At 34.0% G+C, this 71169-nt stretch overlaps 6 protein-coding genes and 1 long non-coding RNA gene across 34 annotated transcripts; 2 read left to right on the top strand and 5 right to left on the bottom strand.

The window, feature by feature from the left end:
- Positions 1 to 10900: 10900 nt before the first annotated feature.
- LOC7478870 (agamous-like MADS-box protein AGL80) lies at positions 10901 to 11724 on the bottom strand. The gene has a single exon (XM_002318886.4). The coding sequence runs from the start codon at positions 11702 to 11704 to the stop codon at positions 10970 to 10972; it is 735 nt and encodes a 244-aa protein (XP_002318922.3). The 5' UTR covers positions 11705 to 11724; the 3' UTR covers positions 10901 to 10969.
- A 10912-nt stretch (positions 11725 to 22636) lies between these two features.
- LOC7465207 (hydrophobic protein RCI2A) lies at positions 22637 to 23722 on the bottom strand. Its single transcript, XM_006375647.3, has 3 exons — positions 23514 to 23722; positions 23282 to 23398; positions 22637 to 22954 (listed from the first exon to the last, which is right to left on the bottom strand). Exons 1-2 carry the CDS (start codon positions 23592 to 23594, stop codon positions 23315 to 23317), a joined length of 165 nt encoding a protein of 54 aa, XP_006375709.1. The 5' UTR covers positions 23595 to 23722; the 3' UTR covers positions 22637 to 22954; positions 23282 to 23314.
- A 2827-nt stretch (positions 23723 to 26549) lies between these two features.
- On the bottom strand, positions 26550 to 28433 carry LOC112323802 (uncharacterized). 2 transcript variants are annotated; one of them, XR_002977263.2, is made up of 2 exons: positions 27996 to 28433; positions 26550 to 27143 (listed from the first exon to the last, which is right to left on the bottom strand). It is a non-coding gene; the product is annotated as an uncharacterized LOC112323802 (long non-coding RNA). The 2 variants fall into 2 exon arrangements; XR_008057028.1 differs by having other exon boundaries at positions 26747 to 27455.
- An 11799-nt stretch (positions 28434 to 40232) lies between these two features.
- Positions 40233 to 46321, top strand: LOC7478869 (transcription factor PIF3). 7 transcript variants are annotated; one of them, XM_024583227.2, is made up of 9 exons: positions 40328 to 41493; positions 41616 to 42783; positions 42865 to 42987; positions 43095 to 43160; positions 43540 to 43605; positions 43700 to 44203; positions 45021 to 45150; positions 45256 to 45297; positions 45969 to 46321. In XM_024583227.2, the coding sequence occupies exons 1-8, from the start codon at positions 41399 to 41401 to the stop codon at positions 45264 to 45266; spliced, it is 2163 nt and encodes a 720-aa protein (XP_024438995.1). In that variant the 5' UTR covers positions 40328 to 41398; the 3' UTR covers positions 45267 to 45297; positions 45969 to 46321. The 7 variants fall into 7 exon arrangements, with proteins under 7 accessions (XP_024438999.1, XP_024439000.1, XP_024438997.1 ...); XM_024583229.2 differs by lacking the exon at positions 45969 to 46321 and having other exon boundaries at positions 40327 to 41493; positions 43540 to 43599; positions 45256 to 45661; XM_024583228.2 differs by lacking the exon at positions 45969 to 46321 and having other exon boundaries at positions 40342 to 41493; positions 41619 to 42783; positions 45256 to 45661.
- LOC7465204 (uncharacterized) lies at positions 46268 to 50750 on the bottom strand. 21 transcript variants are annotated; one of them, XM_052446539.1, is made up of 4 exons: positions 50448 to 50750; positions 48071 to 49366; positions 47741 to 47806; positions 46268 to 47410 (listed from the first exon to the last, which is right to left on the bottom strand). In XM_052446539.1, the coding sequence occupies exons 1-4, from the start codon at positions 50496 to 50498 to the stop codon at positions 46568 to 46570; spliced, it is 2256 nt and encodes a 751-aa protein (XP_052302499.1). In that variant the 5' UTR covers positions 50499 to 50750; the 3' UTR covers positions 46268 to 46567. The 21 variants fall into 21 exon arrangements, with proteins under 21 accessions (XP_052302499.1, XP_052302498.1, XP_052302496.1 ...); XM_052446538.1 differs by lacking the exon at positions 47741 to 47806 and adding an exon at positions 47868 to 47971 and having other exon boundaries at positions 46268 to 47465; positions 48137 to 49366; XM_052446536.1 differs by lacking the exon at positions 47741 to 47806 and adding an exon at positions 47807 to 47905 and having other exon boundaries at positions 46268 to 47476; positions 50448 to 50749.
- A 7751-nt stretch (positions 50751 to 58501) lies between these two features.
- LOC7478868 (transcription factor MYB61) lies at positions 58502 to 60877 on the top strand. The gene is made up of 3 exons (XM_002319413.4): positions 58502 to 59129; positions 59234 to 59363; positions 59476 to 60877. The coding sequence occupies exons 1-3, from the start codon at positions 58997 to 58999 to the stop codon at positions 60551 to 60553; spliced, it is 1341 nt and encodes a 446-aa protein (XP_002319449.1). The 5' UTR covers positions 58502 to 58996; the 3' UTR covers positions 60554 to 60877.
- Positions 60878 to 64153: 3276 nt separating this feature from the next.
- On the bottom strand, positions 64154 to 68288 carry LOC7478867 (pectin acetylesterase 12). The gene is made up of 12 exons (XM_002318883.4): positions 67767 to 68288; positions 66998 to 67080; positions 66366 to 66495; positions 66206 to 66279; positions 65960 to 66046; positions 65748 to 65872; positions 65576 to 65636; positions 65412 to 65465; positions 65227 to 65304; positions 64963 to 65068; positions 64719 to 64864; positions 64154 to 64504 (listed from the first exon to the last, which is right to left on the bottom strand). The coding sequence occupies exons 1-12, from the start codon at positions 67972 to 67974 to the stop codon at positions 64397 to 64399; spliced, it is 1260 nt and encodes a 419-aa protein (XP_002318919.4). The 5' UTR covers positions 67975 to 68288; the 3' UTR covers positions 64154 to 64396.
- Between the last annotated feature and the right edge of the window lie 2881 nt (positions 68289 to 71169).

Here is a 71169-nt window from a genome sequence, read left to right as displayed (position 1 = left end):
CTTTTTTGAAAAGACCTTTTGAAAATCAAGCTTTTTGATCAAAGACCCAACACGCGTTATTCGAAATATACAGTCCTTTGATTGTCATGTATTTTGTAAACAGAAATTGACCCGTTGTAAGACTAAAATGGCTTTTTCTTTTCCTTTTTTTTTCATGGTTCTTTGTGTCAGTTTTAATCTTTGATCTTGGGTATATCTTTTTTGATGGTCTATGATGAGATGACCTTCTGTAAATTTCAAGGAAAACAAAAGGCTCAAGTCAAAACTTGAGGATTCATCAGGAAAGATTGTTTTCTTTTTTTTTTAGCAACAATTTTATCAGCATATATAATAACAAGTAGCTTAATCTATGAAGCCACGACTCTTATGAAAAACTCTTCAAGTTTTGAGATCGCCATTTATCGCTTCAGCTTGCTTACTTGATTAAAAAGGGCTTTTAAAAGCACGTAATGCAGACTATGGTTCATGGCTTATGAAAGAAAGGAAATTCACAGGCTCAAAAGGTGTTCGAGTGTTTCAAAGACCTAGGATCAACATCAACTATTCATCAACTGTCTTTCTCTTGTTGTCATTGTAGAGAAAGTGACATATAACCTTGTTAATATCAAAGATCAGAATTTTCTTAACATAAGTCATAATGCAAATCCAACTTTCCTTGATGAATAACCAACCTTAATTATCTGATAACATCAGAGGCTTTATAATGGATACCAAAAGTCACGTTTATAACTTAGTCTTTTTTCTGCTATTGACTTTTGTTGTGCCTTTCCTTGATTGAAATTTATTTTGCTCTTCATAGACTTGATAGGCGTTCTCCTTCCTTTATCTTTGACTTGTCTTCAAGTGAAGGCAATTTCAACTTCTTATTCTTTCCAATCTTTTTTTTTTCTTTTTTTTTCTTTTTTTTTTTTTTTTTTGCTTTCTCATAGCCTTCCTCAAAATTTTCTTATATGCCCCCAGTCTATGTGTTTTCTTTCAACCCTCTCTCAATCATTGGACTTTTGTTCTAAGCCTTCTCCTTTATCCATTAATTATATCAATGTCTTCAAAATATCTCTCATTTGCCCCCAGTGTGGGGTGCGATCCTAGTCAGGGTTTTTATGGAAAGAATATTCTATCCAGCTCAAAATGGGACTACAAGGGATATAATCTTTAGAAAGTGAAGGGATAACAAAAATGGCCTTTTCTCATTTCAAGCAGGGTCGGTTAAAACCGATAATTTTTGACCTCATCCAGTGTAATAATTGGGACTTGTAAGAATCATGATTCACGAGTCCATAACTATCGAATCCACTACATGTCATTATGCATACTACTAAAACTTAGCTATATGATGTATGGTTCAATTTTGTGTGTGAGCTCAAAATTTGTTCGGTCACCTCTTGTTTTTTCAAGCATCGAGTCATTTCTGTAATCAAAACACTTTTAATCTTTAGGATTGATTAACCTTTCTCACATGTTGGAGTTTGATCAAAATATTTTGTCAGAATAAAATGCTAAACATCTGTTGATTTCAAAACAACAAAGAGACAAAAACAAGACATGTTTCGTTAAAGGATGAGATCTGATCCCAAAACAAAATGCAAAATTCCATAACAATATGATTGACAATTCATCGCCATTCTTGAATAAGCTTTTCTTGCAATATCTGTGTTTTGCCAAGCATTTTCGATCACATTTCATTCTAAAGATGTTCGGGGGACAATATAGCCAATGACACCCTCCTTCACAGAATCTAGTCGTCTCTTGCCCACCAACTTCCGGACTCGATTCTTGCAATTGTTCAACTGAATAGCCTGAAATCCCCCCCATGATATTCAAATCTCATGTTTGGATTATATCACCTAGGAAAATAGTGATTGCATGGGATTTGATGGAGTCGGGGCACTAAGTCTGGAATCTGGCAGATGCTGGTAAATAAACTCACATTGCAAAGGAAATGTCTATCTTTGGCAAAGACATTGGAGTAGTTGATGCTTGAGCGAGATCTGACTGGACCTCATAACTAAGGTTTCCCACCTTTAAAGTCATCTTCTGATTCATCTCTCATCATTTTTGGAATACATGGCAGAACCTTCAATCTTTCTCATCTTGATAACTTGTTCAATATTTTTGGCAATCCACCCAACTTCATGTCAATCTTTCAATGTTGTTGTTGTTGTTGTTTTTGTTGTTGTTATTGTTTTAGGATTGCTGGAAACCTCTCAATAGCTAGGTAATCCTGGCAGCGCACAAAAACAAAAAAATGTGGGGAATCACACATTGTCCAAACTAGAAGAGAACCTGATGAATTGAAAACTCTTCTATTTCCTCTTTGATTCCTCACTAACGGTGCAGCAAATAGCCCCCTGTAAAGGGAGTTCTGTTAAAGTTTCAGTCTTCTTCATGTTGTTTAGTCCAGGTTTGTCTTTTCTCCCTACTTCTGTATTTCAATGCTGACACTGGTGGGAGAAGATTATAGATGATCTGAAACTACCACATCCTTTCTTGGATTTCCCACTTGCAGATTCACAAACAGATTTCTGTCGAGAGAGCTCTGCCACGTTGAAGTTTGATGTCTGCTCATGTTTTTCAGACCGGGTCCGGCTCTTCTGCCTACTACAATGTTTTACTGGTGCCATTGGTGGGAGAAAGTTTCAATGCATATGAAACTACTACATCCTCTCTTGCATTCTCCACTGGCAGATTAAAAAACAAATCCTTACAGAGAAAGCTCTGCCACATAGAAGTTCAATGTATAATCATGGTTTTTTTTTTTTAAGACCAGCATCCTATGCCGCTGAACTGGAATTGAGCTCAAAGTGGGGGTAATTTCAAAGAAGACTAATGCACCATGCACAGAAGGCTAACAGCTATTGGTGCCATTAGAAGATGTGGAGGCGATGAACAATTAACAGTGCAACTGAATAAGAACAAGGGTTGTCCTTAGTTGATGACTGAAGGCATTGCTGCTGTAGTTCATGGCTGAAGAGGAGAGGTGCAGCTTCAATTGGACGTGGACAAGCAGTGTTCCCATAAAAGACTGTGCAGACATTCCCTTTCCATTTAATGCTTAACACTTGTTCAAACAGATCTGAGTCTAGCTACTTCACCTTTGATGCTCTCAACTTCCTTTTGACACAGTGCCTCTCTCTGACCCCTTTCTTTATTATCCATCTTTTTCCATCCAGTGTAGTAAACCTCGGATAGGGGAACCTATTTTTCATCCCGATACATGCATGATAAATGTATGAACATGCAATCTATATGATGAACTTGCCCTTCGAGGGGTGACATATGATCGTAACTCTTGCATGATGAAACAAGAATCTTGATTCTTGCCCAAACTCTACAATGAAAATTTTCTGAGTGACGGTCATTGTGTCACCCACAAGTCTTGAGTTCAAGATGCTTCAAGAAGGGTTTGCCCTGATGTAAATAAAGATAGCACATACAATCTAAGGACATGTTCTATTCATTATGTGAACATGGGTAGGTTTTCTACCTGGTCTCAAAAGGGTCTCTCGTTGTCCTAGTGATCACCCTCTTGAAGGCAATATAGGGGCCCAGTAGGCAATGAGATGACATGTGTACCAACTGTTACCAGTCTAAGCACTCAACGAAGAGTTGGGGTTTACACAAACTTAAACCTTGACTAAAAGTCGTAAGGTAAGCTACTAGTCCCCCACCTAACCTGAAGCTTGTGTGTGCTTTAAAAAATTACAATATGTGATGCATGAGACAATTCTACAAAATGCATGGATAAAACAAAAATAAAATAAGACAAAAATGCAAAAACAAAAACACATCAAATACACAAAACTTAGTCCAATAATGTCGAAAACAATACCTTACCCAGTGGAGTCGCCATTCTGTCGCACGTCAAATCCGCGCGGCATCGGCTGGCGATTTTTTTCTTTATGTTGATTGCTTTGATTGGTTCGTTGGAGTCGCCACCTAGTAATTTATTGAAGGCTACTAGGAAACCGGATGTACTGGTCTTGTCAGAGATTCGCGGGTAAGGGACTGGTTGTGGTTAGGGAAGGTATTAGCACCCCTAACGCACCCTACCTGAGGTAAGCTGCTTCGTGACTTTGACGTGTTAAAGAAGTTTTAAAATTTTTGTCTTTTCATCGGGTATTAGAAATACAACTTGCGTATAAGTTAATAATTCTTGACCGTGATCCAATCAAAATATTAGATTCTTCTTTAATCTTTGCAGTTTTATCATAAAAAAAATATACATATAAAAAATAAAACAAATACAAACACACACATTCACTTTTCCTATATTTTTTTGTTTCTTTTCTTTTCTTTTATTTTCCTTTTTTTTTACATCCACAATACAAAATACAAATTCAAAAAAAATAAACAAAAATTACGTTACAATTACAATAATATCCCCAAAACAATCTGAAATTACAGGGAAGCCCTTCTGCAGGCCGAAACAGCGCTAAGGAAGATTTAGGGTTTCCTTGTTATTTCCTTTTTTCAAATCGGCCCCCCTCCCCTTTTCAATTTTTCTCCCCCCAAAAGTTCAAAATTCCCCCTTTTTGGTGTGTGTTGAAGGCAACTATTTATAGGCAAAATGTTGTTTGGCCCTCAAAATTGGTCCCTCAACTTTTGTTTTTTGTAAAATTTTGATTTTTTTGTTTTTTCTTATATTTTTTGAAAATGAGCAATATCAACGTCGACTCAATGAGGAAAATCTCAACGTCGATTATGAGAATGTGCATGAAATAACTTTAATTTAATATATGTTTTAAATACATATTTTATTTAGTTTTCCTATATATGAATCCCATAAAAGTGTTAATGAATCCAATATGATGGGATTATTTTTTGCTCAGATTATTTAGGAATTCAATATAAGTATTTGTAAGATTGATCGATCGATCATAAGAATAAAATTTTAGATAGTTGTATGAGATAACTTTATTTTAATATATTTGTTGTACGCATGTAATTGTTTAGATTTTCTATAAATGAATCTCATAAAAGTGTTCATAAATCCAATATAATTAATGGGTTTATTTTTTGCTCATATTATTTATGAATCTCATATAAATATTTGTAAGATTGATCAATTGATCATAAGAAGAGAATTTTAGATAGTTGCATGAGAGAATTTTAATTTAATATATGTGTTGTACATATATACGCATTATGTTTAGATTTCCTAAATATAAACCTCATAAAAGTTTATATAAATATGATATAATGGGATCGTCTTTTATTCAAATTATTTATGGATCTCATATAAGTGTTTAAAAGACGGATTGATTGATCATGAGAGAAAATTCTAAATAATTATTTCAAATAACTTTGATTTAATATATTCATTGTACATATGTATTCTGTTCAAATTTTTTATATATGAATCTCATAAAAATGTTTATAAATCCGATAAAAAGATATCGTCTTTTGTTAAGATTATTTATGGATTCCATATAAATGTTTATAAGATTGAATGATCAATCATAAGAAGAAAATCTTAGATGGTTGTATGAGAAAACTTTAATTTAATATATATGTTGTATAAACATATTATGTTTAGATTTCCTATATAGAAATCTCATAATAGTGTTTATAAATCCGATATAATAGGATCTTATTTTGTTTAGATTATTTATAGATCCCATGTCAGTGTTTGTAAGATTAACTGATAGATTAAGAGAAGAAAATTTTAAACACTTATATGAGATAACTTTAATTTAATTTATTTGTTGTACATAAGTATTTTGTTCAAGTTTCCTTTATATGAATCCCATAAATATGAATCCAATAAAAGTGTTTATAAATTTGATATAATATGATTTTTTTTGTTCATATTTAATTATTTATGATTCTCATTTAAGTTTTAGTAAATTTAGTATAACGGGAGATGAACTTTTTAGAGAGTGGTTTGAAATAAAAATAAATAAAATAATAAGTATATATATTTGTTGTACATACCTTTTCTTGTTCAGATTCATCATTTATAAATTTCGCATATCTATGTTTGTAAGTCCAACTTAACGAGATAAACTTAAATGAGATTCTCACATAAGTGTTTATAAATCCCATATAATGAGATCATTTTTTGTTCATATCTCATTTCAGTTTGAGTAAGTTTAAAGCAACAGGAGATGAGTAAGTCCAACAAAATAAGATAAACTTAAATGAGATTCTCACATAAGTGTTTATAAATCCGATATAATAGGGTCATTTTTTATTCATATCTCATTTAAGTTTAAGTAAGTTTAAATTGACGGGAGATGAACTTTTTTAGAGAGTGGTTTGGGATAAAAATGAATTGTTATATTTGTTGTACATACCTTTTCTTATTCAGATTCATTTTTTATAAATTCCACATATCTATGTTTGTAAGTTCAACTTAACAAGATAAACTTAAATGAGATTCTCACATTAGTGTTTATAAATCCGATATAATGGGATCATTTTTTATTCATATCTCATTTAAGTTTAAGTAAGTTTAAATTGACGGGAGATGAACTTTTTTAGAGAGTGGTTTGGGATAAAAATGAATTGTTATATTTGTTGTACATACCTTTTCTTGTTCAGATTCATTATTTATAAATTTTAAATATCTATATTTGTAAGTCCACGTAACGAGATAAACTTAAATGATATTCTCACATAAGTGTTTATAAATATGATATAATAGGATTTTTTTTCATATCTCATTATTTATGGATGTCATTTAAGTTTGAGTAAGTTTAAAGCAACGGGAGCTAAATGTTTTTAGAGAGTGGTTTGAGATAAAAATGAATTAATATATTTGTTGTATATACTATTTCTTGTTTAGATTCATTATTTATAAATTCAACATATCTATGTTTGTAAGTCCAAAATAACGAGATAAACTTAAATGATATTCTCACATAAATATTTATAAATCTGATATAATAAGATCATTTTTTGTTCATATCTCATTTAATTTTGAGTAAGTTCAAAGCAAAGAGAGATGAACTTTTTTAGAAAGTGTTTGAGATAAAAATGAATTGATATATTTGTTGTACATAACTTTTTTTGTTCAAATTTATTATTTATAAATTCCATATATCTATATCTGTAAGTCCAACATAACGAGATAAACTTAAATGATATTCTCACATAAGTGTTTATAAATCCGATATAATGGGATCATTTTTTATTCATATCTCATTTAAGTTTGAGTAAGTTTAAAGCAACGGGAGCTAAATGCTTTTAGAGAGTGGTTTGAGATAAAAATGAATTAATATATTTAATTGTTGTATATACATTTTCTTGTTTAGATTCATTATTTATAAATCCAACATATCTATGTTTGTAAGTCCAACATAACGAGATAAATTTAAATGATATTCTCACATAAGTATTTATAAATCCGATATAATAGGATCATTTTTTGTTCATATCTCATTATTAATGGATCTCATTTAAGTTTGTGTAAATTTAAAGCAATGGGAGATGAACTTTTTTAGAAAGTTTGAGATAAAATGAATTGATATATTTGTTGTACATGTCTTTTCTTGTTCAGATTCATTATTTATAAATTCAGCATATCTATGTTTGTAAGTCCAACATAACGAGATAAACTTAAATGATATTCTCACATAAGTGTTTATAAATAAGATATAATAGGATTATTTTTTGTTCATATCTCATTTAAGTTTGAGTAAGTTTAAAGCAACGGGAGATGAACTTTTTTAGAGAGTGTTTGAGATAAAAATGAATTGATATAGTTGTTGTGCATAACTTTTTTGTTCAGATTTATTATTTATAAATTTCATATATCTATATCTGTAAGTCCAACGTAACGAGATAAACTTAAATGATATTCTCACATAAGTGTTTATAAGTCCGATATAATAGGATCATTTTTTGTTCATATCTCATTATTAATGGATATCATTTAAGTTTGTGTAAATTTAAAGCAATGGGAGATGAACTTTTTTAGAAAGTTTGAGATAAAATGAATTGATGTATTTGTTGTACATGTCTTTTCTTCTTCAGATTCATTATTTATAAATTCCACGTCCATGTTTGTAAGTTCAACATATCCATGTTTGTAAGTTCAACATAACGAGATAAACTTAAATGATATTCTAACATAAGTATTTATAAATCCGATATAATATGATTATTTTTTGTTCATGTCTCATTATTTATGAATCTCATTTAAGTTTGAGTAAGTTTAAAGCAACAAGAGATTAATTTTTTTAGAGAGTGGTTTGAGATAAAATGAATTGATATATTTGTTGTATATGCCTTTTTTTGTTCAGATTCATTATTTATAAATTTCGCATTTCTATATTTGTAAGTCCAACGTAACGAGATAAACTTAAATGATATTCTCACATAAGTGTTTATAAATCCAATATAATAGGATCATTTTTTGTTCATAACTCATTATTTACGGATCTCATTTAAGTTTAAGTAAGTTTAAAGCAACAAAGATTGACTTTTTTAGAGAATGGTTTGAGATAAAATGAATTGATATATTTGTTGTACATGCCTTATTTTGTTTAGATTCATTATTTATAAATTCCGTATATTTATGTTTGGAAGTCCAACGTAATGAGATAAACCTAAATAAGATTCTTATATAAGTGTTTATAAATATAATATAATGGGATAATTTTTTGTTCATATGGATCTCATTTAAGTTTGAGGAAGTCTAATGCAAGGGAGATAAACGGTTTTGAAGAGTAGTTTGAGATAAAAATGAATTGATATATTTGATATACATATCTTTTCTTGTTTAAATTTATTATTTAAAAATTTTGCATGTATATAAATTTGTAATTCCAATGTCACAATATCAACTTCTCTTCAGATTTTATTATTTATGATTCCATGCAAGTGTTTGTAAGTTTGATGTAAAGGGAGATGAAAGAATTTAAGACAATGGTATATGATAACTTTAAATTTATATATTTGTTGCACATAAAATTTGTTTTAAATCTTATTATTTATGAATCCCATACAAATGTCTGTAGGAATGATATTAATGGACAGTCTTTTATTTAGATTTTATATAGATCTTATGTAACGGAACTGTCTTTTGTTCAAATTTATAATTTATAGATTCCATGCAAGATTTTTAAAAAAACGTTTGATATAAAGATAGATAAGAAAAATTAGAGGGCAGTATGAGATATCTTTAAATTATTCAGATTTTATTATTTTAGAATCTCAAGTTTGATGTAAAATGATATGAAAATCTTACATAGGTGCTTGACATTTTTGGTTGTTTGGGTTGTGCATTCTGCTTCTATTTATTTGTGTTATTCTGTGTGCTTGTAATATTGAAAAAGTGTGGGTAATCTCTTGAGTTTGTGGGACAAACTAGTTGTAGGCAAAACACGAGTAAATCAGTGAGGGAAAGGCTGAATCTGATGAGACTAGACTGTCGCACAAGATCTATTTTTGGAATGAAAAATTAACCCCGTGACATTCTTGTAAGTGCGATGTAATGAGTTCGTCATTTATTTAGATTTTATTATTTATGGATTTGTATGCAAGCTTTTGTAAGCTTGATGTGAAGGAAGATAAAAATTGTAGACAATGACATGAGATATCTTAAAAGTTTTTCTAAGTTTGATGTAAGAGTTGTTACAATATTGATATGAGATAACTAATTCAAATTAATGTATTAGTTGTGTGTGTCATGTATGTATGTATGTATGTATGTATGTATGTATGTATGTATGTATGTATGTATGTATGTATATTGCTTATGTTTCTTTATTTATGAATTCTATATAATTAAGTTTCTATAAGTCTCATATAATAAAATCGTATTTTGTTCAAATTTTATTATTCATGTATCTCATTTATGTTTATGAGTTTAATGTAATTAACAAGATCATGAATATGAAGATCTTAATTAAAGATATATGTTCGGACAACACCAGAATTTTCTCTGTTGTAAAACTAATTAATTTAGTTCCTATTATTATCAATTTTCAAAATCTTATAAGAGATTTTTAAATTAATTAATCCTTAAAATTATGGCCCTCGAAGAAAGGTGTAGTTTTAGATAGAGGTATGAGAAGATTTTCCAAAATTAATATCTTCATTGTTAGACCTTAATATTTTCCAAAATTAATATCTTCATTCCAAAAAATATATAAATTAATACCTTCTAGTTTTCATGACTTTTGCATTGTATTTGTGTTCATTGCATTATATTTAGACCATATATGACTATTAATTAATTAAGTTGCCTACTCATTGATCCTTCTTCTTCCTCTCCCCCCCCCCCCCCTCTCTCTCTCTGTTTTTTTTTTTTTAATATATATATCATGATGTAACAGAGATAACAGGCAGGACAGTTTCCATAGTACTGATCCTACAGATCAGTAAAAGAGGTTCATTAATTTGGACATATACATAAATATTTTTCTTCCAAATTCCTTCTCTCAATGTTTTTCTAGTTACTGAGTTGTATAACAGTGCTGTTTGTCTATTGCCCTAGATCAATTATTTTTTTGTGTTTTCACATTAATTATATAATTAGATCCTATAAATCTGCATAATCAGTTTGGCTAAAAATAAAATAATTAGGCCTTATAAAATCCTTAGTTTATATTATATCTGGTGAGAAATCATTTGTTTCAAATGGGAAAATGCAGTGTTAAATCTTATTAAATTTGTCTGCATGTTCATACTCCCTGCTTTAATTAGAATATGTAGAGTGATAATATTGTTGTAAGAAAATGTTTTGATTTGATTATATATTCCATCATGTCAACCAATCATAATATTTGATTCAAGAATTGATAATGGATGACACGATATATAATATTTGAAATTAAATCAGAGAAAAGATAGAAACAAGCAATCGAAATACCATGAACATATTATAATTCATGTAGATTTGGTAGACAAGAAATTTATTCATAAGTAAAATACTGTAATGAAACTGTGTCCAAACAATAGCTAAAAAAGCTCAGGAAATTAAAGACAATTCATAATTAAGAAAGCAAATTAATTAACCATTTCAAGGGAAAAATGAATTGGTCCAAAGTCCATTCTGGCTGTTATCCCCAGAAGGCAGCACCATGTCTTCCCCGCCAAACCCCATATGCTCTTGAGGGGTCATCAAGTCCATGAACCATTCCTGCCTCTGCATGGCACCCACATTAACCTCAAAATCATTAGTAACCATCTGAGATGACTCCGGCGCTTGCTCTCTAGCACTGCTAGGTCCAGCCCCAGTGGTTGCAGCTGCTTCCAATTGAGAGGTATGGCTAGTGCCACTGCCACTCCCATTGTTTAGGGTCATGTCGATGTCCCTCAAGCTATGGTCAATCATCCATCCAAGGTCATTCAAGTCCATCATATGCAGGTTACCCAAGCTAACATTTCCACCCAGGCAGTGGAACATAGCATGGGTGACCTCCTTCTCACGGTTGTCCTTCCGCTGTTTCTTGATGTGATCACAGGATTTGGTGATCCTTTGTCTCAAGAAACTCTCTTGATTCACCATTTTCTTACCTTGCTCGATTTCTGGCATGGTTTTGAACTTAGTAACCACTCTTTGGACCCCTAGAGGAGAGGGCCAAACCTCAGGTTGAGAGTCATAAGGGCTATAAACGATAGCACAAGCATCAATACCACAAAGGGTGCTTAACTCGCTCACCTTCTTCATTAGGCCCTTCTTCCTTTTCTTGAAGGTGGCTTTCCTTGCAGAATCATTACAGATATATGCAAGCTTCACCTTCTTTCTAGTCATGGCTAGGTTGGGGGGTAAGATTCTTGGTCTGGGTATATCTTTCCTCAAACACTCTACCCTCTATATATAGGTTGGAGAGATGCTCATGCGTAACCCCACAGCAAGATTACGGTGCATTTTGTCAATTCCTTCGCTGGACATTTTGATTTATTTGGCAAGTACTATCAAGGTTGCATACCTATATTGGAATTAAGAATATATATTTAGATACACAAATAATTTAAAAAATCTGTGGCATCGTGTGGAGAGTTGGTAGGAGTGTATATCATGGGCAATGCCTTATCTTTGATTAATGGGTAAAATACATGAATTATGCTGTTTTTTTTAGATTTGCTTATCTGTTCCCTTATTCAGACATTTAAGTGTTGTAAAAGCTGTGTGCTATTTTTGCTAATTATGGTTGTATATTCTTGTAGTGTAGCCCCGGTGATAAGTCCTAATGTATATCCAAGGTTCATCATCTTGCAATTATAATTAATATTTATTTATTTATGGGTAATTAACCATAATCTTACAAGTGATTAATTATTTTATGTATGTAGTATTTTTTTTTTCATAATATACTATAAATATATTGGGTATTTAAATTTATTAACCCATCACTTGAAAAATTGGCACACACAGCCATCATTTAATATGCCAATATATCCCTTGAAAAGATAAGATTTACTCGATACCAATAAAAGGAAATCAAGTAAATTCTAGATATTGTTTTGCATGGTGATGATGTATATGACAAAAAAAAACGGTATAATTCAGTACTATACCACAGATAAGCACAAATTTTATCCTTCTCTGTTATCCGAATATTGTTCCCTTATCCTTGCATAAGCAATATATAGATATATTGACAAGATTATATATAAATTAATTATTCCAACGTATGTTAATTAATATATAGTTGTTAGGTTCTCGTTTGGCATTTAAATTCAAGCTAATATACACGAAAGCACCTTGAATATATATTTAAACTTCATGAAAAGTTGTTTATTTATTCATTATTTTTTAAAATATAAACTCACTCTAAATTCTTTTACACAATCATCAAATTTAATTATAGTAATTGTTTTAAATATATTATAATAAAATAGATGACAATATTAAAGAAATTCTTAATCAAGCCTAATTAAAAAGTGTTCCTGCAGGAAAAGAAAAATCTAGACTCTAGTGTACGTGATATAATTTTTTGAAAAAAATAATAATATTTTTGCTATGTTTTTTTTTTTAGATTTCATTATTATGATTCCATATAAATATTTGTAAGTATGATGTAGTGGAATCTTTTATTTTTTTTTTTGTTCAAATATCATTATTTATGGATATCATATAAGTGTTTGTAAGCTTGATCGATAAAAAAAATAAAATTTTAAATAATTATATGAGATAATTTTAATTTAATATATCCGTTGTACAATTTACATGTTTTGTTTAGATTTCCTATATATGAACTCTATATAAGTGTTTATAAATCCGATATAATGGAATTATCTTTTGTTTAAATCTCATTATTTATGGATCTTATTTAAGTTTTAATAACTTCAATATATCGGGAGATGAACGGTTTAATGAGCGGTTTGAGATAACTATAAATTAATATGTTTTTTTGTTCACATTCATTAATTACTAGCTCTTTGACTCGTGCTATGTTCTCGTTCTAGATCAAATCTTTTTTTTTTAAGTGTAATAAATGTAAAGATGCTAAGAAGCCTAAAATATGATGCATGCTAGATTATACGCTTTTCAAATACTAAGATTATGACATACAGGATAACATTAAAAGAAAATTAAGATGATAATATATTAAATCGATCTGGATCAACCCGCAATTTAAGTCATAAGATCGTGATAACCTCATAAAACGTAAATTTATATAAATTAGGAAGCCCAAGTATTTCATTCAATCAAATATTAACGGATAAAAATTAAAAAAAAATCCAATTTGAAAAAATAACTTGAGTAAACCTAGAAAAAAAAAGTCAAACATGTGACTCAAGTCATGAAAACAGGATCCTCCCATATAAAATAAATAAATAAAAATATACAAAGGCAATTTTTTAACCAGCCCATTGTCGAAATATAAAATTATAAAAAATTAATTATAAAAAAATAAAAAAAAATCAAGTCAATCCGGGTTAACGTACAAAATTCTCAACTTACATTATGAGACCGAGATAACTTCATTAAAAATCTACACTTTAAAAAAAAATTAAGCAAAATTAATATTTATCCCGCCATAATCTAAAAAACAATTATTTATGTATGAATTTTTAAAAAAAATAAATTTTTTAGTTTAGGTTTTATGAAAATGACGTTAAAAAAAATAAAGTAAAGCCCTTTAAAAACAAGTCCAAAAGTCTGAACATAATGGACTAGTTCCTAGGGCCTAAGCAAGGGCAGGTGTGCCTAGGCCTGCAAGGGTAGATTTTATTAATTAATTCAAATTTCATTATTTATGGGTCCTACGCAAGTTTTTGTAATTTTTATGTAAAGGGAGATAAAAAAAAATTTAGACAATGATGTAAGATATATTTAAATTAATATATTCATTGTATTTTTTTTTTCATATAAGTATTTCATTCAGATTTTATTATTATTTAAGGATCTCGTTAAAGTTTTTGTAAGTTTGATGCAAAAGGAGATAAAGATTTTTATGTAGTGATATGAGATAACTATAAATTAATTTATGAGTTGTAGATACATTTTTATTTAGATTTTATTATTTATGAATTCTATATATGTTTTTGTAAATCCGATGTAATGGAATTGTATTTTTATCAAAATTAATTATTTTTGGATCTTATTAAATTAAGATATTGAGATGTTCAGGCAATGGTTAAAATTAATTTGGTTCCTATTATTATGAATTTTTCAAGATTTTATAAAAACTATGAAATTAATCCTTAGAAGATGTCCCCCTCGAAAAAAGGTATAATTTTAGATTGTGGTATGAGAAAATTTTCCAAAATTAATTTCTTCATTGTTAGACCTCAAGATTTTGCATTTATGGATTCCTTATAAAAGCTTGTTTCTATATATAGATCAAATAAATATCTTTTAGTATTCATGACTTTTGCAATATTGTGTATAAAAATTGTCAAGCGGCTCACGCATTTGCGTGGGTTTTATTTATTTATTTTTTTAATGATTTCATTATTTTTTAATTTAAATGTATTTTATTTTCAAGCTTAAAAAACTTGAAAAGAAAAATCTTACTTCGTGTACATAATTTCAGAAAAATGTGGAGAGGGGAATAGGACAAAGAGCATAAGGGAAGAAAGATGTGGGAGAAGAAGTATTTAATTTTTTCTGATTAATGAGTTCAGAAAAATAAACCATAATATTATTTAAAAAAATAAAAAATATTTTAATTATAGTTACATTAATCTCATACTTTTAAACTCTCGCATTGAAATTTTTTAACACCTTAAAAATTGCATACTTTAATAATTACAGTTTTAGTTGGTTTTGGGTTTTGGTACTAATTCTTATATAATTGAGAGAAAACATGTTAGAATCCACTATTTTTATTTAATAATCACAATTACCCAAAACAAATCTTAGATGCAATAAATTGTAAATTCTACTATGAGTAAATTGTAATTCAGTCTTGTGCTTTGATGGTTTTGGAAGTTAGTCCCTCTATTTTTTAAAATTATACGTTAGTCTCCCGATTAAAGTTGACTATGAATTTTCAATTTTGTTTTTGAAAACTTGAAATTACTCTTGTAATTTTGTGTGTAGAAGATAAAATTAGAATATTTGATTACAGACAAGGGATTTTTAGGGGGGGGAAATAATTTAAATTTGATGAAAAACTAAAAAAAAATCCTAAGTTGCATTTACAAGACAATCTTAGTTGTAATAATTGTAAAATCTATATAACCTTATTACAGAAATATTAATGAGTAAATTATAATTTAGTCCCTGTGTTTTTTATGATTTTATAAGTTAGTCCCTTTATTCTTGAAAATCATAAGTTAGTCTCCTAACCAAAGTAAGCTGTTATTTTTATTTTATGTTTTTGAAAATTTTAATTTTTCCTTTTTAAATAAACATTTAATTCCGTCTGTAGTAGATAAGAAATTGAGAATCTTGATTATAAATGAAGGATTTTTTAATTGTGGTAAAAAAAACTAACAAAAATACCAAATTACAATCAAATATGAGAATATAGGGACTCAATATTAAATTAGAAAAACAAAACAGAGATTAACTAATTATTTCATTAAAAAAATTGGAATTAAATAATAATTTTTCCTTTAAAATCAATTGCAATTAATATTGTCAAACAAATGACATTGCAATAAATTTTACATGTATATATATAGCTTAAATATGTGACTTTTGAAAAGAGACAGAAAGCCCACATAATTATTATAGCCCACAAGCCCAATTGTTTGAGATTAAAGAAACACAAACAGGCCACAATTAGGCTGCAAAAAATCATCAAAAACTCAAACTTTTTTTGCCATTGATTCACAAGTTATTGTCAATCATCATGTTTTTCTTTTCTTGATATAAAATCTACCTGCTAGTTCCTGCTGCAAGAAAAATTATGGCGGGTTTTCTTAGATTCTAGTCTTTAGTATTTGAAAAATATTGGATACATAGTAGATAATACATGATTAATTTCCATGAATCTTCTTTATTTTAATCTTTAATTTCTTTTTTTTTTAATCTTACTAAAATTTTTCATGTATAATTGTTACGGTTATTGGATTTTCAACAATTATTTTTTTAATAAATTGGAAGTAATTTGAAATGCTTTATTTATACTTTTTTTTGGAAAAATTAGATATGACTCATTGTACAAAAATAATAAAATTTAATTAATTTCAATACATATTGCATCTAAGGTATTACCATATGTTGGTTACTTTTAAAATTTTCTAGCATAGGCTATTTTCCAATTTTTTATTATTATTGATATATATACATTCATATAATTTTCTTTAAAAAAACAAAATAATGTTACATAAATTATGATTCAATATTAATGATGTTTCAAAATATAATATGCTCCTGAATGAGATTATTTAATATTTTAGATAGTAGTTAATCACACACTTAGATCAATATTCTCTTTTCTAAAGCTTGGAAAGTAGATGATTGATGGTAGAAAGCTCAATAACTACAAAATAGTCCCTTTTGTTAGGATTTAGGGAGCCTCATATGATGAAGTCAATGATTTTTTTAATAAGAAATTGTAATAAATGAAAGAATAAACTTTAAATTCCAAAATAAAAATATTTGTTCTTGTTTTATATAATAAATACTCTGAGAATTAAAGTATGAATACTTAGATGAGAGAAATTGTTAACCTTTTATCTGGGTGGTTCATAGGGCAGTTAAAATTTCTTAATCTTGTCGTTTTAATAGAGTAGAGGGGTTAGAGAGTCATTTTCTCATAATATAATTAATGAGGGATAAATATACATTACACAACATTAATGAGAGAAAAATATCTCATACACAATATTAATAAGGGACAAATATCTCTTACACTTTAATTAATGAGATGGAAATATAATAAGCTATTGGGAAAGTTTTTATATACCTATAAATGTAGGGAAACAAATATCGTTGACATGAAGATTTCATGTTGAAAGTATTAAGAATAAATAAACAGAGTCTTATGGCCCTAAAATGGGCCTATAACAACTTCTAGACTAATTGGGCTTGGCATGCACCTAAGTCCAGGAGACGTGGATTTAGCAACTAGTCAGACCCGTATCTATTTAGACGCAGCACGTGGATTATCCAAGGATGTTGAGCCTGAAAACTCATCAGACCTACGTTTGTTTGGACTCGGCCCATGGTTGACTTAAGAATGTTAGGTCAGACAACTCGTCAATCTCATGTCCGTTTGGGCTTAGCACGTGATTGAACTCAAGTATGTTGGGCCTAGAAGTGAGCAGACATGTGTCATATGAGCTTGATATTCTACCAAGCCTAGGGATATTGGGTATGGATGCAAGCCTCGCCCACAAGTCAATGGATTAACACTATATTATTTGATCTTTTTAGACAGGGAATTAGGCTATTTCAAAAAACATCAAAAATATTAGTTCTTCAAATATTGATCAAAAATATTAGTTTTTCAAATATTGATTATGATTGCAATTAATTGAAAAAATTTATCATCTTATGTATTAGTAAGTGTATATAATGTAGAGAGAGCTAGAGGATTATAAAAAATGAGACTTTTTGACCTTTTGAACAACGAAAATTAAAATAAACTAAAAACAAGTGAACAACTAAGTAATATATATAATGAAAAATTAGAATATTAAGAAGAAAAGAAAGATGCAAGAATTATAATCCATGATCATCCTAATTAATCACTCATGAAAGCTTCTCGGGAGATATTATAACACAAAGCTCAAATAATATAATTCTCAGTTTCTCAATATCTTCCGACATATATTATTTAGGCAACGAGAGAGTTTGAATTGCCGTTTGATATTAAATAGTTTCTAGCATTAGTAGAATGGGATTTTGTTAGAGTTAATGTATACAAAATTATTGTTAGAATATCATAAGAAGATTTAAAAAAAATTGAATTGAAAGTTTTAGAGACTAATTTTTCTAATTAAATAAATAATAATAATCTAAATACAAAACCCAAATATTTAAACTTAAAAGTTTAAGATTTTTTTTTATTTGAAAGTAGACACCTTACATGTAGCCTTTTTTAAAGGAATTTATTTAATTTCTTTTATAAGATTAAAATTTCAATTCAATGACTGAGAGGAGCAAATGCATATCTATTCAAGCAACTTTTAGATGCTACTCAACAATATCACATTGCTGAAACAAATCATCAAGTGCTTAACTTATATGTAGAAACTTTGAGAGCCGAGATATGTGTTGTGAAAACAGCCTTAAGATCTCAAATCAATTGACATGTAAAGAAATATAAAAGAATAAATTCAATTAATCACACAAGAGCGCACAAGGAATTTATTTAATTCGACAACTTAGGCTTACTCCACTCGCAAGATGATAAAAGAAATTCACTATGAGAAAATAGAAGATTACAAAGTATTACACAAAATTGATTTAATCTAAAATTCAAAATTAATCAAAAACTCACTTTTTTCTCTCCTTTCTCTAACCATCTAAGTGTAGAGAATTGAAGCACTTACAAATAAGCTTTAAACCTAAAATATGATAATTTTAGGTTTTTATACATGGATTAATTACATTACATGTGTATTTCTTTTCTTACTTGGATCTACAATTTAAGACAAACACAATAATATGCTTATTAATGGGACAAAAAGCAGGACTTTTATATGAAAATAAAGTGAAAAAAATAAATTGTAAAGGAAGAAAGAAAATAAATAATTATATAAAAAGACTTTCAGTCCAAGTGGACTAAATTTAGTTTAAATTGGTTCAAATCAACTCCTCTGGCTACTACTAATTATAGGTAATTGGAGAATCATTTTCCATAGGATGATGGGTTAAAATCACCTTCATCTAAAAGTAAATTAAGGGTTAATTTTTATTTAATTTAAAATATATAGAGGTGATGAAGTCTTTAAAATTGGATCTAGATTTTCATAGTTGTATGATAGGCTGATGACTAACCTGCAAAATAAGTTTTTTGACAAAATAGAAGACCCTTCGGTACTTAAGTTAGTAAATGTAGAAGAGATAAAATATGTATGTGAAGAAAGGATGTGTGGTAATGAGAACAATGTTATATATGGAACAAGAGAGTAATTAAATCAAATGAGTTTGTTTGAGCTTTTTACCTAATGACATGTGGTATTTAATGATATGTCACGCTTGTCATTGAGGGATTAGGGTTGGTGTTGGAGAGTAAGTCATTGGTAAAAAGGTGGTTAAGCCATGAGAGGTGGTGCAAAGTTAGGTTTAGAGATAGCCATTGATGAAAAGGGTGGACAAGCTAAAAGAATTGGTGTATCGTCAGCTTAGGAATAGTCATTGGAGAAAAAGTTGGTCTTAGACAATTTAAAAGAGATAGTTATTGGTGAGAAAAGACTTTTTTGGAGTGAAAATTATAGTTAAATTTGACTCCAAATTGATTCATGTTAGAGAATAATATAAATCATATCCTGAAACCTCACCTAACAGCTTAAGCTATTGGGTTGAGATGGTTCTTTGACATGGTATCAGAGCATTGATGACCAAGCGGTCACGAGTTCGAATCTCACCATCTCCATTTATTTGATAAAAAAAATTAAACACAAGGTAATGTGGGCCTGTGCAAGTTTCAAGTCCAAATGGCTTTCACTTGAGGGGGTGTGTTAGAGAATAATATAAATCATATCCTGAAACCTCACCTAACAGCTTAAACTATTGGGTTGAGTTGGTTCCTTGACAATTCATAAATCATCTATTAGGTTATGGTGATTTCACGATCTCTTTATCCTTGTGGCTTGGTTTTCTTTATACTTGGGTTGGGTTTTATGTTTTTTTCTCGTACCTTGCCTTGAAGCAAATCACATGACTAATGGCTGTAAAGTAAGTGTTCTCTAGAAATTATGATTTTAGAGCATTGCTTTGATCTTTGATCTTTTCAGGACGTTTTTCTATTGGAAATAATTGATCCAATGATACAGCCAGTGAAAGCTATTATTACTATTTTTAATAATGCAACCAATAAGGAGTCCCTGGAATTGAAGAAGCAAATACATGGTTTTTTTTATTGTGTTTTATTTGTATTCTTGTGTTTTTATGGTCATATACAAGTTCAGTTTGGTTTTTTTATTTTTATTTTCATATCCTTGTCCTTGAAGATTCTTTTTGGCTTTTTATACGTCTTATCTAGGTGTTTTCATGCATTTTTATGTTTATGAAATAAAAAAATATTGGCCATTATAGGTTAGGAGTGCTGTTAGCATAGAAGTCAATATTAGTATAGTCTTGGCCTGAGATGGTTTATTGGCAAGAAAAGGTGGTCATTGAAGGCTAGGTACAGGGTTTAGTTGGGCTAAGATTGGATTGACCTTTTCTCCCCTTTTCCTTCTCTTCTCTCCACCTTTGGTTTGGTTTAGGATAAGAGTCGGCTAAACCAAGGTCGAAGATGGTTTTATTGGTCTAGCTAGGAAGGAAAGAGCTCAATCGTGCTAGGCTTAGAGAGGGTTCGGTTGGGCTACCCATTTCTTCTCCTCCTTCCCTCTTTTCTCTCCCTCTCTTCTTGTCTTCGCGAGCAGCCTCGGGTGGGCGGCCCTATTGTCTTTGGACATATATTTTATTTTCTTCGCACCATCTAGAGGGATTGATTTGACCAATATAAGAAGAAGTGCAGGGGCCTTGTTAGATTTTAAATTGTCATAATTAGCTGTTCAAAATGGACGTTGAATGTTAGATAGACTCGACATCATTGTTGTTGTTTTTTATTACTGAAAGAACATAAGGTCGCGTAGACATGTTTTGAAAAGGAGGAATTCATTGAGATTAAATTTTCCAGCTTTAATAATTTAAATTACTTGGAAGGAAAAGGACATACTGAATTGTTGAAAGACGAGTAAGACAAAGGGTACTGGGGGGGAGGGCTATGAATTGATAAATGAATTATATTCCTAATTATTTTTCATGGCTTCCTGTCGGCAAGGTTGTCCCGTGTTAATGTTCTGTTCTTGTCTTTATTTTATTTTATTTTGTTAAGAAAATTGAAACCAAGATTTCTTATAAGAAGGGAAAATACTTTGTATCAGTTAAGCTATAAAACATTAACTTTTAACACTTAAATGTTATGAATAACTGTAGGCGCTCAGTTTAAAGTTCAAAAATCAAACTTTTTAGGATTAACAATGAGTTGCCGACAATATTATTAACAAAGGTTTGGTTTCAATGTCTTGTAACCATAAGAGAATGTCAATCTTTGGCGGAAAAAGATGCTCCCATAAAATATCAATCTAGAGAGTAGCTGTCTATGTTTGTGTATCGTTTATTCTAATATTTCTATAAAATATATACCTGGCAAAAAGCAACGATCTTTTGTAACAAGGCTGGCTAAAGATTTCTTGTAAGAATTAAGAATTCGGAGACCATATATATCTTAAGGCAATATTTTGTTGGTGTCGGTGTGAAATCAAGAGATGGATTAACCTGAGGGTTCCGTCATGCATGTGTCTATTTCAGTACTATTCAATGATAGTGAAGCCGGGAAGACCGACATGCTGTTAATTTGTCAGTAGTGTGCGATTCTTGGATATATTCAACGTTTACAAGGGACAAAAAAAAAATAGAATAATGTTGTAAGATTTCCCATTCCTGTATTTGGGACTACCTTAATTTTCCTTTGATTTCATGATCAGCCAAGTTAATAATTTCCGTCTCAAGTTTTGACAACCACAATTCCCTGGTTGAACTAACAAATGGCAAGAGCCTCGACCTTCTAGATGAGAAATTAACACTTCTGTGATGAGCTCATCGATCATGGCTAAATGTAACCGTACGTAGTTGGGTTGTGGTGGGGCAGCCTGAGCTGGCTTGGGAGGGGATGGCTTCATGGATAAGACAAATTAATTGGTCTCTGTCAAGAGCGAGCAATCGTCTTCTTGCAAGTAAGCACGAGCTGCAGCAAAGGTGGTTTCTTGGGATGAGATTCAAGATGATGCATCTTCCTTCCTTGTTTTGTCCTTTCTTTTTTGTTCTAGCCAGCTGCCACTACGTGCGTTTTATCGGATAGGAGACTGTATTTATGGTTAATTAGGTTTCGGGAATACAAGTTTCTAATTAAGAAAACATATAAATTATAGTTAATTTTTTCTAATCAATGTTTTATAAGAGTTTAAGTGTTTAGGATAAAATATGATTTTAACCTCGCCGCATTATAACACTCATGAACGTACGTAATCATATCATAATGATTAATTAAGCTGTTTCATGTATATGTAACCAGCAGCACTAATTGAAGGAAAATCAGAGGAACAGTCACCAAATAGTCAATGATTGCATCCACAAACAATTAGGCAGACAGTTCCATTAACTAATTAAAACAAATTCGGATGTTCACAACAAATTAAGACAGGGAGATTAAGAACGAAAGAGACTTGCTTATTAACCAGACCATGCACGCATGATAAGGCACTCAGCAATAAGGGCTGCTAACCTCCTTTACAAAATATCAATTAATACATTAAAAAGAAAAAACAATTATGAAAAGGGAGTGTGTATAATCATCCAACTCCATACAAAATCAGGAGCTCTTCATTGAATCAGACGACCAGGAACTTTTTTATTGGATCAAACGGTACTGCGTCTCTCCACCTGTTTTTTTAAAGACAACAACAAATATGTTAAAAAATTGAAGGGACCGGCCCCATGAATTAAATATATATACACATGCAACTTCAATAAACACATAAATCAATCATCTGTTGTGATCCTCCACTATTTATTAATATTATATATATAAATCTTCTTCTAAATTAAAACATATTTAATTTTCTCATAAAAAAGAAAGAGCACCTTTCAATATCAGAGCGCAGTATCAGTGTTTTTTTACTAAATTTCAAGAACACAGCTTCAAACTTATATAGACAGTGGAAATAGAAGGGAGAGAAACTAATTAAGGAGGCGGATGAGAGAGCTTACAACAAGAGATCATGAAGAAGAGGGTGATATCGATCACTTGGTAATGATATAGACGGCATAAATGATTCCAGGGATGTACCCTAAAATGGTAAGCAGCAAGCAGATCCAAAACTCCGCCTGACATATTTACAAGAACAAAGGATTGAGATATACAGACACTTGCAAGTTCTATACGTACTAGCTAGCTAGGAATCGATCGAGAAACAGATGATCAGTGCTGCTAATTGCTTACCCCGCAACCAAACTTGAGGAATACACCGAGAGGAGGCAAGATGATGGCCAGCAAGATGTCTATGAAGTTAGTACTTGACATCTTCTTGACTAATTAATTAACTAACTAACTGCTAATTAATTAACTTTAACAGGCTAGCGAATTGCTCTTCAGGATCAGCTGCTTCCTTCTCTGTTGGCGTAGTAATTCTCTCAAGGGCTGTTGTTGCTGGTTATATATATATAGAGAACCAAAGCCACTCCCCCTACAATAACTTCCACGTCGTCTACACGCGTACTCCTAATTACGTCTAGATATCCACTTCTTTTTTCATGTACGACGTCGAGGCAAAAGAATTAATAGATAAAGTAAAAATAAAAACAACAAAAAACAGATTTATTTTATATTTGAATATTTATCTCTTATTCCTTAAAAAAGAAGTTTAACAGTAGCCAAACAAGCATAATCTAACATTTGTAACATGACTATGATATCTTGTTTTTTGCTTCACCGATATTTTTGGATTGATTTATATATAATTAAATTGAGATTGATTTTAATTTTATATATAAAATTTCACAAATCTATCTTTTAATACAAAAAATGATTTAAATTTATTAAGACCTCTTGTTGTTAAGTTTGAGGTACAATTCATAATTATCATAATTATTAATGATTTGCTGTTAAGTTTGATGAATTAATTATGATTTGTTTTCGTGGAAAGATTAAATCAGAAAGCTTAAGATTAGAAGATGCCACGCTTTTGGGTTGTAAGAATCGTATTTGTACGGCTTACAGATAAGCCATGTTATCTTGCTTTCCTCCCGGGCCAAGAAGTTGAGTTGTGTGGAGAGATCTTTTTAATTATTATTATTATTATTTTATCTAAGAGAGTAAATTCAGAGGGCCGCTCCTAGGTTGACATGTCGTCGAGGAGGAGCAACAGCGGCGATGGAGGCTGGAAACCGTGCGCGACGGGGACAGAAACCGAAATGAATGTACGTAATTGTCATCAAGACGGACGTTACTGCCTACATAGAGCAGTCGCAGGCCCACGGGTGGCGGCTATCTTGGTCCCCCCTGACGAATTATTATTTTTGTTTGGAACTGAATTTTAATTTGTTTTTTTTTATTTTAAAAAGAAATTATATTAAATTATTTTTTTAATCATTTTAATTTGTTTATATCAATTATAGATTTTAACAAATAAAAAACAATCACTCAAAATCTTATTTATGAAGGCGCTATATTTGTCCATTGCAGGCCAACATTATCAATTTTGCTTCTACTGACTTGGAAGAATCAATTTAATTGCAAGCTTTCATGTCGACAATCCCAAGTTAATTCACCCCCTTGCCTCTGTGGGGCTGTCATGCATCAACCGACATCTATTTAACCTCATGCATCATCATCATCATCATCATCTTCTTGTTTCTTACAAAGAAAATGACAATAGAGTATAAACACAGCATCACTCCTCTATTTTGAAAAATAATCAAATAACAAAGAAGATCTTTTGCTATTATATCTTAGTGATGAAGAATTCAAGATCACCAATTATTAGTATCAATCAATCTAGCTAAAAAGAATCAGCAAGTCCTTATTTAAGAGGGAAAGAACCCCTCCCTTGAAACGCAACTACATGGATCATCTCAGATAATCTAGATTTTAGATAATCTACGAATATATTTAGTTACTTTTCAAATAACTTTTCGTACTGAAATACATGTTAATAATATTTTTTTATTTTCTTAAAATTATTTTTGATATTAGCACATCAAAACAATCTAAAACGTACAAATTATATTAAATTTTAATTAAAAAAAATTAAATTTTTTAAGAATGTGGTTTGCACCGTATTTCTAAACCGTTTATAAAATTACCTACGAATATAAAAAAAAAGTTGTGAGGCATGAAAATATCATCAACGAACAACTGGTTCACAGGTCAGACTTCAAGATATTTTTAGAGATAGAAAAGAAGGGGGAGGCGAGTACACCATGTGCCAATGCTTAGGCCTTAAGATCCCAAGGGGGAGCCGACACCCCTTTTTTCCTTTTTTTATTTAAAACATCATTAATATTCTAAATTGACGTGGCCATGAATCTAATCCCCAATGCTTTACTAAGAAGATCATCTCCTATGCACTTAATTTGTTTTATCGATCTTCTTCTCTTTATTAAGAGGAATATGATTGGTCCCCCGGTAACCACACCACAACAAGCCATACATACAGTGATGAAGTATCTGATTAATCTTATCCCTTTGTGATCTTATCTTAAATCAAACATACAGTTGGCTGCTTGAAACCGATGGCTGTCTTGAAAGGGCATCCATCTCCCCCACCTGAATACGCTAGCAACAATGGGCTGGCTACCTTTGTCAATCATCTACCTTTAACCTTTATTCGTCGTCTTCATGCTCATGATGGGAACCACATCTTGTACGGGACCGCGGGAGGAACTGCTTAACTGTGATACAGGATGGTGTCTGCATGCTGATAATCAAAGCATGGCTTAAATTTGCATAGAGAAAGGTTCACTGACAATTCTTTTGTCCGTGAACAATTGGAAGTGCGGCACATTGAGACATGTATACTATCGAACTGGCCACTTTTATCTTTGAAAATATCATGTTCTTGATAAATGCTGCCCGTATCTTTGCTGATAAAATTAACAACTCTTCAGAGTTTAAAACATTTCTTAATAGTTAAATCATAAGATTTGATAAATGGAGACTTCCAACACTACTAGTTAAGGGCCTAAAAGGTGTCATTAAACCCATAGACATGAGCTTCATGACCCCAAACATTATTTTGCAATCGAGGGAGAGATGTTTTTGTGTGGATAATAATCGAATAGGAGACATGCATCTAATTCGGATTTTCACTCCACTCCATAAAAATAGTCTTCAATTAGCATCCCCCCAACAAGCTAGATCAAGACGGGCTGCTGTTGGCGAACCTGAAATATCACAGTAATTTGTAGCAAAAGGCAATCATCCCAACCTCTAAATCTTCATCAAACAAGACAAGATAACATAAAATAGACGCGTGACTTGCTCTAAAACTCAGGTTGTGGGTAGGTCGAGACAATTCAATAGTAAAAATGTTGTTTTAAAAAAAATACATGTTTCAACAACAGACCTAGCTCGTGCAAGCTCTGAATTGGGTTGACCCGTCAGATCCAGCGGAGCAAGGTTCCCTTACTATGAAAAGATGTATACATCCTGTCTTAATTCCTGAAAACATAGTATAGGTTACTTGAACTACTTTTGTGCAATATTATGAAAGTCTACTTACCTCCTGAATCCCATGCAAATTTAGCACCCACTTCAGATTTCATTACAAATCTTACCACCACCATACTCTACCCCTATCCACATCCTAAACACCAAACAAAACAAAACAAAAAAAGCAGAATCTTTAAACAAATACACAACCAAATCTTGGTCAACAACTTCACTTCCACTCCAGTTCTTCATCAACCTCCTTAATTTGCACTCTAAATGCGGTCACATTAACCAAACCCGATGACATGGTCACTATTTCGAGAGATCGAGAATCGAAATGTAGTTAGTTGGACAGCCATTATTGCAGCTTGCCAGCAACATGGTCATGCGAGTCGACCCATTGTACTATTTGAGGAAATGCTGGGAGAGAGTGAAACCTTATCACATTACATTTGTTTATTTGCGTTATTTACAAGCAAGGCATGCATGTTGAAAGGGGGCATGATTACTTAAATTCCATGAAAAAGGTGCGCATGGTATGAGAGCTGATGTGTATAGGAGTGTTATCGCAGTTCTGCAAATATTACAATAATGCAGGGGGTCAAAGTTTTTCTTTCCAGAGAGCTGTTTAATCCTGGGGTTAAGATTTGTCAGAACAAATCTGTTTTTGCAGGCCTCATCCATCAACCTATGATGGCTAGTAGAAACCATCAACTTCTTCTATGTTTAGTCCTGAACACCATATCATGAATTTAGTACTTTTTTTTTTTGTTACAATGGCCATTTAAAAGCTTAGTTGGGCTTCAAGCAGTCTCTTGGTGCATAGATAAGGAAGTTTGGACAAGGTTTCATCAATGGTGGATCCTCTTAAAAGAGAGAGGGGGCGGGTAGCAGCAGGTTTCATCAATTTAGATTTTCCTTTGATTCAATGGTATTATGATGTATGAATTCAAAGGACTCAACTCAGTCTGTATTAGCAATTGGATCTATAATTTTTCTTCTGAAATTCAGAACTAAACTCACTGTCTGTGTAATGTTTCATGAACAAGAACATGCAGCACTTTGAAGACAGAGAGATTTCATTTGCATAGAAATCACTTAAAAGAGTTAGATAGTGGATGAAAAGCAGTCAGGAAGATCCAGGACTATTTACAAGCAGATGAGAAAAACTAGATCCAGAACCCTACACACAAGATTCATCTATGATAAACTCAGATGCAAATAGAGAGATAGATCTAGTAGAAGCAGGTGAAGTAAGCAAACCAAGCATACTTGTAAAGAGAGAGGAGCAGAGGTGAGGTGATGAGGAGAGGGAGGAATGATCGGAAACCTATGGGATGGGTGGAGTTGGGAAAATAACAAACAGAGCTTAGTTATCTTCCCCACTCACCCATCCAGTAACCTTCCGAAAACCCTACTCCCTCTCCATTTCCTCCCATCCAACATCAACTTCAAGGCGGCTGTCTGCCGAAGCAGTTGCGAACCCTTACCTACCCCTTGCCTTCCAGCCCTTATATACTGTGTCAATTTCAACCTAACTTAGTTGGCTACGGGCATCTGTCTGTTCTGTTGAGTGGACGAGAATGATCCTGGCCGTTCATTCCAACATTTCAGTCAGTTAATGGAACATCGACGACCTTCGCTAGGCAGTGCCGTATCAGGATCGCTATTCCAGGATGGACTATGGATGCTATCGGTCAAGTGAGCAAAAGGCCCTTTATGGGCTAATCTTTGTGACTCGTTTGGGCTTAGTCTCGTTTCGTGTATGTTGATGTTGATTGAGGATACCTGCAGCGGCCCAGCCCATTATAATATATATATGTGCTGTTTGCAAGTTCATGTTGGCCTCAGAGTAAGAGCGGGCCCCCCTTTGGGTTTGTTTTGAGTCTAGTGATTGTTACCTAGCAGAAACATGTGTGTGTGTGAGTGTGTTTTTTAATGGCAAAAGGTCAAGGTAAGGTCAAAGAACTGGGGAGAAGAAACAATGTGTTCAGCAATGTTCTTCCTAACCTAGTTCAATTGTTCACTATATTGTTTAATTATATGAATAATGATTTTTTTTATTTACAATTTCTTCCTCTCAAGTAACATTAGCATGATTGTATATTTTGAGATTTCTTTCCATTTGTATTTTCTTACGTGTACAAATTACCGATGAATATTATATCAATAAATAAAGATTGATTTTGTAAAATTAAACTTCGTTGCTAGCTAAAGAGAGAAAAACTCAAAGATGGAAGATCAAATTTAACAAAAGCAAACAAAATAGACCCTATTTGGATATTGTCAATAAAAGACTTCAATTTTCCATCTAAAGTTTCAGTTGGATCCCTGTTATTTTAAAACTTTATTTTTTTTTTACACTTCAATCCTTGAATATTGATAAAGAAGAGAGAAAGTTGCCAAACAATTTTAAAGAGAAAGAAAGCGCTCCGATTGTGACATTACGACCACCCAGATGTTCCTGTAGTGACTAACGTTGTAGACAGTGATATGATATACAAGAATACATACTGGAAGCAGCTAGCATAATTAAAGATGAAATTAAATGATTTACAGTTTTTCACTCCTGGAATGAGAAAAAGCCTTGTTGGTAGTCTTGCTGTCTGTTTGCATGCCTGATCTCACCCTTGAAAATATTAGTATTATGACAAAATCTTGAAGAAACTTGCGATTAAGGTGGATGGCAATCCTTTTTCTTTTTTTTTTCCTTCTTTTTCAGCCATCCTAAACACCCCACTTTAATTAATTTAACAGTATCGTGCAGAGAGTAGAGATATTCATCAGGGCTTCATGTATGCATGAATTTGTCTCTCTAAGGAGAAGCTATATATAGAGTATTGTGTATCTTTAATTAGTTCAAGGATCCAATATCATCATGAGTCTCTTTCAGGTGAAATTAGGTCAATATATTCCTTGTATAATCCCCAGTTCCCACAAGGAAATAGGGATATATTTTAACGTAAAAAGACGAAGTGGACAACTGGTGTGAAAAGTAGATCACTGACAAATAAATTAGCCAGCCAGCCATATATATAGCTAGGACCATGGTGGTAGGGGACCATAATTTATCGTTGTAAATCATGGGTGATGCTGAGACATGCAAGGATTCATCAAGAATGCATTTGTGGGGGCATACACACACACACGAAAACCTGCATTGATTGCTCTATATAAAAGAAAATGTAGAATCGAATATGGTTTCTGATTGATTTGATGCTGTTTCTGACCATGCAAATTAAGGCATCATCATGTGATCAACTTGCACAGACAGACACAATATCCTTAATTAATTAACCATGTCTCATCCTCTACTCCATCAAGATTGTCTCTTAATTCCTTTTATTTAGCTTTCCCTTTATATATGATCTCGAACAGTTTGTGTACGTGCATCTCTTAGGGCTTGGTTACTTAGCTTAGCTAGGCAGGTGTCATTGATCGTCTAATGTAAATATCTGTAGTCTGTTGAAGATATTATCAAATCTATTGAAGATAATACTGATACTAAAGATAAACATGATCAGGGATTACTATCATGATCAGGGATCACTGATACTGAAGATAATCATGATCTCTGATCATATCTGCACAAGAGATTATTACTGATACTGAAGATAATAATGATCAGTGATTATTGATACTGAAGATAATATCATATCTACTGAAGATAATGCTAATACTTAAAATAATCATGATCAGGGATTACTATCATGATCAGGGATTACTATCATAATCATGAATCTCTGATACTGAAGAGATTATAATCACGGATCACTGATACTGAAGATAATCGTGATCTCTGATCATATCTGCACAAGAGATTAATGATACTGAAGATAATTGTAATCATATTTGCAACAGATATTCCAGGAATTAAGTATATATCTTATCATTCATTGCATTCTTAATGATAGGATTTTTGAATCAGGGATTGTAATATATATAAGACCATGATGTAACAGTATCGTTTAATTTAAGAAAACATATTTTTGTAACTCTTCTTTTACACATCTTTCTCTCTTCATTCTTTTATCTTACATGGTATCAGAGCCATTGACTCACATCACACAAATGGCTTCTTCTTCACTAAACACCTCAGATGCTGCTACTAATGGCAATCCTCCACTTGTTTCTCCTCTAGCCATAAATGTTACAAAACTATCAAAAGACAACTATCATGTCTGGAAAGCTCAATTAATCCCTTTCTTCCATGGGCAAGGTCTCTTTAGATGCCTTGATGGAACCATTCCCGTCCCACCCAAAGAAGTTTCAATGGCTGAAACCTCCTCTGTCACCTTCAACCCTCTTTATGAACATTGGCAGCGACAAGATGCCATCATAGTTGCTTTTCTTTTCTCTACAATTTCAAAAAATGTCCTTATTCAAGTGGTTTCTCATACCACCTCTGCTGCAATCTGGTGTGCTCTAGCCAAATCCTTCTCCTCTCAATCACGTGCTCGGGTTATTCAACTCCGCACAGAACTCGTTAACACTCGTAAAGGTGCACAATCAGCACATGATTTTTTTATGCAGATCAAGAGCATGACAGATGAGCTTGCTTTCGCCGGCCATGATTATGACTCCTTTGTTACTACCATCACAGCCTGCACAGATCCTGTCACTTTAGAGGAAGTATATGCTCTCTTACTCACCACCGAGTCACGTCTATTGCACAACAATTCACCCATGTCCAGCCCACTGTTCATATTGCTACTTGTCAGCCCCTGTCTTCTTCATATAGAGGACGAAATCCATACAGAGGTAGAGGCCGGAATTACAGAGAAGTCTCCTTCTATAATGGCTCCAATGGCAGGAACACATTTCATATAGATATTATGATATGTCAGGTCTGTGATAAACCTGGCCATTCTGCAAAAAAATGATATCATCAGTTTGACGTTACCTATCGTGACAATGCTGCCAAATCTAGCAATCTGCAGGGTCTGATGGCTACAACAAGTGCTGTTTCTGCAACTAATTGGCATCCTGATACAGGTGATACATATCATCTCACCAATAACTTGGCCAACTTGAATCTACGGAGTGAAGACTTTACTGGTTCAAATCAAGTCCTTGTTGGCAATAGTGCAGGTTTGCAAATTTCTCAAATTGGTTCTTCTATTTTAACTCCCTTAAAAACACAGTTTGTGCTCAAACAAATACTTCTTGTCCCTAAAATTCAAAAAAATCTAATTTATGTTCAACAGTTTTGCAGTGATAATCTTGTGTTTTTTGAATTTCATGATCGTTTTTTTCTCATTAAGGACTACTCGGGGAAAATCCTTCATCACGGCACCTTTAAAGATGGTCTGTGTTCATTATCCAACCTGTCAGACACACTCCCTCCTCATGCATTCACTGTTGTATGAGCTTCTTACCAAACATGGCACAACAAGCTTAGTCATGCATCCTTTCCAGTTCTTCAAAAATCTATTTCTGCATTTACATTACCTGTTGCAAATAAAAGACTTCTAGTTTGTTCAAATTGTCAAATAGCTAGAAGCAGTCAATTGTCTTTCAAAACCAGCAATCATAAATCCATTAATCCTTTAGACATAGTGCATACTGATGTTTGGGGACCAGCACCCATCTTGTCAAACAGTGGTGCTCGATACTATTTATGTTTTTTAGATGATTGCACTAAATTCATATGGTTGTTTACTTTTAAACTCAAATCTGATGTTGAGAAAGTCTTTTTGCTCTTTAAAACTTCTGTTGAACAACAATTTAATCGTACCATAAAAAACATTCAATCTGATTAGGGAGGCGAATATCACCGCATGTCTACACTTCTAACTCAAATTGGCATTCATCATCGTAGAGCATGTCCATACACTCATCAGCAAATGGGTGCAGTTGAACGTCGTCATAAACAAATTGTTGAAGTCGGTCTTTCATTACTTTCACATTCTAAACTTCCACAACAATTTTGGGAAGATGATTTTCTCATGACCACTTATATTATCAATCGTCTCCCTACTCCTATTCTCAATCAAAAATCTCCATACAAAATTGTTTATCATCATACTCCTGACTATCATTTCCTTAAGGTTTTTGATTGTGCATGCTGGCCTTATCTTCGACCATATAACAAACACAAAATCGATTTCAGATCTAAAAATTGTATTTTTATTGGTTATAGCTTGGACCATCATGGATATAAATGTCTTGATCTTGCAACAGGTAAAGTTTATGTATCCCGTCATGTCGTTTTTTATGAAAACCATTTTCCATATAAAAGTCCTGATCACCACCCTTCTATCTGTCCAGACACAACCTCCACAGTAGTTCCATTTCCAAATGTTATTTCTTCCTTGTCACTAACACCTGCAGGTACATGTGCAACTTCACCATCGCCACACATTGATTCCCATCTACCAGCATCTTCTTCAACTCTAGAGTCGGCACCTCAATCATCAGCAGATACTACCCCTGTTTCCCCTCTCATACCAGTTCCAAATCCCATAGCCACAATCCCAGCTATTTCAAATACTCACCCGATGGTTACAAGATCCAAAAATCACATTTCCAAACCAAAAAAACCCCTGATGGACACACCTTATATCCTCTGCCCCAAGCACTGCATGTTTTTGCCTCTCCCTCCTGCAAAGAATCTACCTCATTTGTTGAAGCCTCCAAATCTTGTCACTGGGGATCTGCAATGAATTCTGAATTTAATGCCTTGCTCCGCAATCAAACCTGGGAATTGGTCCCTTCATCACGCCATCTTAATGTCATTGGTTGTCGCTGGATTTTCAAGATTAAAAGGAAAGTTGATGGCTCCATTGAAAGATATAAGGCCTGACTGGTTGCTAAAGGTTATCATTAGCAGCTAGGGGTGGATTTTCATGAAACTTATAGTCCAGTTGTAAAACCTGCAACTATCCGGCTTGTTTTATCCATTGTAGTCTGCAACAATTGGACAGTTCGTCGGTTGGATGTCCAAAATGCATTTCTCCACAGAAATTTGACAGAAGTGGTTTACATGGATCAACCTCTAGGCTTCAAACATCCTCAGTTTCATGATCATCTCTGTAAGCTCAAACGCTCCTTATATGGCCTTAAACAGGTGCCTCGCCAGTGGTTTTCCCGTTTTGTTGCTGTGTGATACAATTCGGCTTTGTTGGCAGCAAGGCAGACTTGTCACTCTTTGTGCACACTGACACCTCTAGCATCATATACATCCTCATTTATGTTAATGACATTATCATCACTGGTTCTAATGTTGTTGCTGTTGTTATCACATATATCATTCACATAAGGAATTTGCTATCACTGATCTTGGCCCTCTCAGTTTTTTCTTAGGCATTGAAGCTATAAGTGATACTACAGGACTCTATCTCACTCAACGCAAATACATTGTTGATCTTCTTACAAAATCCAAAATGGATGGTGTCAAGTCGTGTTCCACTCCAATATCCACCACTATGGCATTGACAGCAACTGATACTGCATAATTTGATGATCCTACCCTGTACAGAAGCATTGTTGGCGGCCTTCATTATCTCTCATCCACTCAGCCTGATATTGCTTTCGTCGTTCATCACGTTAGCAAATCCATGCATCAACCGAAATAGTCCCACTGGATATGTGTAAAGAGAATCATGCGCTATCTCAAACACTTCATCTCCTACTATTTACTATTGTCTTGTAGCAGCTCCTTCATATTCCAGGCGTTCTCTGATGCAGATTGGGCAGGGGACACAGATGATCGTCAATCTGTTGGTGCCTACTATGTGTTCTTGGCTCAAATTTAATTTTCTGGCGTAGCAAACAACAGGCTACAATTGCTCGTAGCAGTACCAAGGCTGAATACAAGGCCCTCGCAGACACTGCAGCTGAACTCCAATGGTTACAATTTTTATCTACAAAACTTGGTTTACACCTATCTCAAAGTCCCACTCTTTGGTGTGATAATATTGGTGCCACATATCTATCCTCCAATCCAGTGTTTCATGCACGCACAAAACACATCAAGATTGATTTTCACTTCGTCAGAGATCTTGTTTCTAAAAAAAAATTGACTGTCAATTTTTTGTCTAGTCGTGATCAGCTAGCCGATCTCCTTACAAAACCACTCTGTGCTGCACGGTTCAATCTTCTGTGCTCCAATCTCAATGTTCGTAACCTCCCGTTCAGATTGCGGGGGCGTGTTGAAGATATTATCAAATCTACTGAAGATAATAGTGATACTGAAGATAAATATGATCATGGATTACTATCATGATCAGGGATCACTGATACTGAAGATAATCATGATCTCTGATCATTTATGCACAAGAGATTATTACTGATACTGAAGATAATAATGATTAGTGATTATTGATACTGAAGATAATATCATATCTACTGAAGATAATACTGATACTTAAGATAATCATGATCAGGGATTACTATCATAATTAGAGATCTCTGATATTGAAGAGATTATGATCAGAGATCACTGATACTGAAGATAATCATGATCTCTGATCATATCTGCACAAGAGATTACTGATACTGAAGATACTTGTAATCATATCTGTAACGGATATTCTAGGAATTAAATGCATATCTTATCATTCATTGCATTCTTAATGATAGAATTTTTGAATAAGGGATTGTAATATATATAAGACCATGATGTAACAGTATCGTTTAATTTAAGAAAACATATTTCTGTAACTCTTCTTCTACACATCTTTCTCTCTTCATTGCCTTCAAGATTCATCACATATATAGAGAGAAATAACATGCAGCTGTGTGGGCAGGCAAACCTGCCAAGACCCATCGTTTTTAACAATCCTTTTTGGTCCAGACATCTCGTCGTCTATATATAAACCTCTTGTCTTCTTTGTTGCTGATATATATAAAATCCAGGTGACATGCATATTATGTTCTGCGCGCGCGCGTGCTTGATCGATCTTCTTCTTGTTTATTAATTATGCACTTGTGCTAGCTAAGCACTTAGCAGTTATCTCTGCCAGATTTTTAGTTCGTCAGCTAGCGCAGTGCTTAATTAATCAATCTTATTACCTTCTGAAAATAATTAATATTACGGCATGGCCGGGCTATTATAATTTAATAAGGTGGATCCTCTCTCCCAGCATGCTTCAACAAAGACAAATGTGTGCTTGCTATGGTGTTACTTATATAATTTTAGCGTGTCTATATATATATAAAAGCAGCCAAATTAATGCACTTGATGGTATAAAGTTTATGATAGATATTCTTTTGATGGTTAATATGGGAGCACAAACAAAGAGACAAGAGGCAAGAAAGATAGAGTTTGACTAAGATATATATATATGTAGGGTTATATATTCCACAAGAATCCCAAGTTTTATTCATGAAAATAAAGTATTATATATGAGATATGTTTTTTTAATAGATTTACAAGAAAAATAATCATAATCCCTCAACAAAAAGATAAACTAACAAAAAATCTAAAAGGAAACAGATTAATCTAAAAAAAGTAATAACAAAACATAATATGCATTAATTATATGTTCCTTTAGAGTTCAAAACCACATATAATGGTTAAATACTTATATATTTAAGCACCGAATATATGCTTAAATAACATTTTTAATGTCTAATCCGAGGGTCAGTCATTTAGAATTCAACTAATTACAATCATCAGATCTCCTCTTATACGTACCTTCTCCATTAGAGTTCAGCTTAATTAATGCTACTTTGATGGTTTGATATAATCAATTTTTTTTTTTTTGAATCTGACTGTCTCCCACTTGTTTTATATTTGCTAGACTGCCTATATATATATATATATATATATTCTAATTGCATTTGACCTTCACCTCTTTTTTTTCCTGCCTGACTACACCAGTGTTTTTATTTATTTTTTAATGGGAGAGAAATTTAATTGAATCTACCATATTTACTAAAGCAGTATTTGAAATATATATGCTTGGTCCAGCGGTGTTACATGACGCGAAAAGGAAGCATAAAATATAGTAGGAAGTCGGTCGTTCTTGTTTATAGGGCCGTGGAACTGTGGTTCTGGTGCTGGTAGCTCCACCCACATACACAGTGAAATAATATAAGAAAATAATAATAGTAGATAGTGGTCCTGCCACGCCACTACATGGGAGGAGTGGTCATGTGCAGATTGCTGCTGGGAATGGTCCTGCCAGGAGGAGGAGCTATGAGAGCGAGCAATTTATAAGGCTCCACAGCCAAGAAAGCATTCTATAAAGGAAGGGTGGGTGGTCACTTGGTATTATTTTACATTATCTTCTACTTCTCGTATCTCTACAACACTAGTGCTGGCCACAGCATTTCCTTTATTATATAGTTTACTTAACTCAGGATGTCCCTCGTAACACTATTATGTGTTTTAGTTCTTCTGTTTTTTTTTTATTCATTAAGAAAAATGTTTCCATAATATTGTCATTTGCTTATGGCCTGTTTTTTATTTATTTATTGTGGTAGTGATTATTTTTTTAAAGTGTTTTTCACTTGAAAATTTATTAAAACAATGTTTTTTTTATTTTTAAAATATATTTTTGATATCAGCACACCAAAATAATATATAATTATCCAAAAAAATTAATTTAAAATAAAAGATATATAAAAATTTTATTTTAAAAAAATATTTTTAAAACACAAAAAAAAAAAAATTGAGTTTCACCTTATGATATGACACAAGAATTTCATAATATTAATAAGTTATGGGTCATCGCAGCCGAGGGACAGTTTGTTTTTGCAGCTTAGCTATTTTTTAAAAAAAAATTTAATTTTTATAAGTTTTTAAATTATTTTAATGTAAATATATTAAAATATATATATATATATATATATTATTTTAATATATTTTTAAATAAAAATTATTTAAAACAACAACTATTATAATAAGACCAAACAGCTATAACTGAGAATGTGGATGTCCGCAGAATTGCAATGTGCAGAGAAGAAATGTACAATGGCGGCTGCAAGACTCTTTCAATTTTTCCCTTATTGAGATGGTGTTTTACATTGTTTTTTATTCTTCTTTTAGGTGTGTGTTTGTAAAAACATTTTTGAACACGAAGAAATATTAAATTTATATAATTTAGTGCTTTATTATGATCTTGATAGAATGATATTAAAAATAAAAAAAATGAAAATAATTTATTTTAATACGTGTGTGTATATATATATATATATATTTTTTTTTTTTAAAAAAAAAAAAAAAGTTATTTGAAGATATGCTCTCGCACCACCAGGATCAGATGCAACCTTGAGACAGCAGTACAAGAAAGGGAAAGGAGCAGGGACCTAGGAAGTAGGGGTTTTCGAAGGACAATGGGCTCTTTATTCTAGCTAGAGCAGGGCCGGCCACTTGTTGCTTTGCTGTCATTACTTCAATAAGCAGATGAGTGGTGGCAGTCGAAGATCAAATCCTCCTGCTGCTGATTGGGTGAGCTAAAGCTGATAGATCCTCCCACAACTCTACTCTACTCTACTCGGTGGATCGAGTCATCTCCGACGTGCCCTTAGCACATATGACGGCAGGTGCTCGAGGGGGGGCAAAGCACGCACATACATACATACTAGTGATGATGTTGCTAGGACGACGAAGAGAGTGATGGTGCTGCTATGAAAGCAACGTGTCAATTAATGGTGGCTGTCAATATATATATGGTCATGGACACAGGACACTCATAAACCAAACAACACGTGCTCACACAGTTCCGAGCCTGGTGGCTGGCTACAACCTGGGGGTCCACTGAAACACTGCCGAATCCCTTCACTGGTTCTGCACCGGTCCACGTGGACAAATACCATTTCACTACCGGGGTCGGGAAGATATATAATAAATCAATAAATAAATAAAATGAACAGTATTCCCATCCTCGTGCTCTCTCGCATCTAATTTCATCACCTTGTACGCTAAGTTCGGCCTCTGTTCTATCCCTAATTAATTCATTAATCCTGTGACGAAGATTTAGGCCTCCTCTTGGGTCAATGCCTTGTCAATAATAATAATATATAGTATGTAATTAATATCGATTGAGATGCAGGTTAAATGAAAATACGAATCAGTATGTATGATGATATATGGTTGAATAAGAAAAATTCAATTCTAATATATTAAATTGATCTTGGTTTGCTTGATAAGTTATCCCACTTCAATCCTTCTCTCCCCCCCCCCCCCCCTTTTAGTTTTAGCAAACAACACTCTCTCCTTTTCTTTTCCTTTTTAATTTTAGGGTTTGGTGGCCCTACACCCATATCTAAATCAAATTTAGTGGACTAAGCTAGCTAGGTGCTGTTCGTGATGATAGATTACAACACATCTAGTTCAATGGCGCCGATCCTGACCCCATTAGGAGAGATCATGGCTGTGGTGTCTGGTAGAGAGGGCAGCAGCAGAGATAATCTGATTGATTACCATAATCAAAGCAAAGAGGTTCAGCTTAGATTTGGTTCATGGAGAACTAATCATGAAGTTAATCCATGAGCGGAGATCTCAAGGTGAGATGTAATTCACCTTTAGACTCCTTTTTGGCTTTAATAATTAGGGCAATCCTCTCAACATGATAAGAGAGAGCAATATCACATATGGATGAATTTTAAATAAAGTAAAACCAAATGTCATTCTCTTACATTATTGGAGTGCCAAGATCACATCCTCCACTGCCACACAAGAGTCCGAACCCAGCACGAAGGCCATTTGAGCTATCATGCCTAAAGTCAATGGCTTTATTAATCCTCCAAGGCATGATTTTCAAAACCTTGATGGCTTTATTTATCCTCCGGAGGCATAATTTTCAAAACCCTATTATTGAAGGGGCCCTCCCTCGGTTTAATATATATTATAATGATGTAGATATGCTGCTGCTGCTGCTGCTGCTTTCCATTATGAAAACAAACATAAAAAGCCCACAACTCCTATTGCAGGATAGCATATTATAATAATATAAACAAGATGATATGTTGCTGTTGGTGTTCATATGTTTAACCTGCTTTTTTTTTATAAATTTCTTTGAAAAACAACCATGAAAAATACAGGAGCACCGCAGCTTTCAAATCCTAACAAGAAGAACCTACCCTAATTGCCCAAATCACCTGCCCTCCTTGTACTCATAAACAATTTAACCTACATGTGTGCGTGTGTGTAGCAGCTAGCTAGTCCTATTGGTATCAGTTTTTGTGTAATGTAACTAAAGTTATCATTCGCTACTTTTTATTATAATAAGAAATCTGTGGCAATATTCAAGCTTAACCCAATATTTAAATCTCAATCGTAAAGGACAACGTTCTTCTTTGTGAAGTTGAATACCGTGGAAAAGTTCGGTGTGTTTTAAGGAGTTTTTTTCTTTTGTTATTTCTCACTTGTGTTTAAATAAAGATCGTATGGAATATTATAATCATCGTTGGTAACTTTTTTTTAGTTTTTAATAAGATAATTTCATCCAGATATTTTCTTAGATAGGTCATGGTATAATCAGATAATAAATATTAATATATCTATGAGATCTTTTTTTTCCTTCTTTCCTTTGAAATTTGTGCCCGTTTATTCTAACAATTTTGTTAAAAGTGATTTTCTCAATCTCGACTTCTTACAAAGCCACCATTAGAACCAAAGTGTGTTATTTTATTAATTTTATAAAAAATCAAAAAAGTAAAGAAAAGAACATAGAAGGTCATAAAAAAAAAAAAGGAATAAGAATATTGAATTCTAACAGTAGTTAAAGGAAGGAAGGAAGGAAGAACCAGAAATAGAGAGGTTAAACTTTAAAAGCTGAACAAGCACAAGGTTTGTTGTTTATTTTTATCTCTGTCCCCTGCCATCTCTGCCAGCCTTTCGCGTCTTCTGCGTCCACTTGCCCTCTCTGTCTCTTGCGATTTTGAGTTCTTTTCTTGGAGCTCAAATTTTTAAACATACAATCTTGTGGTAACTTCTATAATTGTCCCAGGGGTATGATATGATTTGCACAGCTAAGTTCTCTCATTTTTAATGCATTTGGATTAGTGTAACTTTTTACTAGTTCGAGGAGCTCAGTTTTTCTAAAAATTCTCTTCCTTTTCTACTTATTTGCGTTCCAGTTCATTGGTTGGTTCCTAGGTAGGGAGTGTCTTGAGCTGTTCTTCAAGTTTCCAGTGTATTACTCCCTTTTGGGGTTTTTCTTTTCATGTGGACTGATAAAGTTAATTAATTTCCAAAATCTGATCTGGGTTTTTGTTGGTTTCAAATTTAATGATTAAAGAAGTGGAAAAGATCATTTCTTTAATCTAAAATATGTTTAAAATAGCTTAATTTGGAGGGTTTTTGAATCTTTGAGAGAGCCATTAAAAAATAGGTTTTTTGACTGCTACTTTATGTGAAACTGTTGGTTAATTTATAGTTTGTTTGTTTATTTATATATCTAACTCACTGGTGTTAAGGACGTTAGAATAAAAGAACGATTATTTTCTGTTCTGTCAAATTATGTAACTGAAAAAAAGTAGCACTCTTTTCTTTTATTTCTTTTGTGAGTTGCATACAAACTGGGATTATCTTGTACTCATGGGGGTTCTTGTCAAGCTTTTCATGTCTTGAAACTCTTGTCGGCTCCATATAGTTTTTGGGTTCTTTGAGCTTGTGCTGGAGTTCAAGAGAGGTTTCCAAAAAGTGCCGGAAATGGCCAAATAATTGAACTTTGAGGGCATTTCTTACTGAGCAGAAGCGTTGCTAACCAACAACCTTCACCATGCCTTTGTCTGAGCTCCTATACCGAATGGCTAAGGGAAAAACTGATTCTTCTCAAGAGAAGAATCCTGCTTGTTCAACTGATCTGTCTTTTGTGTAAGTTTCAATTTAACTTATTTATTTAGCTTCTTTATCTTGGATTAGTGGATCATCTCTACATTGAAATGTTTTCTTTCTGGTTTCCTTTCGTTTCTTGTGTCTTTTGGTATCCTTTAAAGCAGACCTGAGAATGATTTTGGTGAGCTAATATGGGAAAATGGTCAGATTCAATACAGTAGAGCTAGAAAGATACAAACTTGTAACAGCTTACCTCCCAAGATTAGAGATAAAGACATAGGAAATGGCACCAATACTAAAACAGGTAAGTTTGGAACGATGGAGTCTACACTGAATGAACTCCTTGCGGTTCCTGCTGTTGAAGTGAGGGCGAATCAAGATGATGACATGGTACCTTGGCTGAATTATCCATTGGATGAACCTCTGCAACATGATTATTGTTCTGATTTTTTGCCCGAATTATCGGGGGTTACTGTAAATGAACACTCCTCCCAGAGTAATTTTCCATCGTTTGATAAAAGAAGTTGTAACCAGTCAATTACGGACTCCCATACTGTTTCGGTACACAATGGTTTGAACTTAGAGCAAGGAGATGTGGTGATGAATTCTTCAGCAGGAGATATTGATGCTAAGAGGCCTAGAACCAGTGCTAGTCAGTTATATCCGTCATCTTCTGAGCAATGCAAAACATCATTTCCGTTTTTTAGATCCAGGGATTCAACTAAAAAAGATGATAGTACAAGCAATGCTGTCCACCATGTCATTGCACCAGATTCTATTCGAGCTCCAACATCAGGAGGTGGTTTTCCCAGCATAAAGATGCAGAAGCAAGTTCCAGCACCATCCCCTATCAACTCCAGTTTAATTAATTTCTCTCACTTTGCAAGACCAGCTGCTCTTGTAAAAGCTAATCTTCAGAACGTTGGCATGAGAGCTAGTTCTGGAACTTCAAGCATGGAAAGAATGCAAAATAAAGATAAGGGCTCAATTGGTTTACCAAAGGAAACGGACTCCCATTGCCGTCCTAATATGATGTCATCCAAGGTTGAGGTTAAACCAACAGAGGTTAAGCCTGCTGAAGGATCTGTTCCTGCTGAGCTACCTGAGGAAATGAGCCAAGAAGGTGACTCTAAAAGCGATAGAAACTGTCATCAAAATTTTGGTGAAAGTGCAATTAAAGGATTAGAAGATGTTGAAAAGACTACAGAACCTCTGGTTGCTTCTTCTTCTGTTGGTTCGGGCAATAGCGCAGAGAGACCTTCTGACGATCCAACTGAGAATCTGAAGAGAAAACATCGTGATACTGAGGAGTCTGAAGGTCCTAGTGAAGTGAGTTTCATACATAGGTTTCACATATTTTCAATGTTTTTTGCTCTTCCGAGACTATATCTCCTTCTTCCATGAACCAAGGAAATAATCTATGTGCAGGATGCTGAAGAAGAATCAGTAGGTGCAAAAAAACCAGCTTCTGCTCGAGCAGGTAATGGGTCCAAGAGAGGTCGGGCAGCAGAAGTTCATAACTTATCTGAAAGGGTGGGCAAGAACATTCCAACATTTCTTTAGAATTGCTTTTGATGTTTTCTTTGGCAGCTATGAATTATTGTATCTTGATTGGTTTTCATTTGGAATTGAATAAACAGAGGCGAAGGGATAGGATCAATGAGAAGATGCGAGCCCTACAAGAACTCATACCAAACTGCAATAAGGTTGGATATTCATATTTATGTTTCTCAGTGAATTTTCTCCACGATCTTATGAAAATGAGGTTTTCTATAAAATTCAAGGATTCAAACATACACCAAGGCTTGGGAGTTAAACCTACACCAAACCTTGGCCTGATTGAAATCTAATTAATTCTTTTAAGTTTGTTCATGTTTATTGAAGTTCCAAAACTATAAATGAAGCTTATCCATTCCAGGTTCTAGAGTTTTATGTTAGTCTAAGCTTTCCTTGAATTTCTTAAGTTGAACTTGTTGCTGTTATCCAGGAAATTTTAATGGAGTTTGAGTGAAGCCAAGTAATTAAGTGTAGATAATTTCATGTGCATCTTTGCTTTGGTTGACTTTGATGTTTTTGCATTATAAGGTGGATAAAGCTTCAATGCTTGATGAGGCCATTGAATATTTAAAGACTCTTCAGCTTCAAGTACAAGTAAATTCTGCCCTTTCTTCTCAAAGTTTATTTAATAACTTCTTGAGTTGGATAATCAAATGACTTTTTTGGATCACTCGCCACCTTTATGCAGATTATGTCAATGGGAGCTGGAATGTACATGCCATCAATGATGTTACCTCCTGGAATGCCTCACATGCATGCAGCTCATATGGGGCAGTTCTTACCCATGGGTGTTGGAATGGGAATGGGTTTCCGGATGGGTATGCCTGACATGAATGGTGGATATTCTGGTTGCCCTATGTATCAAGTACCTCCTATGCATGGAGCACATTTCCCTGGCTCGCAAATGTCAGGGCCTAGTGCTTTGCACGGGATGGGAGGACCTAGTCTTCAGATGTTTGGGCTTTCTGGTCAAGGACTTCCAATGTCATTTCCTCGTGCACCCTTAATGCCAATGTCTGGAGGGCCTCCTCCGAAAACAAACAGGGAACCAAATGCTTGTGGGGTGGTAGGTCCTATGGATAATTTGGATTCAGCTACAGCCTCTAGTTCAAAGGATGCAATTCAGAATATCAACTCGCAAGTGATGCAGAACAATGTTGCCAATAGGTCAATGAATCAGACCTCTAGTCAGGTTTGTTACTTAACCAAGCTGCGTTTTTCTATGAGAATGAAAAGCTCAGTATTGAAGATGGCTAAATGGATTTTGATTTCATTATGATGCATGATGTGTGTTTTCCTTTCAGCAAGTGCCAATTCATGGCTCATCTTCACTCCCAAGAGAAAGAAAGCATTAGCTATAGGTGCACACATGAATTCCATCTAAAAGTAGCATTATGGAAAATTGCAAGTATGACATTCATATAAGCATGAAACAAGTAAATTCTCCATATACAATCCTATTTTTGTCTTTAAAGATGTAGCTCTTCACCCATCATCCCATGAAAATGAAAATTATGCTGATCACTCTAATTAATTTTCATTCGTGAAGGATATTCCCAAGGAAAACATTTTTTACTGAAATTCGCAAGGAAGAACTTAATTACAACTCTCCAAACAGCCTTTTCTTCCAATGAATATCAAACTGTAGTTTTCATCTCTCCAATTTATGTTCAAAGATTGTGGGCATGTTTCAAATAGTAGACGTCATTTAGAGTTCCATGTTCTTAACCTCCCTACTAGCCAAGAAGGCCGAGAAAAATATACAAGTGCAATAGCAAAGAAATATTATGCAGATACTTGAATATTTTTTTGTTAAGTGGAAGAGGTCATAGCCACAGAAAATTATGCATTTAGCTTGTCTGAAGGAATGTAAATTTGGGCACGATATCCTATTGAATTCATTATATGTTAATTTTCATAGTTGGGGTAACCTTTCAGAAAACTGAGTTCTGCAATTGAATTACCTCTGAACCTGAATCTAAAATTAGTTACATCATCCGTGATGCCAGTGCCAAGCAACAAATGAATGTTTTGAACAGCCTGCTTTTGCGCAAAATAATGGTGAAGGCTCAGAAGTTGCTGAAAGTGGAGTGTTGAAGTCAGCTGGTGGAACTGACATCACACCTAGTAGAGCAACTGGTGAGTATTCGTCTATGATGGTTGGCTGTACTTAACATTGTTGTGAGATCTACTTAATCTGGTTTGTAGAGATAAAAGATTTTTGTCAACTTGAATTTGCTGCAGGTTGTGACTGATTGATAGGTCTGATGCTTTGTCATTGGAGAGGTGAATCACCTTTGCTTCATATCAACGTTGAACCTATTATTGTACGCGGTAAATCTGTGGGATACTGGGGGCACATATGAATATGTGTAAAGGTTCCATGGTTTAATGAAGTCGAGCTCTTACAATAATTATTGGAGTTCTAATTTCAGGGAAGTAGAATTACAATTGCACAGATTTTGGTATGTTGAGGAAACTCAAGAACGGTCTTACTTGCATCTGTATGTATATTTACTTACACAACCTGAGCAAATAATAATGCACTGTCTAGGAGCAAGCCAACTCAAGAAATATGTATTTGAAAGTTTGTTGTGGTAGATCTCTCATACAAATTCTTTGAACTAATGAAAAAATACTTAATTTTCCAGTACCTCTCTCACTCCCCCTATCATTTCACTGTGAGCATGCACAAAGAATAGCTAGCAATAAGATGGAAAATGTGATTAGGGTTTTGCAAATGGTTTGTTTGATTTATTCAGTTCGATTTTTCTTAAATTGAACTGAACCAAATTGATGAAAAAAACTGAATTGTGTAAACCTAGATGTTCCGGTTCGGTTTATAGTCCCCACCCCCTCATCTGAATCTGAATAGCAGGCATTTTAACATCTTTCATTTTCTGGCATCTCTACATCATAGTGGACTCATGAATCTTCAATATCTTTGTTCTTCGTAGTGACTGGTGTTTCGATGTCAGCTTCAGTGAGACACGTCTCACCACGCATAAAATGTGCAGAGTCTCATTAGCTCTTGAATGAGCTAGAACCAGTTCTAAGTCCTCTGCTCAAAATCCTGAAAAGCCAATTTAAATGGGGAGACAACCATTGGTATTTACCTAGCTGGAGGTTCTCACTCGATGTTTCATCCTCCCTTGCCTCCATTTCTTCCTTTTCTTTCAGTTTCTTGGTAAAAAAGGGTGATGGAATTTTGCCTAAAGAGAAGTGAATCTATTCCACTAGTTGGCATGTGTAAAAGTTACAAAAGAATCCAAACCATTATTTAATCAAATACGCAAATCAATCTTATCAATGAGTACATAATTTTGATGAGATAGTATTGTTGACAACACTAACATAAATTTGACTGAAAAGCTCTTTTCTACTCATCAAACCCAACAACACACCAATCACCAGCACACTATCATATACCATTACATACAACTGAATGAATAGAGAAAACAAATGGAAGAAAATGCCTTTTTACACACCTATATACTTCACAATGCAAGATTTCATATCTCTGTAAGTATATGCAAGCTTTGTCATTAAGATCCCTTCAATTATTGACTTTAACATCACCCTTGCTATCAGAGGAGACGGTTTTTGGAGTTGGCGATTTCCCGATAATAGCTTTCTTTGCCTTTACAAGTGATTGCTTTACCCTTGTTAAAATGTTGTTTGAATGCTTTTGAGTAGGCTTGGCTGGAACTTCTCTTGGCAGATCCTGTGATTCTTTTGCGTCTTCAGCATCCTGGGTAGAATACTCTAAATTCTGCGTGTCAGATTTGGCAATCTCGTCAACCTTTTCCTGCTCAGAGTTCTCTTCGTTGGTTTTTGCAGTTTCTTCTTCTTCTTTTGCTTCTGACACAGAATCTTGGGATTCTTTGACTGGTTCACTGACAACTGTAGTGGCTTCATCCAGCTTTCCCTCTATGGTCCCATCTTTGTGGGTTTCATCTATTGCAGGTATCTCCTCTTTCTTGTTTTCTAAAGCTGGTTCAACACTTTCAACTGTTTTCTCTCCCTCAAACGATTTTTCAGTGATTTTGGCGTTTGAAGCAGCATTGCTGACCTCTTCCACTTTGATGGGCTGAGCTAGTTCCTCTTTTACTGTATCACTTGCTATTTTCTCGCCCTCTGCTTTTATTGTCCTTGCCTCTTTCTCTTCTCTACCCTTTTCCGCTTCTACCACAATCTCTTTCAATGACGCTTCAGCCAAATCAGTCCCTTCAGCCTCTGGACCAGCTTTTTGTATGATTTCAGGAAGAGAAGATTTTCCTCCATCCTCTTTAATCTCAGCTTGAGCTACCTGAGTGATTGCAGCAACTTGTCCTCGCTTTTCATCTGTTGACTTAATCTCAACCTGTTCACTAACTTCATATTGTCCCTCAGGTTTCACCTCAACTTCATGTTCCTCTGTTTTTTCATCTAGTTTGGAGACTTCAGATTGTTCCTCCAGTTTCACCTCAGTCTCAGGAATCACTGATTCTGGTTTTTCAATTTGTTCAGCGACTTCAGATTGTTCTGCCTGTTTTCTGATTACAGATTGTCCGTCAGGTTTCACCTCAACTTCTTGTTCCTCTGTTTTTTCATCTAGTTTGGTGAGTTCAGATTGTCCCTCTAGTTTCACCTCAGTCACAGGAATCACTGATTCTGGTTTTTCAATTTGTTCAGCGATTTCAGATTGTTCCACCTGTTCTCTGATTATAGATTGTCCCTCAGGTTTCACCTCAACTTCATGTTCTTCTGTTTTTTCATCTAGTTTGGTGACTTCAGATTGTTCCTCCAGTTTCACCTCAATCTCAGGAATCACTGATTCTGGTTTTTCAATTTGTTCAGCGACTTCAGATTGTTCCACCTGTTCTCTAATTACAGATTGTCCCTCAGGTTTCACCTCAACTTCATGTTCTTCTGTTTTTTCATGTAGTTTGGTGACTTCAGATTGTTCCTCCAGTTTCACCTCAATCTCGGGAATCACTAATTCTGGTTTTTTAATTTGTTCAGCGACTTCAGATTGTTCCACCTGTTTTCTGATTACAAATTGTCCCTCGGGTTTCACCTCAACTTCTTGTTCCTTTGTTTTTTCATCTAGTTTGGTGACTTCAGATTGTTCCTCCAGTTTCACCTCAGTCTCAGGAACCACTGATTCTGGTTTTTCAATTTGTTGAGTGACTTCAGATTGTTCCTCTTGTTTAACCTCAACTTCAAGAACTACTGGTTCAGGTTTATCAGCTTCAGGAATTACTGGTTGTGGTTTATCAACTCCAGGCACTGCTACTAGATCATCAATATCTTTTAATGGAACTGCTTCTGATTCTTTGATTGGATGAACTTCCGATGAATCCTGTGTTTCCTTAATTGCCTCAACAGATTGTTCGTCGGTTTTTTCTACATGTTCAGTGACTTCAGACTCTAGTTTCACTTCCCTGAGTTCAGGAACTATTGTTCCTACTTTATCAGCTTCTTTAAACAATTCTTGTGAGTCGTCAATATCTTTTACTTGAACTGCTTCCAATTCTTTGGTAGGAAGAGCTTCCACTGGCTCCTGTGTTTCGGCAATTACTTCAACTGATTTTTCTTTGGGTTCAACTTTAATGACTTCGGATTGTTCTTCTGATTCTGGCTTATCATCTTCTTTGGACACTAGTTGTGAATCTTCACTATCTTTTACCGCAACTGCTTCTGATTTGACAGGAAGAACTTCCAAAGGTTCCTTTGGTTGCTTAGTTGCTGCTTCTGTTTTTGGCTCTTCAACTTGTTTACCAACTTCTGATTGCTCCTCTAGTTTCACTTCAACTTCAGGAATTATTGATTCCACTTTGTCAACTTCTTTAGACACTGCTGAATCTTCACTGTCTTTTGCCTCAATTGGTTCGGACTCTTTGATAGGAAGAACTTTTGATGGCTCCTCTGTTTTTGCAATAGCTTCATCTAGTGATACTGGAACATCAACCATCTTTGGTTTTTCCTGTAGCAATTCCTCCACGGATGTTGATAATTGTTGCTCTTCTGCTTCTTTCAAAACAGAATGTATAGCTGGAGCAACTGGTTCGCCATTAACAACATCGGCCACCAGAGCCGGAACACTAGGTGTGTGTGAGTCAGAAATAGAATCCTTTTCCAACTCTTTTTTATCATCTACTGGAACATTGATAGCAGGAACACCATCAATCTTCTTAACCACAACTGCTGGAGGCTCGACCTCCTTATCTTCCACTGCTTCTGATTTATCTAACAGGGTTGGTTGACTTGCTAGTTCATTAGGTTGGAGGTCTTCTTCTTCAGGTTTCCCGGCTAGGGAAACAGTTTCAGGTTCTACAGGCTTTACTTCTTCGGTCACCTTGTTCTCAATTGACTGCAAGAAATGAACTAGAAAATTAAATAGGAACATTCTTATATATTTTAAAAGCAAAAAAAAGAGAGAGTAGAAACTATCGTGTAGATGCACAAGTAAAAAGATGGCGAAAACTGTAATCAAATATGAAGAAATTGAAATAAAGATGTCATGCACTGCTACGTAAACTTATTAAAGCACTGCAAATATTATATCTCTATCTCCCTCATTGACCATGGCATCTAGATATAGATATTGTAAGTTGAAATTCTTAAATAATGATATGAATATCCTGTCCCCATCGCAAACCGGGAAAAGGAGGTTCCTTGCTGGTTTAAAAGAGCCTTGATGGCAGAACCAAGCAAGTGACAAGCTGAGACAAGTGCAGAAGGGAGCCACCATGTTAGAGAATTCATATCCTACTCGACAGCTTATGCAATAAGATGGGGCAGGACTACTACCTTCCATTATAATTTTGGTATTTTATTGCCATGAGATTAATTTTCTTAAAATGAAATATCTTATATATTCTTAAACTAGCAACTTTAGAGTGACAGTAGCTTTGAACAGATTTCAGAAGATGGTACTGTATGTTCCAACTCAACTTAAGACTTATGATTGATATATAAAAGAAAGCTATCATTTATTTTCCAGAGAATTATGAAAGGGGGGGCACATTCAAAAAGAGATTTTCTTCTTCTTCTTTTTTCTGTCCTGTCAACTACAGACACTTCTCAAAGCTTCTGATACAGTAGTAAATAGAGTGAGACATGCATCTAAAACTACCCTTATTCAATCGTTCATGGATGATATCTAAAAGCAATCAGAAGTCTTTTGATTACCCATACAGTCAGATAAGCTAAACCTATGATCATGTAAAACGTTCATGGAAGTCCAGGGGTAACAAAGAAGGTAACAAAACGCTACATGGATCTTACTGAAACATCAAAGATCATATCGTTATGGTAAGTCTGAAAAGTAAAAATATGGGAAAGAATAAAAGAATCCCATGAAGTATATATGTTTGATCAAGTATAACAGTATTTGAGGGAATGAATAGTTTGATCAGAATTAAAGATAGGCAAGATGATGATATAAATACCTCATGATCAGAAGTAGGAGTTTGATGTGATGGTGCAGTCTCAGTAGCCATGAGGATTGCTAGATGCAGAGAAGAGAGATCCTTTCAAAATTAAGTTGATGATAAGTGATTCTGTGTATTAAGTGAAAAAAAGAAAAGGAAAGGAAAGACAGTGGCCGTTGGCAAATAATCAAAAAACTAAAAAAAGTGTAACAGCAACAGCAGCAGCAAAGGAGAAAAAGAGTAGTGTATGACAGACTGTATATCACATGATCAATCCAAAATGAATGATTAGGATTCCATTTAAATTTATATCTTGAAAGCAAAAGAAAACAAAGAAGAATGGGTTGGATTGGATAATTAAAGTAATTAAAGCATTTTTCTTTTGGGGTAGCAGACAAAGTTCAAGGGGGACCAGATCCCTTCCTCCCCAAAGAAATGCTTTTCATTTTTGCTAGCTGTTAACTGTCTAAAGTCTTTCTTGAGAATAATGCAGGTGGTGATGTGCTTTCATCTGGGCCTGAACTCTGTAGTTATTTGGACTCAACATTCAAAATGTAAAGTATCCCAAAAGTCCACATGAAGAATTAAAGGTCTAGTTTTCGGTATCAAGTCGTGCTTCTGTGTTGAATGGTTGGGTAGGGCTGTTGAGCACTTGAGTAGTGTGAAGGAAAGTGAGCTTGAAATTGGCCCAAACAGAAACATGGATTTGAAGATATTGGTAGAGGTAATGTGTCAGCTTCTGTATTGGTGTTTTTTTGGATGAATTTTCTGCTTTTTGTGTGGAACTGATTAGACAAGTATAATCAAAATCTGTTAAGTATGCTCCAATTAAACCTCCCCAACACACTCATCCCGCATTAAAATGCCAAGCAATACAGCCTCCTCAGAATGAAAAGTAATGATGTAAATGTGGCAAGAAAGTTGACTATGATTTCCCACTACAAAGCTAAAAGCAAACATCTAATTATGCTAATATGGGACAAGCTCAACCAGACAAAGGCTTTTATATATATATATATATAATTTCATTGGAGCAAAGGCCTTGAGGCTTTTTGATAATTGATGATGTTCCCTTCTAAATAAAGTCAATTTCCACTATAATCTTGTCTTGCTGGGCCTTACCTTCATCCCTTTAAGTTGAAAATCAAATGCTATTACTGTTACTGATCTTTTCCTTACAGAATATGCTTTGATTACATGCTGTGAATGTCATTTGGACACCACTGTTTAGCTCAGTGATGAATGCTAATGAGATCTTAAGGTTCCATTTACGGTAAGCAACCTAATGATAGCAAGCTTCATGTTTCTCTTGTCATCATTTGTTGCTGTGATAAGACTAAAGCTGATCAAAAGTTTAGTTGCTTAGTTAACTGCAAAACTTATTAGATATCCATGTGCTTATGTTTCCAACTAATTCTTAATGGGCCAATCAAGAATAATACTTCATGATAATGATATTCTACTAAGGTCATCTCAAAAGGACCCCCCCCCCCCCGGCCATTCAATCCTCTTAGTTTTTAACATGTTTCAGGCAAAGCTATGTGTGATGTTTCCTTCAGATTGTTATCTGATAGTAATATTTGTAATCTCTTGTCAAAAGGCACTTCATAATTAATCTCTTGGTTAAAAAGGTGCAGATAGGAGAATTTTATAGCAACCAAGCAAAGATAAGCCTTCTTCTCAGATAATACAGCTGTGGTGCTACTCCATTAGCAACTGTAGCCTCTATTAAAAAGTTGCAGGATTAGGATAGCCCCATGCATGGATTTTCTTTCTGTCCTTGGTTAAATCAGAAAGATGCTGATGCTAGTGAAGTTTTTAAAGATGATTATGTAATGCAACTATTTTCCTAGGTTTGGTGTTGGAATTTTTTTTCTCAGAAAAGCTTATAAGTAATGAAGATAATCATATTGGTCAGGACTGTGATGAGTGTGATTCCATTATTAAAGTAACAGTTGATCTTTCTTGTCAATTAGCTGTCTGTCTCAGAATCAGCTTAGAAACAGATGACTTACAGTTTAATGAGGAAAGGGCTCTCCATTTCCAAGGGCATATGGATTGTGCGCCCCCCCCCCCATTTCAAATAACCATTCGATTATTATCTTCAAAATCTTTCTTTCTCTTGATGAATTTTAATTGGCTTATTTCCCAGCAATGCTACACTGAAGTAGGCCACTATGCTTGCTAATTATGGCTTTGTTTTACCAAATTTTTGTTATGATTTACACTTGTTTAAATTATGAAAATTGTTCAAGCCTCCACCACATGGTGCCTTGAACTCAGTAACTAAAGGTTCAAAGACTAGTAATCTGTTGACAAGACATTGACTTCTTTCTGCGGGCCTAAAGTTAGCAGCAATTTGACGAATTCGCCGAGCAGAAGATCTGTGTGAGATGAATGCATCTTGTTTTGAACAAAGCAATATTGATATCAATCTTCGATAATTTTCATAAAGAAGGAACGAGGAACATCTTATGGTAGCTTAATAATCAACCATACATTGTACACTGCTTTAGCAGTGAAGATATTGCAGATTAATTGATCAATCCTTTTACTCTGCCGAAATGCTTCAGTGTTGTGCTTTGTACATGGAATGAAACCTATTTATTTGTAGACCGGTCCTACAAAAGTTGACATCACATACACTTATTTGTGAAGTCCCACACCTGTCTCCTGTAAGATTCCTAATTAATGTGTTCATTCAAAAGATAAACTCCAGGGACCAAAGGGCACCATTGAGGAAGGGTTCAAGAGCTCAAAGGAACCTTAACACAGCAACTTGTGAGACAATTACACATCAAAACTTATGAGCTGATTTTTGGATTACATTATCCACTGTTGTCTATTGTATGGCTGTAATTACAATACATATTTCAATACTTCTGTTCTACTTCTTGTCGTCGGTGGCCGTAGATGGATTGCAGTAATTAACATCAACAACACCTTTTTTTTTTTTTTATCTCAAGTACTCATCTGAAGCCTTTAACAAAAAGATTAAAAAAAATAAAAATCTTATCTGATCCAGCCTAGCTAGCAGAAAGCCGAAAACATGGTTATTAATACCAATGAATTATTATACAAAACTAGATAATGGAACAGTTATGTGCCTGGTGAAAGTAAGTTGGTAAACCTTATTTTTTATAATTGTCATTCCTATAGCTAATCATTCGAAAATAAGGATTCTCGTGATGTTCTAAAAAATCCAAGTAATTTTAAAACAATGCTTATATCTTGGATAATCGGTTAATTTTTTTATTCTAGTAATTTGATTTATTCTCTCTAACTAAGGTGGCTGGTGCCTATGCCTGGTGCTTGATATTTGGTAAGCCAAGGTGGTCGGTGGTTGATATCTGTAAAATATTTCCTTTGGTAAATTTAAAGACTCTCCAATACTTAAGTAAATATCATTTTCAAAGAAAAACTGCAATAATCTTTTTGAAAGATAGACTTTGAAAATATATATACTAAAAATATTCAAAATGATGAGATTGTGAACCCCCCCTCCTTATAAGGATTCAATACGTCTTTATAGCCTATGATTCTTTTCTATTGATGGAGAGGAATAAAAAGTCATATTTTCTTGATAGAATTAAAAATCTCTTATGTGTCAAAGAGGAAAATATCTGACTTTCTAGATGGAAAATATCTCTAACTCATCATAATCTTATTGTCTAAAATGGAGCCTAACAAGATTACCAGAGCTACATGTATATAGCCTCAGCGTTTGGCTGAGCTCAAGGATGATAGGTTTGGCAGCTTACCAGACCTGTATATGTTTTGTCTCAACACTTGGCTGAGCCTAAGGATGCTTGGCCTGACATCTCGCCAAATTTGTATATGTTTAGGCTTAGTGCTTGGATGAGCTCTAAGATGCTGGGTCTAACAGCTCATCAGACTTGTATATGTTTGAGCTCAGCACTTGGTAGATCTCAAAGGTGGCTGAGCCCGAGATTATCGGGTCTGGCAACTCGCCAGACCCATATATATTTGGGTTCAACATTTGGCTAAGCCCAGAGTTGCTGGGTCTAGCAACTCGCTCGACCCATATACATTTGATTGAGCCCAAGGATGTTGGGTTATCACTTTGCTTTTGGTTTCTTTAAATGAAAATTCAGGTAAAAATAAAACATGTTAATCCATCAGTAGCCCCCCAAATTTTTGTATATTTAATACACAAAGATTTTGAAAGTTTATCAGTAGTAAATAAGTATTTTTACCTTCTCCATAAAATTTGTCTAACTCGGCCAGGTGGCCCGTTTTTATTAAAGGAGGTGTCCCTTAAGAAACAAAATGACGGCTTGCATTTAATACAGTAATTGAATGGATTTCTAATGATTTGAGATGACATCAAAGGTCATTCATCTAATAATGTGGGTGAAAAGTTATTTTCTTTATTACCCTAGTCGTTCATACTCCCAACTTTTCTTTTTCTTTTACTCTTTGTAACTTCTAAGAAACAGTTTTGTGAAAAAATCTTGAGTCAATGTCACTCTAATCTGAGAAGAAAATTGTCACCTAAGGTATTTCCCACCAGAAACTTCTTTTTTTCTTCTTTAGTTTGAATAGAGAAATGGACTCAAAAAAAGTCAAATTTATCCCTAAAGTAGGGATGTTATCGTCTCTGATGAGAAGTTTAAGTTCCAACTTGAGACTGGAAGAAACGACAAGGAGCAAGGGTCTATCAAATTGGACCCCAGAACTAAAGGGGGTGGCACCTTAGCGTCCACCTCTTTTTAGCGGGGAAGGTAGATCTCCCCATAAGATAAGTTATTTCCTGCCATTACCAGGGAATCTCATGAGAGAGGGAGGTTGCCTCAAACCCCTGAGGATAACGCTCCTATCATATTAGGTGCAGAGGACATATAGTTTGTTACTCACCTGCAACCAGGAGAGTACACAACTCAAATGCTTGTTTGAGCTAAGCGTATTAGCCTGCAGACCTTGGGCTCTACCCATGGTCAATTTGAAATTACAGTTTCTTTTTGCATGTATGCATTGGGGTATTCCTTCTCCCTCCAAGGATTTGTGAGATAAGTGTTACTAGTTGGGTCTAAGTCAGCTGCACCTTAATGAGTGGATAACCTTGTCCACCTTTAATAAGTTTTCTAGGCTCATCGAAATTGAGTCTACAGTTAATGTTTAACACAGAGGTTGTTGAAACCTATGATATAGGCTGGTTCAAAGTTCTTAGGCCAGGCTCGTTGGGCTTGATTGCCCCCTTGAGCAACCATCATTATTCTAGTGAGAAGTCAGTCCTGATTGAAGAGTTCTTGTTGTTTTGATAAAGTAATTGTGCCAACAACAATAAAGATGTCCATTTGACATTCCATTTCAGGTGTTTTGTGATTGTCTCTCATTGATAATGATTAAGGATGTCAATAACTAGTTTTGAAAGAAAATTTAATGTTTTTTTATCATTCCCACAGACGGTGTCAATGATGATGTTCTAAAAAATCTAAGTAGTTTGGGGGCAAGACTTATGTCTTGGATAACCAGTTAATCTCTTGGTTCTGACAATTTGATTCATTCTCTCTAGCCAAGACGGTTGGTGCTTTGTGTTTGGTAAGCTAAGGTGGTCAATGGCTGGTACTTATAAAAAGTTTTCTTTGGTGAATCTTGGGATTTTCCGACGCTTAAGTAAATATCTTTTTCAGAGAGAAAGTGTAATAATTTTTTTAAGAGATAAACTTTGAAAATATAAATACTAAAAATGTTCAAAATGATGAGATTGTGAACCCCTTTCTTTTAAGGATTCAATGAGTCTTTATAGCCTATGATTCTTATCCTTTAGTGTAGAAAATGACTAAAAGTCATATTCTATTATAGCATTAAACATCTCTTATGTTTAAAAAAGGAAAAATATCTTTGATTCGTCAGAATCTCGTAGTCCAAAATGGAGCCAAACAATATTACCCAGAGCCACACATGTTGGGGCTCAGTGTTTGGCTGAGTCTGAGGATATCGAGTCTGACAACTCGCCAAACTCATATATACTTGGGCTCAGCTCTTAGCTGAGTTTAGAGATGCTGAGTTATTACCTTGCCTTTAATTTTTTAAAATTAAAATCTAAGTAAAAATAAAACATGTTGATTCATTATATTTGTCCCCTAACTGAAGTGAGTAGAATAAATTAAAAAGGCATGCATCAAAAGTAAGAGTAATTTTATTTTATATATATATATATGTTAAACAAATTCACCTTATTAAATAAGAATTAATGACAGCAAAGCAAACATATATATATGGTTGATTAATGATTAGCAAATAAAAACATAGAGTAAAATAAAAGATGAAGCAATGGTTGACTTCTGATAACAGCTCATATGTATGGTGGTAGCTACAAGATAAGTGAAGGAGCGCATTACGAGGCATGGAGATTACAAGAATCTTTGCATATATATTATTTAATACACTCCAATTGGGATGTCTGGATTAGGACATTGGCCAGAGGTCAAGGAGATTAAGGAAGCTTCATGATTCAGTTCATAGGTTAAGAAGAACAAGGCAGTCGACAGACAGGTTATCAAAGAACAATATGCCTGTTACATTAACATTATTGACGATGTTACTCCATTATTATGGAGGTGATCATGAAGCTTCTTAATTGATTTCTCAGAGTCTGAAACGTGTTTAAAGAAAGGCTTTTCTAAGCCATTGTCATGCAACATAACCTTGAACAGAATATATATATATATATATATATATTGTCTTCCTGCTCGACAACATATATAAAAAATTGTTCTGCAACTTGCCTGAATATATGAAATCAAATTAAATGGAAATGAGCCGATAATTAAGCAAATTTTCTTCATTAATTTTCTTTAATCACCATCAACATTTATTCTGGCATACACGCGTACCCTGTTTGTCTTCTTCTTCTTCTTCTATGTAGGTATCATAATTTGGACATGATAACTGATTGTAAAACATTAAAAGTTAGACGTCTTTCCATTTCCTTGATGATTTTTGTTTTCCTTGTAAACAAATCAAGAATGGTGAAAAAGGAATTTAAATCTTGTCACTCCAACTAATCCATTCATATATATATAGAGAGAGAGAGAGACACAAACACACACACACGATTAATTTAGTTGGCACTGTGCAATAAATAATGATTGCCATACTGAGTATACCATGTAACCTGTAATAATTCATCAAAAATTTTGTCGTCATTGTAGTCTCTCAAAAAATACGTTACATGTTAGCTCTCATGCACATCAACTCCTATCCCACCCCATCCTATAGAGGACAACAGCATTACTGTGACTGTCCTGGCCATTTATATAGCTAAAAGAGTGCGTGCATGGGATGACCAGACCCCTCCCTTCTCTATTTACTAGTATTAATTATGGCCTTATATATGGATAGCATTTTCCCATAATGAGAAGAACAAGTTAGTAATTCAAATTGCAAGATGTATTGAGTGATTTGTATATACATGTGTGTGGAGAATTGATTAAATTTGAGGGTTTTTCTGAGAGAGAAGGAATATTTCCTAATATGATTCTAAAACAGTTACTTTAGGTTACTGAGACTGGAAAAGTTGCGTCAAAAGGCCTGACACAAAAGAGAAGGTGGATGGTAGCTGAAAGTTGCTTGCCAAAAGGGAGGGTAGTAGCTAGCTAGCTAGCTAGCTGATCAAGGATAGGATTGATCACAGGGAAGTATTTAGAATTTTCTTCCTATCGAACAAGACTCCAAGAGGAGGCATATGTAGAAGCCGCTGCTGTCATCAATTTATTGCAGGATACCATATTTGCTTCATCTCACTAATTTGGGGTATTTCTTGTCCTCAAGAAACTTTCCCTTCTCCATTCTTGTGACTTATTTTTGCATTAGGAATCTTGGGATGGACTTGGTTAAATATGATATTGCTTAAAACCCATCCTAGCTCATCCCATCGCAATATCTCTTCCATTGTAAATAAATAAAAGCAACTCCCATCCATCTTATCCTTTACAAGTACATGTCTACATCACCTTAAACTTTTACTCGGGCTTCTGAGCGTAACAGTTCTTACATTTACTTAAATATCTGCCGAGAGAAGAGCCCCACCAGTCCTCCTCTGCAGAAGTCTTAAATCCTCAAATTTTGATGGGAAATAACTAGGCCTGGTCAAATTTTTGGCACACTACTTCTCCCATGCTCTTCGTTTCTTCATCTGCTAAAGGACACCGGTAGGATCAGGACCGTCCATGAGTTATGGAACCCACCTTATTGTGGTCCCAAATGCTGACATGGACCATCCAAGACGACAGCATGTAACTCTGGAAAACCATGTATAAATCTGAAGCCACAATCTTCAATCATCCTCTTGAATATGACTTTTCTCTTTGAGCCGCCTCCTATTAATTTGATTCCCTACCAGGCTGCCACTTCATTTTCTTCTCACCACTCCATTCTCTCTCCCTCTCTCTCTCTATCTCTCATCACATATTCCAATCACTTCCCCACTTCCTAGAATCCATTTCAAAGCCCCAACTCTTCTCCTGTTGCTGACACAATACTTGGCCACTTCTTAAAAGTTTATTTGCCAGCACTGCATTGCAGGTTTTGTTGCACTCCTCATGGGGCGGCATTCTTGCTGTTACAAGCAGAAGTTAAGAAAAGGCCTGTGGTCTCCTGAGGAAGATGAGAAACTTCTTAATTATATTACTAAGCATGGACTTGGTTGTTGGAGCTCTGTCCCTAAACTGGCAGGTACCCTTTGTTTGTTAATAATAATGCTGAGTAAATGGTGTCAGAATACTAGATTTAGAATTCCTGTAAACATCTCCTAATTTACATTACACACGCACTGGCAGGTTTGCAGAGATGTGGTAAGAGCTGCAGGTTAAGGTGGATTAACTACTTGAGGCCTGATTTGAAGAGAGGAGCATTTTCTCAGCAGGAAGAGAACTTGATTATTGAACTCCATGCAGTTCTTGGCAATAGGTAGTTTATATTTATATTAGCTTTATAAAATCATTCTTAATAAGACTTTATTTATATCAAACTTAAGTGTTTCAATCATATATTGACTACTTATTGCTACCTGCTTGATCAGATGGTCTCAGATTGCAGCACAGTTACCTGGAAGAACTGATAATGAGATAAAGAATTTATGGAATTCCTGCATTAAGAAGAAACTGAGGCAGAGAGGCATTGACCCCAACACTCACAAATCACTTTCTGAAGCTGAGGATGGTAAAGGGAAGCAGCAGCTCACAGCTGACAAAAGCAATGAGAAAGTTTCTATTGTATCAAATGAACTGAACCTCATTAAGACAGCTACTTTAAAACCACCTGCAGTTTCTTCCAGAAGCTCAAACGTCATCACCACCAACAACAATAAGGACAGAAGTGGTAGTAGCAACTTGACAAATGTTCCACCGACACAGGAATTCTTCCTCGACAGGTTTGGTACCTCCCATGAAAGCTCCACCACGGCCAGTTGCATGCCTTCTGATTTGATGGATTATTTCCCTTTCCAGAAATTGGATTACAAACCTATTATAGACCTCTCAATGAATCCAAACTCCACTCTCTGCTTTAATCCAAATTCCTCCTCTTCTGAGATGATTTCTCATGAGTTCAATTCTAGTATGACACCTCCGACTATTCTCCCATCCGTGTCAACCTCTATGTTCCAGACTCCAATATGTGTAAAACCTTCTGTTAGTCTTCCATCTGATCATAATCCTTCTGTAGGCTCTTGTGATGTCAATGGGGTTCAGAACTGGGAAGCAAGTAGCTTCAGCAACAACGGAAGTGGAAGCAATGGAAGCAGTAGCAGTATTGAATTGCAAAGCAACACCAATTTCTTTGAGAGCAGCGCCTTCTCGTGGGGTTTAGCTGATTGTGGGAAATCCAGCGACGAAGCTCACCTTCGATCTCTCGCAAACGAGACGGTTGAAGACATCAAATGGTCTGAATACCTTAGCACCCCATTCTTTCTTGGAAGCACAATACAAAACCAAACATCTCAACATGTGTACAGTGAAGTGAAACCTGAAACACACTTCATAGCACAAGGGTCAAGTACTAGTTGGCTAAAGAATCAACATCAACAAGCTTCACAGCCAGCAGACATCTATACCAAGGATCTGCAAAGACTTGCTGTGGCTTTTGGTCAATCCATATAGGTTTTTTTTAACATGCGCAGAGTCTAATTAATTCAATTACAAAGGTTTTCAGTTTGAGATGGAATATTGGGGAATAGATTATCTTCTGGCTACAGGTGTGTGCTATAGAGTTACTTCTTTTGATTTTTTGTAAATGTGTCTGATACAGAATTCTTCAGCCTTTTATTTACTTCATAAATATCTGGGATTGAACCAAGTTCATGTTGTCATTGTCTTTGAAAAAACAGCTCTGTAGAAATTTTCGTAATAAGGCTTGTTGAAATTTTCTTCAACTCTCTGTAATCGTATCTGTGACTGTAAGCAATCCATCCATAGTTTTTTTTTCTTTAGGTTTTACCTCCTCACCTTTTAAAATTGAAAAATCGTGCAAGATTGTGACTCTGTCTGCAATATATCCGAGAATCTTTTGGTTTCCTGGGATTCATAATTTACTTAGTGTAATCCATATGTATTTTTCTGTATTGATCTCTTCGCATTACAAAAATACAGCAAGAAAATTCCAATCTGTGCTTTTCTAATGCAAAATTCAAGGGGCCATTTATCTTAAATGGGTGTCTATCATTGTCTCCTATAGATGGAGATACTTTTCACTTTTTTGACAGCCGTTAGTCACTTCCCTAACCTTCAAGAGACAACCCTTGAAGACATCAAACTTTAGTTGCTGTCTTCCTCTGAATTACCTCATCAAAAAAGTGCCTTGACATGCTTATTAGAATTACAACCCAAGTGGATAACGAAGGCAGGCAGGCGTATCTATATATACATATAGCAATCCCTTCTAGTCGACAAGACTTGTGCTGTGTATGTATGACTTTCAATCTGATAAGGGCCATACATTTCCTGTATCAAGTCTTTCTTGAGGTACTAACATTATCTTAAAGGACATGGCTGAGCAACAATCTTCCCATTCAGTTTCAAGGGAAAGTGGATGTTTAAATGAACAGTAATGTCGAGGTGACAAAATCTACACCATTGATCACTTTAGGACACCCAGTCTAATATATTGTCCTTGCTGTGGGCCTGTACTTTTACTTCTTCTGTGATGAAGACTGAAAGGGGTCCCTCAAAGGGGCATCTACGTACTGATGCTGAAATTTTAAGAGAGAATGGATAGGAATTTAGTGTTTCCAGGCACATCCTGTTGGACCAAAAAAAAAAGTGTGTTTTCTGGCAAATGGAAGAGTAAGAGGTAACAAAACGAAGGCCTCACTAAGTCAGCAGGCTGACAAATTCACCAAGAAGTGACAATAATCCGTGTGTGGTAAATTATGCATGGGGCTTAAAAAGAGAGATTAGAAAGTAAAAGGTAGTATTATGATTTTTTGTCCTGGGAGATTAACAGGGTAAAATTATGAGAGGATTAACAATAAAAAAAAAACAGGGCCCAAGTAAAATTGTCATATTACAATCTTTCATGCTTGCCATCATCATCATCATACAAAGTTTGAATTCCCACTGTTTTTTATTTCAGCTGCAGGCTAGGAATGCTATGTGCTTGCCCCTTTGTTGCCAGTAAAATGGTCTTAGAACATTTGGAAGTAATACTTGAAGTTTTAACATATGAGATAGGAGGCGACAACGACTAAAGATATTTTTTTAGGGTTTAAACACCCTTCTACCATGCAAGTGCTTTAACAAAATTAGAATTTAAATGCACACAGACAGTCTCTTACCGTAGGAAAAAAAGACAATAAAAATGGCAACAAATTTGTCCCATATAGAATAAGTTGTAATGTTCCTGACATAAAAATGAATAAGGAATAGTGGGTTACCATTCATTCCTCTCATACATGCGACAAGAAGGTTCATGTTTGTCCATGTGCAGACATCCTAAGCAAATAGTTTCCTTCAATAAACTATGAACAAAGTCTCTTCCTTCTTTGCAAGAAACCTCCACACACACATATATATGTATGATGATATATTCACCTCAAACACATGTGAGCCGAATTATTGTGTCTTTTGTTAATTAGGGCCCTACAATCATGGGTGCAGAAAGAACACACAAAAAGTCTTGTGATGCAATGCCAGACTGAGAGAATGGAAACAATAGTAGGGCAGAAAGCTTTCCCCTATTTGTTTATAATGTCCGGCAATAGAAAATTCAAATGCCCTTGGAATCTTGCTTTTTTATTGAATTATACTATAATAATAATAATAAGAAGAAGAAGAAGAATCGGTTTTTTAATGACATATAGGCGAAAATGAACACAAATGATGACGCTGCTGATGATGATTATGACAATGATGAGTACATATATAATTTAACATTATCATATCGAATATTATATGCGATTCTCTTTTACTTATGAAAGATACACTTGCATGAGACAGGTAAAATCAGGGCGATTACGACAGAGAAACAAATAGAAGATCGATGTGGTGTGGATGAAAGTTACAGAATTTGCAACGGAAAGAAGAACAAGCTGGCTTGAAATCAATTCTACTTGAAAGAATGCTACAATGGTGTTAATAGCTGTTAGTTCTGAAACTGCAACCTTCCATTGGAAGTTAACAGACTCCCAGATCTTAGGATTTAATGATCTTATTAGGTTATAGGCACTCGTTAGCGAAACCCCAGAAGGGAAACAGAGAGTTTTCCATTCAGGAAACTGCAACTGATCACCTGACCTGTTGCAGTTTATCCCTATCATTTTCAGGACTAGTTTGTTCCATTCTGCTGGTGTTACTTGGGTTGTTGGGTTCCATATTATTTATGGTGTTGTTCCTTCAACTTTGTGGCATTTGCAAGCAAAATGTTAATTTAATCCTCACATTGTTCATCACCTACATAATCAATCAAAAGGTTAATGATTAGGAATCCTATCACAATCATAGCCACTGATCATCAAATCTGATACTTTAGAGCGCCTGCATGTTGAGAAAATTAAAGACCAACAACCTCAATGAGAAAGCCTATGTCCTAAAAAGCCCACGAAGCTCCATTGTAAGGGGGTGTTTGTTTTGCTGGGTATTTTTTTTTAGTCATAACATTTAATTTATGAACTTAGTTTATTTATTAAGAAATAATCTCAACTCATTTTATCTCTTAAGATATTTTATAAATTAATAATGGTAATGGTAATATTATGAATTGAGTATTCATAACATATTTTACAAATAATCAAATTCATAATATTATCTAACTATTTCAATCATTAATCTATTTTGTGATTTAACTACAATGGAATTCCTATATCATTATTCACCAACTATTGTAGAAAAGTATTTAACAATTTTATTCAAAATTCAAAACAAAAGCTCCTTAATGTGTGTGATAAATCCTCTGACAATCTCTCTCTAAAAAAAAAAAACTTGTCATTTCATTTTTTTGAAAAATATATTCTATTTTTTTTTGTGAACCAACTTAACATTTTTCTGTTCACTAGTTTAAATCAAAATCATTTGGGATAAAATGATATTAACCCAAAATAGTACGTGGTTTTGCTCAAAATGTTCTTATTTAAAAAATTCAGCGCTCAATCTTTTCGCTTCCACGACAAAAAGGTTGTATTGGCCCAGCTGACAAAAGATGATAGCACAGTCAAAAGAGAAAGTGGGGATGGGAGCCAACCTTTCTCAAACACGAAGTCAAAAATATCAGCATGAAAATATGGACTTCCTGATTGATATAAATATTACAATTCGAATTGAACATGTAATGCACAAGATGTGCTGCATCAAATACAAAGGCTTGCTGATAAATTTACATTTCTCAGCACACCCTTCCTTGTTATTGTCCTCTACCAAATTTCATTGAATCGGATGGTTCTATTACAGTAACCATGAGGATATATCTAATAAGATGACTGTAAAAAGATGGCCCTTTTGATTAAATTTGACTCATCTAAAAACCAGATTGTGGCAGCTGTTGTCACAGGGATAGGGACAATCAATAGCCTTCTCGCCTGCACGGTCGAAATACCAATCTCCAACAGCAAGTGCAATAGGCTGCACATTGTCAACCACATCAGTTAGATATTTGAAAGCTTTGATAATGTGAGAGATGAATCAAACAGGGACTGCTAGTGTTCTAAAAAATACAAGCAGGAATGAGGAACCCCAAGAAAAGGGCCACAAAACAACAACTTGTGTTTTTCCTTTCTGTTTCTTTTCGAGATCAAAGCAACCTTGATGAATAATTATGAGGTCTGATTAGACATACCCTGCTTCCAAGGACGGGAGAATCATCAGCAAACCATGTATCTTGCCTCTCTGATTGGCAGTGAGCAAAACATGAATTTATAAACAATCCATTCTGTCTAGAATTTGAAAAGCCTTTTATTGCATTTAGCATTTGATTCCTAAATCCTGTTACAAAGAAACACATGAAAATGCCTCAATGAGCATACTGAAACTGTTATGTTTTGTGGCCTATATTAAATAAATTGATCTACAATATAAAGTACCTTGCAGAAATTGGAGTTGAGATGCAGAACATTTTGAGTGGTCCTTTCTGCAATTGCTCCAGTAGCCATGGGGATCAGCAGATGGTGGAGCTAAGCTGGACTGGATCTGAATTCACATGGTAAATATGATAAATATGAGTTTCGGTGATCTTATAAAACCTTCCACTAACAGTAAGTTAACTCGTGTAGTTTGTTAGTCAAGGACTACTCCGCTAACAATAAAAGACTCGTGCATTATCACATTTACAGGAAAAAGATTATTACCTGCCATGAATCATAGGCTGTATTGAGAATGAACAATGGGGCTTTAACATTGCCGATTATGTTTTGTGGGAAGAAGCACTGAAATAAAAAGGAAATCACAGAAAGATGGATGAGTTTCAGATTTATGTAATACATGCAAATTAGATAGATGTGAGACAAGAGAGAATGATAAATAAAATGATTACAGAAGTTGGATCAAGGTGGTTGGTGCATATACGTGGAAGGTTATTCTGCACCCCCTGAGAGAAGTATGAAAAATACCACAATTGGCATTCAGTAAAAGCATAACTCAAAATCTTCAAACTACAAACATAGCTAAATTTACAAAAGTTAGACATCAATATACTACCTGCAAGCCGACAACTCCACTGTATACGTTTCTTAAGGTGCGCCCACCAGAAACATCAACTCTAAAATTTCCAAAAGGAAATGAGAACGGATAAGTTAGGTGCTAAGTGAAGAGAAATCAATTCTTAGAAATGAGGAAAACAAGAAAGAGCGTCAAGATAACAAGCAATTACACATCAAGGAATAAACCAGCATCACTCAGGCATTTCACTCTAGTTGTTCTTGGAAACAAATCCCTAAACTCGTCACAGTGTAGAATAGAAGCTAGACCCCCAGCAGAGCAGCCAGAAAGAAGAGCCTGAGAAAAAAATAACAAAATTATTGCAAGAAGAATCAAGAAGAAAAGATAGCGGTAAGAAAATTGAAAGCTGATGAGATATAAAACCTGATTGGCATAGCGCATTCCACTGGACATTAAATCTTCCATTGCAGCTGACCATATACGTTGTCCTCTAAATTGCAACTGTGCAGCCTAAAACAAAATCATTTGATTCTAACATGTGAGCTCACGTGATTAGTCATAACTTTCATGATGCTAGTTTAAGAGCTTTCAATCAACTCATATAAATGGAAAATGTGTTAAATTCAAAAATATAATCAGGGATGCTATAGTAAATGGCAAGATTCCAACCTTATGTTCACTGTCCCCGGTAAAAGAGGCACCATCACAGTAACGGAGTTTTACTCTGTTCCAGTTGAAAAAATCTGCAAACCCCATGTCAATAATGCATCCAAGGTCAAATGCGACAAATAAAGAGGTATTTTAAAGTATTTGAGAGTTAAGGCTAAACCAGGATTTTCTTCAGGTTTATTGCTCAGTATTCCTGTAAACGCCACCTGCTTTTCCATGTAGTTAGATGAACCTCGCCGAGTTTTTTTACGGTAAACACAAGCTCTGACAGTATTACACCATCCTCCTCCCTGCACAAGATTTTCAACAAAGTCATCGATGTCAATTGAAAGGGGCCTGTGAAACTTGCATAGCCAGCTGACTAAGTAGCTTAAGTCAGCAAATCCTAAGAGAATTTAATTCAAGGTTGTCAACCTACTTACCAAGAAAAATTTTATATATTAGTGGCTCGCAATCCAATATCAAGAGCTTCAGATAAATATTCTTAATCCAAGTACCGATTGCAGTAAAAATCATATACATTCCTTCACGTAGGTAATTATTTGTATTTTAATTTTCAAGCAATGTCATCTTGTGAGTCTGTAGTTTTTTTAACTGCCCAATGGCCAGTAACAAGACACATAATTAATCATCTACACAAATGATGAAAGGTTTAGCTCACAGCCGAAACAAGTAACCAAACAGTTGAAAATATAGACCATAAATTATGACTTCAAGATTATGTAAGAAAAAATATGCAAAAGCAAGAGACTACATGTTAGTATACAATTTCTAACATTAATAGTTACAAACCTCCAATTGAATAAGCCAACTATTTGCCCCAGAACCATACCCACGATGCCAATGGTATCCAGGCAATGTTCCATCCAAACAGACTGCAAGATTGACAGATGATAATTAGGACAAGATATGAGACAAAACATCATTGCAAAATACATTAAAATATCTTTCATGTCACAGCTCTTAAAAACTAACAACAACATTTGTTTTAATAAATTTGAATGTAAGAGATTTGAGGGAATATCAACAAAAAAAAATGTGAAAATTTGAATCTTGATTATCAACAATACCAACCACATTGCTATTGCTGTGATAATAAGTAAAGAAATTGGAGTAAAACAACAGAGGATGGAACAAAAATGTCTCTCTGTGCCCACAGAACTGTCAAATAACAAAGAAAACATAGAAAATGCATCTCTGCCTATATGTATATCATATCAAAATTAAAACAAAATGGGGTCCTTTATTTATTTTTTTCCTCGCAAAGATAGAAGTAATATTTAAATTCCTTTTTCTTCTCTTTCCTCTTTACTTTTTTCCTCGCAAAAATAGGTAGAAAAGGAGAAAATAAATAAGGAGGAAACAAATCTAAATCATTGAAGAACTCAGAAACCAAAAAAAATAGAATCTGACAATATACTGAAAGTTGAATCATATCAATATCAGTAAGACATAGGAAAATGAAAAGCGGCATTTAGTTTTCCTTTAAAAAAAATAAAGAAGAAGAAGCAAACTTCGGTTTCTGAAAATGAAAAGAAGCAATCTTTAAAAGTTAAATTACCTGCTCCTTTAGCAGCAGCTGATTTGATGAGAGTGAGGCCAACCAACAAAGCATTATTTCCAAAAACAGCTTTAGATTCATTATAATAAGAAGCATTAGTTTCAGTGTAAAACAGCTCTTCTTCATTGATCTCCAAGATCCCATTTACCTCCCATGCCCCAAAAAGACAAAGAACAGCAGCAGCAGTCCAGAAGCCGAAAAGCTTCATTTTTTATTTATTTTTTTGTTAGCTCTGTGTGCTAAGTAAATCTTGAAAAGAAACAGAAAGAAAGAAGCAAAAGGTGAAAGCTTTGGGTTTGGGTTTGGCTTCACGAGGGAAGGGATAGTTTGTTACACTTAGCAGTGCTAATTTTATACTAAAAATGGCTAATTTGTCAATGTCATTATGAGCATATTTATTTAAATTACTATTAAATATCAAGGGGGAGAGAGAGAGAGAGAGAGAGACTCTAGTAGCTTAGCTTCCTTGAATTTATTTGGGAAGCTAAATCTATAGGATCAGAATGCTTTAAGGCTTGAGTTTAGAGAGAGAGATGTTTTATTTGCCGGGCTTTTCAAGGTTTATTACTGGAAGCATGCTAGGAATCTGACAAAGATTTAAAGTAAATATAGTCCTTGATATATTATCATATTATCAATTTAGTCCTAAACCTTTTTGTTTATTTAATTTAACTCTAAATACAGTCGATGATATAGACAATGACATGTTAGTGATCATATTGAAGCTTATTTCCATGCATTGGATGGAGATACTTGAAAAGTACATGAAAGTTAGACAAAATCTTTTAACTACCACTAACATCAAATCAAATAAATGGAAGGTTTATAACTTATTTGATAAAATCAAATAGTTTGGAACTAAATTGAAATTGAAGTAATTCCTCAGGGGCTATATATATTAAGGTTCCCCGTTTAATGTATGTATACAAAGAAACTACGGAGAATTTAACGGTGCAGAGAGAGTGTGAACATGTGATTTGAGGGGGGGGGGGGGGGGGAGGAGGAGGAGGAGGAGGAGGAGGCACATTTGGAATGAAAGGAAGGAGGGATGATTTGATGATGTATGAAAGTGTTTGTATGGAAGCATAGCAGCGTGGGGGTGGTGGGGGTGGTTAAATGCAGTAATGTTTGGCTCTGGTTAACGGAAGGAGTTGTCCTTTTGCCTTTATTATTTTTCTCTCTTTTTTTTTTTTTTGTGTGAGACTGTGGTTCCCTTTTGCTTCCCTTCTCTTCTCTTCTCGGTAGATGAACCTCTGGTGCATGAAATAATAAGAGGTGTTTGCGATGATTGGTGCCTTTTTAAAAAAATTAATTTCTTTTTTATAAAAATATATGAAGATAATTTTTAAAAAAAATTTAATATTCATGAATCAAAATCATTATAATATATTAAAAAATAACAATTTAATATTTTTTCAAATCAAAAACTCTTTTAAAAAATATATAAAAAAAAAAAAATTGTGTCTAACACTACTAGATACAGCTGCATTCGTTTCTTCTTGAATTATTGAAATAACCCCAAGCAAGCAAGAAAATAAAGGAATCATTTCTTTTCTTTTATCTTCATTGAAGTTAAACAACAGAAAACTTAATATTGGCTACAAGGGATTGATTCCAAATTGCAAAATTCAAAGAAAAGGATTATCATCTGCAATTTGCTTTTCTAGTTGATTGTCGCTTCTTCTTTTTTTTTTATTTTTTTTACGAATATAAATCATCAAAATCTTCAAATGGGTGTCGTTGGCACTTGAAAAAATCTAAAAAAAAGAAAAAACATCATGGTACCTCGTCCAACAATCATGTAAGATCCGTGAAATGCTCTCTCCTTGAATTAAAATGAGGATACATTAAACTGTTCAGATTTAGATCTATAAAAAATAATTATGTTGACCTATGCTTAATGTATCCTCGTAATTACTGGTAAAAAGAAGTTAATTAAGCAATTAGTGGAGTACTACTGTACTGATCATGCAGGGTGGGTAATGCGACACAATTAATTACCACTTCTATTTTAGAATACAATGATAAATTAACAATAATTATGTTGACCCATATGGCGTTAACTAATTAATGACACCTCAGGGGGACCAGACTTGGCATGCGATGTGTTTGGTCCTCTCTTCCTCGTCAACTGCTATTATTCCTTCCGTCATTCACGCTTCAGCTGTGTTTTTTTTCATCAGCTTTTATATTTTGAACTAAAAAATCTATTAAAAAATTAAGTTTAAAACAAAGTTACTCTGAAGTAGTTTTTACATGTTTTTTTAACTGAGTTTTATATAAAAAAAATTTGTTTTTGCGTTTCAAAAATATTTTTAAAAAAATTTGAATTTTTTTATTTTTTTATTTGCTTTAAATTGATATATTTTTTTGTGTTTTCAGATCATTTTAATACGCTAATATCAAAAATAATTTTTAAAAAATATTATTTTGATGTATTTCAAAATAAAAAAAAATATTTTAAAAAACAACTGCAACCACACTTCCACCAAATATTTTATACATGTTTTTTACTACACGTAAACTTCAACCACAAATTTTACCAAACACACATCTAAATCCAACTAACTATATTTTTTAAAAACTTATTTTTTTAAAATCACTACCATAAAATCTACATAAAAAACAAACACACACGAATCTTATAAGATTTGGTACTGGTATTTCTATGAATGCAGCTTTCACTCTCATGTTAGCACTTTTTTGTAATTCCATGAGTTAAATTTAATTTAAAGATTTTAATAAAATTGTATATTTAGAATTATTTTGAGTGTTAAAAATTAAATTTCAAATAAAATTCAATCTCTAAAAACACTATAAAAATAAATAAAAAATCTACATCTTTAATTTACAATTTCAAAGTAGAGAAATTTAATATTAAAATTAACTTTTTCAAAATATCTATATAGCCTTTAAAAAAAACATTTAAAGAAATAAAATGAAAATAGCAAGGATAATATATGAAACAAAATATTATTTCCGAACATGTGAATTCAACTTATTCAATTGAAATCAAATCCTATATATTTAATTCAATTGAAATAAAATCAAACACTCTAAACAACCTGTTAGTAAATCTCATATAGTTTAGCCTTCTAAGTAAAATCTTTTTCATTATTTTCTTTTTAGCCAATTTGTCTTCGAACTTTTCTTTTTCCTCCTTTTTCATGAAACGTTTTTCAATATACACCCAAAGAGTAAGTATAACAGTACTAACTAGTTAGTTGTCCAAATGTATAAAAAAAACATAACATGTATATATATATATATATATATTATTAACTTGTTTTCAAGCAGCACAATAAAAAAATTAATTGTGAAGCCAAAAAAATATCGAGAATCACAACACTAATAAATATTAAAAAAATTGTTGAATCTAACAAAAGATTAAGCTATGAAGCTG

Source organism: Populus trichocarpa, chromosome 13 (genome assembly GCF_000002775.5).
Source record: "Populus trichocarpa isolate Nisqually-1 chromosome 13, P.trichocarpa_v4.1, whole genome shotgun sequence".
In the NCBI taxonomy this organism is placed as follows: Eukaryota; Viridiplantae; Streptophyta; class Magnoliopsida; order Malpighiales; family Salicaceae; genus Populus; species Populus trichocarpa.
This window is presented reverse-complemented; position numbering and strand designations above follow the sequence as displayed.

Bases quoted from the DNA above. Each gene is read 5' to 3' on its own strand.
- LOC7478868 (XM_002319413.4), top strand. From the start codon at position 58,997: ATGGGGCGGCATTCTTGCTGTTACAAGCAGAAGTTAAGAAAAGGCCTG. The intron at 59,130-59,233 runs GTACCCTTTGTT...ACGCACTGGCAG, and splicing joins CTCTGTCCCTAAACTGGCAG to GTTTGCAGAGATGTGGTAAG. The intron at 59,364-59,475 runs GTAGTTTATATT...CTGCTTGATCAG, and splicing joins CATGCAGTTCTTGGCAATAG to ATGGTCTCAGATTGCAGCAC.
- LOC7465204 (XM_024583224.2), bottom strand. From the start codon at position 50,498: ATGGCTACTGAGACTGCACCATCACATCAAACTCCTACTTCTGATCAT. The intron at 49,367-50,447 runs GTATTTATATCA...CATTTCTTGCAG, and splicing joins CTCCTACTTCTGATCATGAG to TCAATTGAGAACAAGGTGAC.
- LOC7478870 (XM_002318886.4), bottom strand. From the start codon at position 11,704: ATGACTAGAAAGAAGGTGAAGCTTGCATATATCTGTAATGATTCTGCA.
- LOC7465207 (XM_006375647.3), bottom strand. From the start codon at position 23,594: ATGTCAAGTACTAACTTCATAGACATCTTGCTGGCCATCATCTTGCCT. The intron at 23,399-23,513 runs GTAAGCAATTAG...TAAATATGTCAG, and splicing joins TCCTCAAGTTTGGTTGCGGG to GCGGAGTTTTGGATCTGCTT.
- LOC7478869 (XM_024583227.2), top strand. From the start codon at position 41,399: ATGCCTTTGTCTGAGCTCCTATACCGAATGGCTAAGGGAAAAACTGAT. The intron at 41,494-41,615 runs GTAAGTTTCAAT...TATCCTTTAAAG, and splicing joins TCAACTGATCTGTCTTTTGT to CAGACCTGAGAATGATTTTG. The intron at 43,161-43,539 runs GTTGGATATTCA...TTGCATTATAAG, and splicing joins TCATACCAAACTGCAATAAG to GTGGATAAAGCTTCAATGCT.
- LOC7478867 (XM_002318883.4), bottom strand. From the start codon at position 67,974: ATGAAGCTTTTCGGCTTCTGGACTGCTGCTGCTGTTCTTTGTCTTTTT. The intron at 65,873-65,959 runs GTTTTATATCTC...TTTTTTTCTCAG, and splicing joins GAATGCGCTATGCCAATCAG to GCTCTTCTTTCTGGCTGCTC. The intron at 65,637-65,747 runs GTAATTGCTTGT...TGGAAATTTTAG, and splicing joins GCTGGTTTATTCCTTGATGT to AGTTGATGTTTCTGGTGGGC.